The sequence below is a fragment of the Thalassophryne amazonica genome, unplaced genomic scaffold (assembly GCF_902500255.1).
Source record: "Thalassophryne amazonica unplaced genomic scaffold, fThaAma1.1, whole genome shotgun sequence".
Lineage (NCBI taxonomy): Eukaryota > Metazoa > Chordata > Actinopteri > Batrachoidiformes > Batrachoididae > Thalassophryne > Thalassophryne amazonica.
The window spans coordinates 1-56560 of record NW_022986387.1 but is presented as its reverse complement, the minus strand read 5'-3'; the positions used below and the strand labels follow the sequence as shown (position 1 = coordinate 56560).

The following is a 56560-nucleotide window of genomic DNA, read 5'->3' as shown; positions in this document are numbered from 1 at the left end:
GCTCATTGGCCCACACGCTTAGTCCAAACCGCTGAAGCAAACGAGGGGCCCTCTGACCACTCGCAACCTACGCAGCCCACACGTTGATGCTGATTAGACAATTTGGAGTAATAACTGAGCTGATTCTCTCATTTCCTTCGTTCTCTTCATCCCTCCTGATCTGTGTCTGCCATGATTAGCTATTTGATTTATTTCCTTTCTTTCTTTTAGTACTTTGACACTTTCTCCTCTTCTGTTCTCGGTTACTCACATCTCACTGGGACAAATACTCAGTTCTAAAAATTATTTATGATTATTTAATCAAAGTTCATACAAGTGTTGTGTAATCATCAGTAAGCTAATGTACATATGTATGTATATCTATCCATATATATATATAAAATTATGTACAGTTGTATGTAAAGGTTTGGGCACCCCGATGATTTTGATGATTTTCTTTTATAAATCATTGGTTGTTTGAATCAGAAATTTCAGTTAAATATATCATATATCAGACAAACACACTGATATTTGAGAAGTGAAATGAAGTTTATAGGATTTACAGAAAGTGTGCAATAATTATTTAAATGAAATTAGGCAGGTGGATAAATTTGGGCACATCAATATTTAGTAGATCCTCCTTTTGCAGAAATAACAGCCTCTAAATGCTTCCTACAGCTTCCAATGAGAGTCTGGCTTCTGGTTGAAGGTATTTTGGACCATTCTTCTTTACAAAACATCTCAGGTTTGTTGGTTTCCGAGCATGGACAGCCTGCTTAAAATCACACCACAGATTTTCAATAATATTCAGGTCTGGGGACTGAGATGGCCATTCCAGAACATTGTACTTGTTCCTCTGCATGAATGCCTTAGTAGATTTTGAGCAGTGTTTAGGGTCGTTGTCTTGTTGAAAGATCCAGCCCCGGAGCAACTTCAACTTTGTCACTGATTCATAAACATTGTTCTCAAGAATCTGCTGATATTGACTGGAATCCATGTGACCCTCAGCTTTAACAAGATTCCCAGTACCTGCACTGGCCACACAGCCCCACAGCATGATGGAACCACCTCCAAATTTCAGCCATGCATACTGCCCCTTGTTATGTCCAAATAAGTCAATTTTAGTTTCATCAGTCCACAGCACCTTATTCCAAAATGAAGCTGGCTTGTCCAAATGTGCTTTAGCATACCTCACGTGAAAAGCCAAAGATCGTTTTCAGTAGTGATGTGTTACTAGTTGGCCTGTTTGAACAGCCCCCTGGGTGCTCCAATGAGTACATACTATTAGTACATACTCAGTGTGCCCTGCGCCATTACGCACAGCGATCAGTGAAAGCAGGAGCAGACGGAGAGCCTCTGATGACAATCTCACATGCTCAAACAAAGAGTGTGTAACTATCAGGATTGCTCCACTAGTTTGCATGTGAATATTACTGGATAACTCTGTTGCTTTCTCTGCGTAAAGCACTGTTTACCATATCAATGGACAACAAAACGCATAGACCATTTTGTATATATTGCTCAAAATGTGCATTTGTGTTTATTGTTTGAACCTTTTTGTTGTACAGTCTTTCACACAAGACCTCAGATTACCTTTATAAAGTGTCAAAACAGTTGTTTATTATAGTTTGCTGTGTGTTTTGAATAAATGTGTGTGGAAAATTATTTTTCGCTTAATTTTTTTCTTGCCTATTTTTGATTGTAAACCTTTATTACACTTATAAAACACAACAAAAGCATATATATTCTGAAAGCACAGGTTGTCCTGAAAAAAGAGACATAAAACTTGATTGTGGGATGCAGGGAGAGCTGTTAACAGCAATAATAAAACATTTATGCCAGGCGAGTGAACTGTCCAAAAAATGCCCTCTGATCCCAGAGGGTTAACTAGTACTGTGCCTGCGGTCTTCCATTTCCTCACTATGTTCCTCACAGTGAAAACTGACAGCTGAAATCTCTGAGATAGCTTTTTGTATCGTTTCCCTAAACCATGATGTTGAACAATCTTTGTTTTCAGGTCATTTGAGAGTTGTTTAGAGGCTCCCATGTTGCCACTCATTAGAAGAGATGCAAAGAGGGGAAACATTTGCAAATGACCACCTTAAATACCCTTTCTCATGATTGGGGTCAGGCTCTGAACACACCTGACCCCTCTGTTTGTGCTGTGAGCGCCCCCTAGAGGATGAACCATCAATTTGTCATAACTACTTCATGCCTCGACTGATCTGCTTGAAACTTGAACTGTGGGCCCCTGAACAGAAATCGCACTGGCCCGGGGAGGTGATGGTGCACACACAAGGGCCCGCATATGACTGCTTGCAGTCTTAGTGATTAATATTAGAGCCTGAGTAGGACAACATCCTGCGAGGACCCTATTGTAATTGTGCTGTTTATTATTATTCTTTACACTTTTCATATCTAAATTTTGGCCCTTTCCCATGCTCACAAACTCACCAAACTTTGCAGCATTGTCCAGTCACATCTGAAATGTGATATTTTGTGGATCACGAACATGTTCGCAACGAAATGGTGAAATAGCGCCCCCTACAATTTCGAGTCATTTTGGCGTGATTTCCACACGTTGTATTTGAATGAACTCCCCCCAGGGATTTTGTCCAATGTACTTCAAATTTCTTTCAGATCATCCAGAGATGATACTGATCAAAACTTATCGAAAGCTTTTCTCTATGTCAAAAGGTGTGGCCGCTATCGCTCCGTCATTTTGAATCTTTGCCATGGAACATCAAGTCATAACTCCTTCATGCATTACCTGATTGAGTTGAAACTTCACATGTGTGATGAGGGTTTGCCGCTTAACACATCTGACCCCTCTGTTTGTGCACTGAGTGCCCCCTAGTGGATGAACAATCATCTTCTCATAACTCCTTCATGCATTGTCTGATTTGCTTGATACCTGAACTGTGTGATGAGGGTATGCCCCTGAATGCACCTGCCCACATCCAGTCACAAGGGGATGTGCTGAACTGGGTAGGCGGTCACGCGGCACAAGGGCCCGTATATGACTGCTTGCAGTCCGAGTTATTATTATTATTCTCACTTTTGAAATCCAAATTTCAAAAGTGAGAATAACATAACAAAATGTGGATAAAGTGAAGCGCTGTGAATACTTTCCAGGTGCTTCGTACGCACTGATCTGTATGTAACACTGGACAGCTCCTTAGCCAGTGTTTCCCAAGCAAATTGGCCGCTATGTTACCACTCACGTGCCCCTCCTGAACACTCTTTTCGATTGATCTTTAAACAGGCGCACACAATTTTTATTCTTTGTGATTTTGCCATAAAATGTTTTCATGTACAGCTATAAACTGCACAAATCAACAGTTTAAAGGCTGTGCATGAACATTTCCTCTGTGAGTACAATTGAAATGGAAAGTAATGAACAATAATTTGAAGAGTTCTAACCCTTATTCCAGCACAGGCACAGATCATAATAACAATAACAACTGCAAGCAGTCATATACGGGCCCTGATGTCCACACCACCGCCTCCCCGGGCCAGTGTGACCCAGTGTGACCAGATGTGGGCAGGGGCATACAGGGGCAGACGGTCATCACACAGTTCAACTTTATAGAAAATCAGACGAGAAGGCGTTATCACAAGTTGATGGTTCATCCACTAGGGGGCGCTCAGAGCACAAACAGCAATTTGAATGGAAGCCTGCAACATGTTTCCAAAAAGCTGGGACAGTGGTATGTTTCCCACTGTGTTACATCACCTTTCCTTCTAACAACACTCAATAAGTGTTTGGGAACTGAGGACACTAATTGTTGAAGCTTTGTAGGTGGAATTCTTTCCCATTCTTGCTTGATGTACGACTTCAGTTGTTCAACAGTCCGGGGTCTCCGTTGTCATATTTTGCGCTTCATAATGCGCCACACATTTTCAATGGGCGACAGGTCTGGACTGCAGGCAGGCCAGTCTAGTACCCGCACTCTTTTACTATGAAGCCACGCTGTTGTAACACGTGCAGAATGTAGCTTGGCATTGTCTTGCTGAAATAAGCAGGGACGTCCCTGAAAAAGACGTTGCTTGGATGGCAGCATGTGTTGCTCCAAAACCTGGATGGACCTTTCAGCATTGATGGTGCCATCACAGATGTGTAAGTTGCCCATGCCATGGGCACTAACACACCCCCATACCATCACAGATGCTGGCTTTTGAACTTTGCTCTGGTAACAATCTGTATGTGTTTTTCCTCTTTTGTCCAGAGGACACAACGTCCATGATTTCCAAAAACAATCTGAAATGTGGACTCATCAGACCACAGCACACTTTTCCACTTTGTGTCTGTCCATTTCAAATGAGCTCGGCCCCAGAGAAGGCGGCGGCGTTTCTGGATGTTGTTGATGTTTGACTTTCACTTTGCATGGTAGAGTTTTAACTTGCACTTGTAGATGTAGTGACGAACTGTGTTAACTGACAATGGTTTTCTGAAGTGTTCCTGAGCCCACGCAGTAAGATTCTTTACACAATGATGTTGTTTTTTAATGCAGTGCCGCCTGAGGGATTGAAGGTCACGGGCATTCAGTGTTGGTTTTCAGCCTTGTTGCTTATGTGTACAAAGTTCTCCAGATTCTCTGAATCTTCTGATTATATTATGGACTGTAGATGATGGAATCGCTAAATTCCTTGCAATTGAATGTTGAGAAACATTGTTCTTAAACTGTTGGACTATTTTTTCACACAGTTGTTCACAGAGTGGTGATTCTTGCTCCGTCTTTGCTTGTGAACGGTTGAGCCTTTTGCAGATGCTCCTTTCATATGGGCGAAGCGTCGTGCAGAGGCTTGAAACTCACTCGTGCTACAGGCCTTTGTAAACAGGAAGTATCAATTTTTAAATACACAGTAAAACAGGAAATGTTCAAATTTCAAACACTTCCTGGATTGACAAACCAGATCCCATGGAATCCCACGGGAACTCAGTGGCAAGCTCACACTCAAACAGGAAGTGCCAATTTATCAGTCACAGTGAAACAGGAAATGTTCAAATGTCAAACACTTCCTGGCATGGGTGGAGCTAGAGCAGAGGCTGGGGTTTCACTGGACTCCCCTGAAATCTGATTCGACACAGATGATTGAAATGTCACAGCACCACACGTCTGGTTGAAAGAGCTGCATTTTGAAATCAATGAGTCACATTGACTGCTAGGTTCCTTCTGTCCACTAGTTGGTGCTGTGTACCACAAAAAATTATAATCCACCTTAGCAGAAGAAGAAAAATATTTGCCCCAGATTTGAACTGAACACGTTGTTTGAACTATGGACTTCTAATCACACCAAACTTATATTGGTGAGTAAACGACTGTATTTTATGTCAGAAATGATGTCCAGGTTGTTAAAAGCAGCATTTCTCCTTTAATTTGGGTTGTCTTATATACACATGTTTAAGCTAACAGACAGCAGCTGGTTCATGTTCTGTTGGCTTATTACTGCAGCAGATAACTGAAACAATCCTTCAAATGGTGATACAAGCATCAAATTCAGCACAAATACAGCTTTAGCAAAATTAATGGAGCAACGGCTGACTGTGTTCACATGAACACCTGAAAAAAAAAAACAGAACATTGACATTTTTGTGTTTTCCAAATATACATATGCATGTAAACTGAACAGCCTGTTTTTTGTTCAGACGTCTGTTCATTCAAAGTAGATTAGATGTGATACAGTTTATGATTACAGATGTTCTATATGTATATTTTAGACAGGAAAGTCTCTATTTAGCACAAACATTTTTCTACAATATTATGCGTGATAAAATTTGACAACAGATATAGAAGTAAAATTTTCTTTTATTTAGAAATCTTTTTTCCCATCCCATGTGGGTCTACAGCTTTTCAGATAAAGATTTGCAATCATTTGCTTTGAATAAAAAGTCGATATGTCACTTAAATCTTTGCTATAATCGCTCACTATGCCTTCGCTGTCCGTGTCTGCTGTGTTGGTAAACAGAGCGGCGCTGCGACACATTTACTCGCATGACATCACATCCGTCGCAGCGAAAAAGTAGGTCAACTCGGAGGCGATAAATTCAAATTCTCAGATAGGTAACGAAACGTCTAAATCCTTGTTCAGTGTAATTTTATGGTAAAAAACAAAGACAACGTGGAAAAAACATTTTTTATTCTTCAAGAATATGTAAAAACGTCATGGCGTGGCAGGGACTCTTTAATTCTCTTTTTTTTTTGTATTTGTTGTATTTAAAATGGCAAACAAATTAACAAATAAACAAATAAACAAATGAAAATGTGTGAAATTCCAAGTGTTCCAATACTTTTGGAGGGCACAGTATCCTAACCTTATGATGAGTGTAAAATGAGTGTGATATTATTACTGTTTTGTTTAAGGTTTAATTTTCACTGTTGCTGCACTTTGTGTCAAATCATAGTCATATCGTATATCATATTGATATGAAAATTCAGTAAGTTATATCTTCTATTATACATTCCACATCTAAAGTGGAACTCGACGAGTGTTTACTAAGGTACACCGAAATATCTTTAAAAAAAAAAAGAGAGAGAGAGTAGAGCCACTTAAGTGCCTGGTCTTGAGAACCAGAGATGGTAGGTTGCAGAGTTGAAGTGATTAAATGAAATTGAATTAGATTAGATTAAAGGGCATTTCATTTTGGATTAGATTAGATTAAATAGATTTTTGTTTGGATTAGATTAGATTAGATTAAATGATTAAACTTGATTAAATTTGATTAAACATTGATTAAACTTTATTTGCAATATCTATGTGCGTATGTGAATGATGAAATATGTGAAGAAGCTAATACAGATTTTTAATTTTGAAACATTTATTATAAAGTAAACTATTACACTGTACAAGAAGTCAGGCATATTTACATTTAGTTTTCAATATCATCAGATAATAACATCGGACACTTAAACAACTACTAAACGTGGAGTCTTCAATCATTATCACCATCAGTCAGAAACATCAGATATCTGACATTAGGGAGTTTACTACATAATACATAAGACATACAGTCTTCAGTCTTCACTACCACAATCAGAGTGTCTGACTCAACCAGTTCACAACCTGACATCGAGTGAGCAAGAGAGTCTTTGATCATAATCACCATCATAATACAGTCTTCAGTCACCACTAATACAGTGTCTCACTCAACCAGTTCACAACCTAAGCATCACTTCTTCACACACCTAACCTCCTTCCAGTTGCACTTGACAAACATAACTGCTTGGAAGACAGAGTCACCTAGGCGACACCTCTCAGGCCTGAAGATCTTCGCTGCCACTGAGAAAACCCTCTCCACTGGAGCTGATGTGGCAGGGATGCACAGGTATCGCTGGGTGACCTTGGCCAGGTGTGGATACCTGCCCTCGTTGACCTTCCAGTAGGAGAGTGGATCCTTGTCCATGCACAACAGGGGTTCATGCAAGTAGTCATGACTTCTTGGTGGGCTGGGGAGACATCAGGGGAGGTGGGCTGGACCTCTTTTGTTGAGTTTGTCATGCATGTTTACATTTGAAGGGTGAGTTAAGTGGCCTCTTGTTCTTTAATAACTGGTGTTTGTATGGCACTTGTGTCATCACCCTGACATTGTGATATTGTTTGGAGATAGGAATGGATAAGATGAGTAGACTGTTTTTCTGGGTAGATGGGAGGGAGAGAGGTGCTTTTTTTGTTGCAAGAAGATAGGTGGAAAGATGGTATTGTCCTCAATTGAGATGTGTTTACATGGTAATTGTGCTATCACCCTGTTTTGAGAAACCTGCAAGGGTTGGCTTTGTTGTGTGAAGGGACTGAGATGTGACAAGTTTGCTTGAATTGATCTGACAACATACCAACTTGTATATAGAAGGTGCTTTTGTGAGATTGTGAATTTTAATCAAAATTTAATGAAATTTTAATCCAAAAATTTGGATTAAATGGAAACATTTTGGATTAGATTAGATTAGATTAAATCATACAAAAACTGATTAGATTAGATTAAATAATCTGATTGTATCTAATCCAAATTTTGGATTACGATTAAATTGACTTCAACTCTGGTAGGTTGAAAAGGTTTTTTATCCCATGGGAAATCTCCCTACCCACCTAAGCAGCTCATGAATATGGACAGCATGTATATAAGTGACATTTACATGACAATTTATATGACAATATTGAGATACGATAATTTGGCCATATTGTACAGCCCTGCTGTCAACTAGCTGAAAACTTTGAATATTAATTTACATTTACATTAAAAAAAAATGCTTAAAAAGGTGGAGAGTATGGGGGAAGAGCCCCTCCATAAGATGAAAGACAAAATAAGGAAAATGCTTAAAAAGGCAGGGCAGCTGGGAGGACTCCGGCTCCCTAGACCTCCCTGTAATTAAATAATTACACAGGGGTCAAAATTAAAAGATGCTCTAATCACATAGAAAACCACACCACATTATTTGCCTGATCAGAATGATTCCAAAAAGGTATATTATGGACAATCTGTGACTGAATGTTATGGAGTTATGAGGTAAAAAGCAGCAAGAATGGTGACAAAGGTCAGTTTCAGTTTGTACAGGGGTCAAAAGTTAAAGTTGCTCCATTAATTTTGCTCCAGCTGTATTTGTGGTGAATTTGATGCTTGTATCACCATTTGAAGTATTGTTTCAGTTATCTGCTGCACTAATAAGCCAACAGAACATGAACCAGCTGCTGTCTGTTATCTTAAACATGTGTATATAAGACCCCCCCCCCCTAATTAAAGGAGAAATGCTGCTTTTAGCAATCTGGACCTTATTTCTGACATAAGATATGGTTGTTTACTCACCAATATAAGTTTGGTGTCATTAGAAGTCCATAGTTCAAATGACGTGTTCAGTTCAGTTCATTATGGAACAACCTCAACAAAGAAATCAAAGAATCAAGGTCGCTCACATTATTTAAAAAACGTATTAAACTAGATGTATTAAGTAAGTATGAAACTATGAAATAAGTCAGTGGGTTGTGACAAAGTCTAAAATGTAATCTTTTAAATAATGGCTAAAATTATGAAATAAGTCAGTGGTATGTGACAAAGTCAAAAAATATATAATCTGTTAAATAATGTTGAATAATGATGCTTAAAATTGAAAGATTGTATTGTAAAAAGGGGCAAAATATAAGACTTGTTCTTCCCTCTGCTCCTTTTCATTCAGTGTCTTGTAATATATTCATTTCTGCTTTTCTGTTTTTAAATGAATGAAATAAATATTGAAAACAAACAAACAAACAAAAACATTCAAAAGCACTGAGTGTCCACTGAGAGGCTGCCGCAATCGTCGGTTGTGCCGCCATGTTTTTCTTCGAGATAAAAGTAGAAGAAATTTGATTGGGCAATGCCTGTTTGCAGAGGTGAATGAGGAGTGCAGCTGTGCAGCGAGCAGATATCCAGTCCCAGAGTGCAGCGCCTTCCACTCCTAAAACTTGCCGGCGTGGCTGTTTTGAACAGAAAAATGATCATTTCTCTACATTGATTGTGGACGCGCTGGTGCTGATTTAGAAGCACATCTACAATTTATTCATCAGCCTCTGTCAAAGCTGTTTAAAGATGTCAGTCATGACTCCCGGGACTCTGTTGTTGCGGGTGAGAAAAGAGTCATCCACCGTTTAATTCACACAGTGTGGTTTTTTCATACCTCACAGGCTTTCTGTGGAACCGCGCATGAAGGTTCTGTGGTGTGTCGGAGAATCTTTCCCATAGCTGTGTTCTCCTGCTGCAGGAGAAAAGTTCTCCTAAGTTCTCCAGCAGCAGGGGAACTTGGGAGAACTTTCCCCATGCACAGTGCAGTGCAGGCTTGAGTTTTGTAGAGGAGGCTGGGACCATTTTACCCATGAAATTTTTTAATTTGTAACTCTCTGAAACAGTACTACCTGCATTTTGAGAGACAAATTTTGTGACGTAGTAGCTCAAAAAATGGATATACAGTAGTGTTCAGAATAATAGTAGTGCTATGTGACTAAAAAGATTAATCCAGGTTTTGAGTATATTTCTTATTGTTAAATGGGAAACAAGGTACCAGTGGATTCAGTAGATTCTCACAAATCCAACAAGACCAAGCATTCATGATATACACACTCTTAAGGCTATGAAATTGGGCTATTAGTAAAAAAAAAGTAGAAAAGTGGGTGTTCACAATAATAGTAGCATCTGCTGTTGACGCTACAAACTCAAAACTATTATGTTCAAACTGCTTTTTAAACAATCCTGTGAATCACTAAACTAGTATTTAGTTGTATAACCACAGTTTTTCATGATTTCTTCACATCTGCGAGGCATTAATTTTGTTGGTCTGGAACCAAGATTTTGCTGGTTTACTAGTGTGCTTGGGGTCATTGTCTTGTTGAAACACCCATTTCAAGGGCATGTCCTCTTCAGCATAAGGCAACATGACCTCTTCAAGTATTTTGACATATCCAAACTGATCCATGATACCTGGTATGTGATATATAGGCCCAACACCATAGTAGGAGAAACATGCTCATATCATGATGCTTGCACCACCATGCTTCACTGTCTTCACTGTGAACTGTGGCTTGAATTCAGAGTTTGGGGGTCGTCTCACAAACTGTCTGCAGCCCTTTTACTCTCATCAGTCCACAAAATATTCCTCCATTTCTCTTTAGGCCAGTTGATGTGTTCTTTGACAAATTGTAACCTCTTCTGCACATGTCTTTTATTTAACAGAGGGACTTTGCGGGGGATTCTTGCAAATAAATTAGCTTCACACAGGCGTCTTCTAACTGTCACAGCACTTACAGGTAACTCCAGACTGTCTTTGATCATCCTGGAGCTGATCAATGGGTGAGCCTTTGCCATTCTGGTTATTCTTCTATCCATTTTGATGGTTGTTTTCCATTTTCTTCCACGCGTCTCTGTTTTTTTTTGTCCATTTTAAAACATTGGAGATCATTGTAGAGTTTTAAGTTTAAGTTTTCCCCTCTCCAATCAACTTTTTAATCAAACTACGCTGTTCTTCTGAACAATGTCTTGAACGTCCCATTTTCCTCAGGCTTTCAAAGAGAAAAGCATGTTCAACAGGTGCTGGCTTCATCCTTAAATAGGGGACACCTGATTCACACCTGTTTGTTCCACAAAACTGACAAACTCACTGACTGAATGCAACACTGCTATTATTGTGAACACCCCCTTTTCTACTTTTTTTTTTTTTACTAATAGCCCAATTTCATAGCCTTAAGAGTGTGCATATCATGAATGCTTGGTCTTGTTGGATTTGTGAGAATCTACTGAATCTACTGGTACCTTGTTTAGATAGATAGATAGATAGACAGATAGCTTTTGTCATTACAACAACGAGATTTCCGCACTCACATTCCACATACAACAGCAACTGATCTACAATTATTACTTGTTTACTGTAATAATGGCACACATCAGAATTAGGACAACACATATACATTTGACATTGTTTATGTGCACTAAACCTGAAACAGTCCGTTTCCCAATTGAGGCAATGTGAGTGTGTTTGTAGCCACTGCAACTGTCAAGTCACGCCGCCTGACCAGCTTGGGAAGACGGAGGCCTGCCGCAGGGAGGGAGGGGCAGGGCAAGAGGTAAGAGGAGAAAACTGGAGCATGCTTCGGTCCATGTGTAAGTCTGTTAGTTTATTGTCCTTGTGGGTTGAGATAAGAATGTAGCCGATTAATCTCACCAGAGCCTGGATAAATTCCTCTGGAGGTAAACAGTGGGCAATTGACCTTGATGCTAGATAGCCTGTAGTGTTGCAGCCGAACAGTGAAAAACACTTTTTACAGTTTCACTCGCACAGCCAAATTCCAATTATGAATTAAGAATATTCCCAATTATGAATTAAGAATATTCCCAATTATGAATTAAGAATATTCACCGGCCTCCGAAGCCTTCAGCTTCAACTGCAAGGCATGCATCAGCTCCAAGGTGTCATCCAATTTGCGTCTGAGTTCAAGAGTCAGTGCAGTCTGAAAATGTACTGCCTTGCCTACCTCATTAATCATGACGGACAAGCGAGGGGCCGTGGTTCTTGATGCTGCCGTCTTGCCAATTTTCTGGTAGATCAGGGCAGCACATAAGCCAAAAAGTACCAGCCCTGCTATAATAACACCAAAAATGAATAAATCCTCGATGTCCTCAACAGAGAAAGGCGCCAAGCATGCCACACGCCAGGAACTCCAGGAGTCGAGGACATAGCCTGCAGGATACGTTCCATCTGGACAGGCAGGATCCCCTGGTCCTGACCTTCTTGTAGAAAAAATGGTGTCAATAGCGTTCAGAGACCAGCTGATCAATTCCATGGTTAATCCAATAGTAGACCAATAGATCCAGAATCCAATATAGTTTTGAGGAATTCACAGTCTGGTGGAGTAGGGACTTGAAGGTTAAAAGCAGAGAGATAAGGGAGAGTGGAGGAGATGCGACCGCCCTCGTCAGAGTCCCAAGCAGAACAAGAAATATACTCAAAACCTGGATTAATCTTTTTAGTCACATAGCACTACTATTATTCTGAACACTACCTCAAAATAGTAGAGAAGCTTGAATCTTCGACTGGACTGGGTTGCTTGACGTGAGGACGTTTCGCTTCAAATCACAGAAGCTTCCTCAGCTAAAATTCTTGCTCTGGTAGTCTGACTTCTGTCTTGACTCTTGTAGAGAAGAATAAACCAGAAGCCAACAAAAGCTGGAGTTTTTTAACCTAACCAGACCCCACCTACCGAGACGCTGACTGCTATAGGCTAGTGACTAAACAATAGCTCTGATTAGCACCTATTGTGCTCTAGTTAACACTCTCCTAATGACAGGACGGAAGCCTCCCCTGATGGCTCCCTTGACGACTTTCTCCTGATGACGTGAATGACTCATTACCACGAACAAACTCATTACATGAACAAACTCTTCTGTGATTTGAAGCGAAACGTCCTCACGTCAAGCAACCCAGTCCAGTAGAAGATTCAAGCTTCTCTACTATGGAAACCACCTGGACAACTGAGAGCCTACACAGAAACACTACTGCAAAATGTTTTTAAAAAAAACAAACAAATTGATATTGGATTGGATCTAATCGAAATAATTGATTCTGAATCTTAAGAATCAGAATCAATACCCAGCCCTACTGTGCAGTGGTTGGTGGTAGTAATGTTTGCATTTTTTTTATACTTTTCCTTAAATTTGGCTCAACTGTGTAGCTACAAATGACTGTTGTGTTTCACAGAAAAGTGTGTGTGGGTCACCCCAGTCTGAGGTCCAGTGCGCTCTGGAGAAGGTTTTCATCCAGGATGTCTCTGTACATTGCTGCATTCATCTTTCCCTCAATCCTGACTAGTCTCACAGTTCCTGCTGCTGAAAAACATCCCCACAGCATGATGCTGCACCACCATGCTTCACTGTAGGGATGGTGCCTGGTTTCCTCCAAACATGACCAGGGACCTGGGAGTCTTTTACCACTTGCTGAACTACTGCACAAAGTTCTATCTGCCCTGTTGCCCATGACAGTCAACCAATTAGCCCTTTTGAGATATCCCATAATCCCTTGCAGACCAGTCAAGAGACTAACCCTAACCCACTGCAGTCTAAACAACATAGAGAAACCACATGACAACTATTGCAAATGAACATTATCCTACTAAAATGTAATTTTTTTTATGCTTTTCATCACGTTAATAACAGACTGCTGCATGAGACCCTGAAAACTTGCTAAAACAATTATTCCAAATAATCTGCGTCTGCTACGTTTAACCTGCGTGGAACTTCATAAACGCAAACCAAATTTAAGACATTTTATATATATTACTCTGGAACAAAGAGGACAAACAGTGCTTCTCAGTGTAACTGACATCTGGCAGAACGGCGGGTGACCTCTCTGAACTTTTGTGGGATTTGAAACCTCATTAGGGCAAATAGGATATTTTTGACCTATGACATCTAATGGCAACTAAAAAAAAAAAAAGGAAAAAACAAACAGACAAAAAAAAAAAAAAACATACAAAAAACCAGGGGCTTTTTTTGAATTAGATCTATTCTGGACTCCATTTTGCATCTATTCTGGACCCCACTTTTTAGTCTGCACCTTGTTCATTTAGACTTTGTTTTATCCTCTCTGTTATTGTTACTTTGTCCTAATCAGTGGGTCACCCCCTCTGAGTCTGGTCTGCTTGAGGTTTCTTCCTCATCAACATCAAAGGAAGTTTTTTCTTTCCACTGTCTCCTGTTATCATACTTTGGGAGTGGGGGCTGGTACGGGTCGACCTTACCCATGTGAGGCACCTTCAGGCAACGTTGATGTGATTTGGCGCTACATAAATAAAACAAATAGAACTGAGTGAGGTCAGTGTGTGTGAATGGGTGAATGTCTGCATCACTGTGAAGTATTTTGTACAGTACAGAACCTACAATTCTGTGTGAGAGTTCTGCCACTTATACCATCTCAGGTTGGAACCCGGGTCCTCGGCCTGCACAATGCCCGTCTCAAGTTGGGACCCAGCTTCTCTGCCCCACACTGATGCCCGTCTCAGGTTTGGACCCAGGTCCTCGGCCCCACACTGATACCCGTCTCAGGTTGGGACCCAGGTCCTCGGCCCCACACTGATACCCGTCTCAGGTTGGGACCCAGGTCCTCGGCCCCACACTGATACCCGTCTCAGGTTGGGGCCCGGGTCCTCGGCCCACACGATACCGTCCTCTGGGGACAAATGCTCAGTGATCCTTTTTAAACCTAACTGGGTTTTACGTTGAAGTTTACTCGGGTAAAGTTAAACAGCTGATTTACTCACATTCTTCAAGCAAACTCAGCAGGTTGAGTTTTACTATGTGGTTAGTATTTTGCCTCGTTATTAGGTTTGGGCTGTTTAGTGTTTCAGCAGATCAGATATGCAGAGTTTTAACTGGTTGAGGATCAGTAGATTATCATGTTAGCAGTTTATCATTGTACCTTCTTGCATTTTTTTTTCCTTTTGGAGCAGATTAGCCTGCAGATTTTGAGCTGGTACTTTGTTAACTGACCGTGTCTCTGACGGTCTCTTGTAGGTGTCCCATGGAACTTCAGTTTTAATGTGAAGTTTTACCCCCCAAACCCCACCCAGCTGTCCGAGGACATCACCAGGTAGGCTGACTCACCCATCATTCACAGTGTTGGTTAACGTAGGTAGATGGTTGTGTGATCGAGCCAGTTTGAGGGACTGGGTGGGTTCACCTGGACAAGCTGTTCTTCAGTCTCTGATGCTCCTTATTTTTTTCTCAATGCTGATGGTCGTAACCGGGTTTTCCTGAGGGATCACGTACTGTTGGTCTCCACTTATAGTCCTCCTCTGTGCCTCTGAGAAGAGCAGCAGTTGGGATTAAATTTCCTCAGCTGTCTCAGACTGAAGAGGTGCTGGCACGTGGTCCAATACACCCAGCCGAGGTCTTCAGGAATGTGGACACCAAGGACTGTGGTTGTTGGGATCTTGTAGGACAGAGAATCTCCACACATTTAAGCATAGATCCTAATCTCCTGAGTGGGTGGCATGCAGAACTTCATGGCCTCAGAGGAAGAACTTGTTAGACCCACCAATCCAGAACAGGATCACCAGGACAGGCTCCTCTGCTTCTTAGCTGACACCTTGTCCTTGTCTCCATCTCTTTCTGCAGGTACCTTTTGTGTCTCCAGCTCAGACAGGACATCGTCTCTGGCCGCCTTCCATGTTCATTTGCCACTCACACCATCCTCGGTTCCTACACCGTCCAGTCAGAGCTCGGGGACTACGATCCTGGTACTGGACGCTTCATCTATATGCCTCTGTTTCTCTGTAGGTTTCAAATGTCCCATCAGGTTCTATCACACCTGTTTTTCAGATGAGTGTGGTCCAGATTACGTCTCTGAGCTCAGTTTTGCTCCAAACCAGATGAAGGAAATGGAGGAGAAGATCATGGAGCTGCACAAAACCTACAGGTGCCACCATGTTCACAGTGACGTCCGTCCCCAAGTCATCAAACAGCAAAATAACACGTGTCCACATGTGCAGGGGTATGACACCAGCAGAGGCCGAAATGCACTTTCTGGAAAATGTAAAGAAGCTTTCCATGTATGGCGTGGACCTCCATCATGCTAAGGTATTAGCATTAAGCTAAGTGATGTGCAGTGCTGGGCACAGTTCCGCTAAACTTTGAAAACCATCAGCAGACCAAATAACGTCTGCTAAATTTAGTTCCGATAACTTTTAGACCACTAACATATTTTTGCAGCCATAGTGAATAAAGCTTAACAGTTAAACATGTTTATAAAGGCTGAAATCATAGATTTTAGGGCCTGCCTGTTGCATGTTTTGTAGCAGACAGACAGACAACTGTGAGAGGCAGAGCAGAACCCTCTGCCGACAGAGGAGAAAGGAAGAGGAAAGAGAGAGAGAAAAAAAGAAAGAAAAAATGTCTGCAAGTTTGTAAGGTGTGAAAATTAATGTTTTGTTTTGTTTTGGGTTTTTTTGGTGTTGTTTTTTGCTGCCCTTCCTTTCTCTCTGGTCACCAGGTCTGTTTTGCTGAGAGAAGACTGATCTGAGACAGAAGCACTGGAGTCAATAGCAAAAGTTATCAGATTAGCTTTTAGCTGTAATTTCTGCTAAATTCTTTAGGGGTTTATGGGTTTAGGTTTATAAAAGTTAACTTTTCAGTTAGCGGATTAGCGGTTATCGAAGCTAACTTTTTGGTTAGCTGTGCCCACCACTGGTGATGTGGTGACTGGAGACGTTCTCCACATCTGCTGCTCGCACCCACGAACATCAGTATCATAAATAATACTTCATTCTTCTTATTTCAAAATAAACTACAACTAACAAACCAAATTCAGTCCAAATCTTCAGTCAAAAGTCATGTTTCATGGTGCACCTGGTCAGGCTCCGTCTGGCCATGAAAACACACCTTCAGGTAGTGGTGGGCACAGTTCTGCTAATCCACTAATCCTCTAACTACCACTGTTGCAGAAATAAACTATTTCATACGGAGTCTTACAGCTGTGCACGTTGTAGCAACTTAGTCACTCATCTGTCGCAAATCATGTTGCGGTGTGTGTGTGTGTGTGTGTGTGTGTGTGTGTGTGTGTGTGTGTGTGTGTGTGTGTGTGTGTGTGTGTGTGTGTGTGTGTGTGTGCGCACATATGCGTTCAGTCTCCTCCCACCTGATTCCACTCACTGTGTGTTCTGACAGGCCTGAGCTTTAATATGATATTAGGTTATTGCAAGGGAACGCAAAAACTATTGTGAAGGGAACACAATAATATTGTGAAGGAATGCAATAATCTGGGCCAAAAAAATTAACCACCATGTCCCCAGGTGGCTCCGTACAAATGCCTTAATTTACAAATAAAAAAAATGGCATATTTTACAAAAGCACATTTTATATATGTAAACACCCAACACACACGTCACATTAAGGTGTTGGTTTTTACATTGAATGAATGAGTCAACCAATCACTGTTAGCGGAGGCACATTTTACCCATAATCCCTTTGACATCTGTCTGTGTTTGTTACAAAACTTCAGAATTAGTGTATTATTTAACATTAAAAGATATGTAGAATTGACATTAATGGAATTATTCTATCGGTATTAATTTTATTTTTAAATCCAAACCATAAGTCAGCACTGCTTTATTTTCCAAGACCTCTGCCTCACAGCGACGCTGTTCCTGAATAGAGAGTTGAGCTGCAAGCTACATAGTAAACAGGAGCTTCCAGCAGGGGGCAGGGCGCTCAAAGACAGAAGTGCTGACTCATTGTTTGGGTCTGTTATCACCTTTGATGCTACCAGAAGCGATCGTGGTGTTAAAATCAGCTTGTTAGTAGTTGCAAGTGTATTGGAAGCAATACTGAAAGTTATCAGTTAGCTGTCGCTTCCGATAATTTATAAAAGATAACTTTTCAATTAGCTGATTATCTGTTATCAAAGCTAACTTTTTGGTTAGCTGTGCACACCACTGTCTGCAGGTTGAGTTTCTGATGGTTTGTAGTGTCTGCCAAATGCCCAAAATAGTGCGTATTGTCCATTTCACACATTTTCATTTGCATATGATTGTTTGTCTGAGAAAAATGTCTCCATGAAGACCAGGTGGACACACAGTGTGTGAACACACTCAGCTAGCTATTACAACAACCAATTCAGATCCATTTATTGAGTGTATATCACGCCAAATCACAACAAAGTTGCCTCAAGGTGTTTAAGACAAGTAAGGTCTAACCTTTGTAACCCCCAGAGTAACAGTGGTATGAAAAACTCCCTCTGATAATTTGAGGAAGAAAAATCAAGCAGACCAGACTCAAAGGGGCCATGATACAGACACAAATTACAAAAAGAATATACAGCAAATTTTGGGCGTCCATGCTGGTGCAAAGAACAGGGGGCCTGCAGAAGAAGACAGCCACTCCGACCTCTGGATGGAGCTGCACCTCAAACAGAGAGAAAAAACAGAATCAGGCATCAGAAAGAACAAATACAGTATAATTTGTCAGCATTAAACAACAAGAAAAACAGAAGAAATACTAAGGTGATCACCGGCCACTAGCCCTAAGCTTCACTAAAAGACCCAAAATTTAGATAAAGTTGAGGCTGAGGCATGCTGCGCCAGTATGCTAGCCATATGAAAGGGAAAATAAGTGCATAGGGAGATCATTCCACAGAACAGGGGCACGATAAGAGAAAGCTCTGTGACCCGCAGACTTCTTATTCACCTTAGGGACACAAAGTAGTCCTGCACACTGACAACGTAAAGCCCGGGCCGGTACATAAGGTTTAATTAGGTCAGCTCGGAAAAGAGGTGCCAGTCCATGAACAATTTTATAGTCTAGTAGCAGAACTTTAAAATCCGATCTCACTGGGACAGGAAGCCAGTGAAGAGACACCAAAATGGGTTTAATGTGGTCGAACTTTCTGCTTTGTGTCAAAAGTCTGGCTGCAGCATTTTGAACCAACTGGAGACCCCTAATGCTGGACTGTGGTAAACCAGAAAATAGAACATTGCAGTAGTCCAATCTAGAAGAGATAAATGCATGGATCAGGGTCTCAGCATCAGCCATAGACAGGATGGGACGAATCTTCACTACATTTCACAGGTGGAAGAAAGCAGTCCTAGTAATATCGCTGATGTGGAGGTCAAAGGACAATGTAGGATCAAAAATTACCCCAAGGTTCCTCACTTTGTCAGTGTGATGTGTGACACATGAGCCTAGGCTGAGCGTTAACTGGTCAAATTGATGCCGATGTCTCACTGGACCAAGAACCATCATTTCAGTCTTATCAGAGTTTAAAAGTGGGAAGTTACTAGACATCCAACTTCTCACTGATACAAGGCAATCTTCTAAGGATTTTATGTGAATGAGATTACCAGCAGTTATCGGCATGTATAACTGAGTATCATCAGCATAGCAGTGAAAGGTAATCCCAAAACACCGCAATATGTGCCCAAGGGGTGCTATATAAAGGTAGCAGGGGGGCTAAGACGGACCCTTGTGGAACCCCAAATTTCATGTCACTAAGGTTAGAGGTAGTGTTACTGTACAAAACACAATGAGAACGACTGGTCAAGTATGACATCAACCATGCAAGGGCACTCCCAGTAATCCCAAAATGATTTTCCAGCCTATCAAGTAGAATAAAACCCCTGGCAATAATTATGGAATCACCGGCCTCAGAGGATGTTCATTCAGTTGTTTAATTTTGTAGAAAAATTGCCTCTCTACTTTTAAGATTAGGCTTAAAACTTTCCTTTTTGCTAAAGCTTATAGTTAGGGCTGGATCAGGTGACCCTGAACCATCCCTTAGTTATGCTGCTATAGACGTAGACTGCTGGGGGGTTCCCATGATGCACTGTTTCTTTCTCTTTTTGCTCTGTATGCACCACTCTGCATTTAATCATTAGTGATCGATCTCTGCTCCCCTCCACAGCATGTCTTTTTCCTGGTTCTCTCCCTCAGCCCCAACCAGTCCCAGCAGAAGACTGCCCCTCCCTGAGCCTGGTTCTGCTGGAGGTTTCTTCCTGTTAAAAGGGAGTTTTTCCTTCTCACTGTAGCCAAGTGCTTGCTCACAGGGGGTCGTTTTGACCGTTGGGGTTTTACATAATTATTGTATGGCCTTGCCTTACAATATAAAGCGCCTTGGGGCAACTGTTTGTTGTGATTTGGCGCTATATAAAAAAATTGATTGATTGATTGATTGATTTTAAATGGCAACTTTCTGGCTTTAAGAAACACTATAAGAAATCAGGAAAAAAAATTGTGGCAGTCAGTAATGGTTACTTTTTTAGACCAAGCAGAGGGAAAAAAATATGGACTCACTCAATTCTGAGGAATAAATTATGGAATCACCCTGTAAATTTTCATCCCCAAAACTAACACCTGCATCAAATCAGATCTGCTCGTTAGTCTGCATCTAAAAAGGAGTGAACACACCTTGGAGAGTTGTTGCACCAAGTGGACTGACATGAATCATGGCTCCAACACGAGAGATGTCAGTTGAAACAAAGGAGAGGATTATCAAACTCTTAAAAGAGGGTAAATCATCACGCAATGTTGCAAAAGATGTTGGTTGTTCACAGTCAGCTGTGTCTAAACTCTGGACCAAATACAAACAACATGGGAAGGTTGTTAAAGGCAAACATACTGGTAGACCAAGGAAGACATGAAAGCGTCAAGACAGAAAACTTAAAGCAATATGTCTCAAAAATCGAAAATGCACAACAAAACAAATGAGGAACGAATGGGAGGAAATGGGAGGAAACTGGAGTCAACGTCTGTGACCGAACTGTAAGAAACCGCCTAAAGGAAATGGGATTTACATACAGAAAAGCTAAACAAAAGCCTTCATTAACACCTAAACAGAAGAAAACAAGGTTACAATGGGCTAAGGAAAAGCAATCGTGGACTGTGGATGACTGGATGAAAGTCATATTCAGTGATGAATCTCGAATCTGCATTGGGCAAGGTGAAGATGCTGGAACTTTTGTTTGGTGCCGTTCCATTCCAATGAGATTTATAAAGATGACTGCCTGAAGAGAACATGTAAATTTCCACAGTCATTGATGATATGGGGCTGCATGTCAGGTAAAGGCACTGGGGAGATGGCTGTCATTACATCATCAATAAATGCACAAGTTTACGTTGATATTTTGGACACTTTTCTTATCCCATCAATTGAAAGGATGTTTGGGGATGATGAAATCATTTTTCAAGATGATAATGCATCTTGCCATAGAGCAAAAACTGTGAAAACATTCCTTGCAAAAAGACACATAGGGTTAATGTCATGGCCTGCAAATAGTCCGGATCTTAATCCAATTGAAAATCTTTGGTAGAAGTTGAAGAAAATGGTCCATGACAAGACTCCAACCTGCAAAGCTGATCTGGCAACAGCAGTCAGAGAAAGTTGGAGCCAGATTGATGAAGAGTACTGTTTGTCACTCATTAAGTCCATGCCTCAGAGACTGCAAGCTGTTAGAAAAGCCAGAGGTGGTGCAACAAAATACTAGTGATGTGTTGGAGCGTTCTTTTGTTTTTCATGATTTCATAATTTTTTCCTCAGAATTGAGTGAGTCCATATTTTTTTTCCTCTGCTTGGTCTAAAAAAGTAACCGTTACTGACTGCCACAATTTTTTTTTTCTTGATTTCTTATAGTGTTTCTTAAAGCCAGAAAGTTGCCATTTGAAATGACTTTAGTTTTGTGTCATGTCTGTGATCTGCTTTTTTTCTACAAAATTAAACAACTGAATGAACATCCTCCGAGGCCGGTGATTCCATAATTTTTGCCAGGGGTTGTATGATGATCCACTGTATCAAATGCAGCACTGAGATCTAACAGCAACAGAACTGTAGTGATTGCAAGCAGAAGATCATTCACCACTTTAGTGAGAGCCGTCTCTGTGGAATGATATTTTCTAAAAGCAGACTGCAGTGGCTCAAAAAGATTATTCTCAGTAAGGTGGTCCACAAGCTGCTGTGAAATCACCATCACATTCCTTATTCCACTCTGCATCATACTTTATGTCACACTTTGGATCACACACTGTGTAATGTGGGTGTTTTCTGGTACCAGACCATGAAAGTTGGCGATTATATTGTAGCATCAGGAAGAAAATGTGTTTTAGGATATTTGAAATTATCACTTGTGGATAATTTTACCTCAGATAATGGGGGCACCACCTATGACTTAATGATATTATAACAAGGTTGTAATATCTAGGATTTTAGGGTCAGTCAATAGGAAATCTTAAAATCAGTCTCTAATCTTCAGTAGTAAGTTCTACATGTCAAGTCCGACCCTCTCTGTAAAACCATATAAAATCACAGACAACTTCACACGTTTAAAACATTTATTTAACTCAGTCAGGAGTTAAATAACAGTACATATCACAGTAAGACAATTTGATGATGTTGAATTTCACTGAGCAATTATTATATGACGTTCAGATAATTTGGTTTAGTTGTGGGAATTTAAGAATGATTTCGTCCTAATCGTCAGGGAATTTACTTTTGTATTTATTAACGTGAGATAGTTAGTGACAGTGAATAGGATTAAAATAAAGCCACTCTGTTTTTATCTGATACCGTAGCTTGGTCTTACTTGGATGCTGTGCAGATCGGTCTCCGTAGGTCAGGGGCTGGGAATCATCTCTTTTCAGTCAATGATCCATCCGTCACACAGCTGCTTCAGGGACCTTGACAAAGAGACTCTGCCGGTCACCCCACCCAGTTTCGTTGGTTACAGGGGACACTTTCCATTGTTAGGCTGTGACTTGCGGCTGCAGTTCAAATCGCTGTTGACGTCTCAGCTGACCTGGATGTTTTTATTTCTACAGTGCTTGTAGTCTGGGATCGTCAGAATAAAGGCTTGAGTGTCTTTATTTTTCTATTCGCCAAAACAAAAATTTGTCTTTCGTCGTCTTTGGAAGCCAAATCAAATCACAAAACTTGATACAAAAATAGCTGACTTTGTGAGAAAAATGTTTGCGAGATGAATTTGGAGTTCAAGAAGAAAAAAGGTTTTAATTTGAAAAATTGCAAAAGGAAGTTAAATGCGCCTGTGTGTTTAACTTTACATAAGTTGAGCAAAAGTTATTTGTAGAAAAAGGAAAAAGTAATTTCTTGTTGGCGCGCACAAACAAGAAATATGTTTACACAGCACCTGGTTGCAGACAAGCGGTCATAAAAATAATTTTGGATGGTTAGGCAGCGTCTCGAGACCCAAGGAGAGAGAGCGTAAGAGTAAGGCTGAATCTCAGTTCTACCCCTCGGCCCTTCCTCTTACCTCTTTCCCTCCATTTTGCACGGGCACGAGAGACAGAGGGGTGTCTCAATTCTCTTTTTGGAGCGAGGCGGAGGGGTAGGCGGAGGGCTTCAAACCCCTTCAAGCGGAGTGATTCTGGATGCACACTCCGTTTGCACAATTGTAAGTGGCTTTCATGACAAATTACGCCGTTTAGAAAGTTATAACTTGCCAAAAAACTTTACAGGCAGTTGCCTATAACTGCAACATGTATGCTGCTGGATGCATGTTGCGTCGTTCTGAAGAATATTGTAACTTTGCTCATGTGCTGAGGCATTATAATGCACATACACACCAACGCTATAAGACACTTTTAATTGTGACAAAGGATAAGCATGTAAATTTGTATGTTCATAAATCTTTGGATAATAGCGCCCCCTGCTGTTGGATTTCAAGGTCTGTAACACGTGTGTGTATTTAGTAAACAAACAGGGAGCCCTGAACACACTCGACTCCTAATAAGAAAATGAGGCAGAAAATGAGGAGAAGTTGGAAAATATCTACACACACATGTACATGTGTAACACACAACCTGACGTCCTGACAGACTGATATTATTTGTCAAGGACATTTCTACAGGAAATAGAGCTGGATGCAAAAAATGGGAGAATTTGAAAAAGAAATATCAGGTTAACAGAACTAGATGCAGCCCAGAATATACATACAGGTGCCGGTCATATAATTAGAATATCAAGAAAAAGTGGATTTATTTCAGTAATTCCATTCAAAAAGTGAAACTTGTATAATGTGTACATTCATTCCACACAGACTGATATATTTCAAGTGTTTATTTATTTTAATTACTAATTAATGAATTAATTATTAATCAATTAATGATTAATCAGTTAACAATATTAATTATTACTATTATTAATGACTAATTATTATAAGTATGACTAACATTAATTAATTACTAATTAATTCATTATTAATACTATTAATTATTATTCTAAATTACAAATTAATTATTAATACCACAAAATTCTCCACCATGATTGCAATGTGTCGAAGAAATCTGTGACTTCTTCTACGAGGTCTGTTAGAAAACTATCCGACCTTTTATTTTTTTCAAAAACTATATGGATTTGAATCATGTGCGCTTCTATCAGACAAGCTTGAACCTTCGTGCGCATGCGTGAGTTTTTTCACGCCTGTCGGTTGCGTCATTCGCCTGTGGGCAGGCTTTGAGTGAGCAGTGGTCCACCCCCCCTCGTCGGATTTTTATTGTTTAGGAATGGCCGAGCGACTGCCGCTTTATTCCATGAAAATATTTTCAGAAACTCTGCCAGACAGCCAGATGGAAACCATTTGGAAGATTCAGATGGCTTTCGGTGAAGATTCTATCGGTATCACACGGATTAAGGACCATTAAAACTGGATTTAAAACGGCCCACGGCGGCAGAGGGTGCACCGCGCCCCGAGCGGCCATCGACAGGCTGGAATGAGCAGATCACTTCCAAATTTAAGGCTCTGTTGATGCAGGACGTCGTGTGACTAGCAGAGAAGTTTCAGAAGAGGTCGGGATCAGCACTTTATCGGCACATTCCACTGTTAAAGGAGATTTTGTAATGAAAGACGTGCGGACAGATTCGCGCATCGGGACGCAGCTGCTCATGGCGCGGGACAAACAACACCTCCATGTTGGAAACCATTCGTAAGCTTCAGACGGCTTTCGGTGGCTTTTCAGTCGAGTGAGTATCCGAGAAATTGTTTAACAGCTGGGCATGTTCCAACTTGTCCTGTGAGACTTCTAACACGGAGGTGTTGTTTGTCCAGCGCCATGAGCGGCTGCGTCCCGACGCGCGAATCCCTCCACACGTCTTTCATTACAAAATCTCCTTTAACAGTGGAATGTGCTGATAAAGTGCTGATCCCGACCTCTTCTGAAACCTCTCTGCTAGTCACACGACGTCCTGCATCAACAGAGCCTTAAATTTGGAAGTGATCTGCTCGTTCCAGCCTGTCGATGGCTGCTCGGGGCGCGGTGCGCCCTCCGCTGCCGTGGGCCATTTTAAATCCAGTTTTAATGGTCCTTAATCCGTGTGATACCTTTAGAATCTTCACCGAAAGCCATCTGAATCTTCCAGATGGTTTCCATCTGGCTGTCTGGCAGAGTTTCTGAAAAAATTTTCATTGAACAAAGTGGCAGTCGCTCCGCCATTCCTAAACAATAAAAATCCGACGAGGGGGGTGGACCAGTGCTCACTCAAAGCCTGCCCACAGGCGAATGACGCAACTGACAGGTGTGAAAAAACACATGCGCACGAAGGTTCAAGCTTGTCTGATGCAAGCGCACATGATTCAAATCCATATAGTTTTTGAAAAAAATAAAAAGGTTGGATACTTTTCTCACAAACCTCATATTTCTCTGCATTTACACAGAAATGCGAGAAAATTAAAAGAGCAAACAGGCTACTGCAAAAAGTTTCCCTTCGGTTGCCACGTTGACAAACAGTGAAGACGGCAATTTGCGACGGGCAGGTTTTTTCTCCCCTAAGGCAGAGGGGTGTCTCAATTCATAAGGCTAGAGGCATACCCCTTGTTCTTGCCCCTTGTTTTAAAATGGTAGGCATAGGGGTAGGGCCAAGGGGAAGGGGAAGGGGTACAAAAGAGAACTGAGATTGGGCCAATGGGTGCATAAGAGAAAAAAGGAGCAAGAACAAGAGCGAAGAGCAAGAGAGCGATTTCCCAGGGGCGCATGCTTTTAAAGGGTTAAATGCTCCACCCCCAAGAATTCTGGGTACTGTAGTTTTCTTCTTCCTTCCTTTGTCTAATTTTATAATAAATCAGCATCTGTTATTCTTAAAATTCCCGCTTACAAACCAAGCAAGTCCTGTATTGCAAAACTCTAGTAAACAATGTCCTTAGAACTATCACACACACGATTATATATGAAAAAAGCACATTGGCTAAACTTTCTACAATCTATGATCAGAGCCAAAATACCAGATACGAGGTCTGTTATAAAAGTATCCGACCTGTAGTGTGTGGGCCGCCAGAAGAGGAGGTACTGCTGGCCCACCACCAGTGGGCGCCCTGCCTGAAGTGCAGGCTTCAGGCACGAGAGGGCGCTGCCGCCATGGACACAGCCGGGGGTGACAGCTGTCACTCATTACCTCTTGACAGCTGTCACCCATCTACTCAACGTCCTCTCACTCCATAAAGACCAGACATTATCTCCACCTCGTTGCCGAGATATCATACTTCATTGGAGGTAATATCCTCAGCCATTTGTGATTGCAATATTTGTATATTGTGAGTGTTTGCAGGAGTACTGGTATCTCCGTCGGTGAAAGCTGAGAGAGCGCTGAAGGCACTCCTTTCCCCTGAGGAATCTACAGTACTCTGCAGTTATTGAGTGAGAGGTGGAGGTGGCATTCCCACCGCTGTGGTTACTGGGTGTACACACACCCACACTTGACTGTCTTTGTTCTTGCCAGCAGTACCAGATCCGACAGTCGGGACGGTGATCACCTGGGAATTCGGGACTTGGCGGCTCCAGTATTCACCAGGTTCTGTGGCGGCAGAAATCGTGTGGTTCCGGCTCTTCTCAGGACAGACGTCTTCTATCCTCGAGCCTGCCCACACGTCACCTTTGTGGATTGACTGTAATTATATTCTGAGATTATCTGTATGTTCGTTGTGCACATTTCACAACATTAAATTGTTACCTTTTGGCTCATCTATTGGCCGTTCATTTGCGCCCCCTGTTGTGGGTCCGTGTCACTACACTTTCACAACACGACCCACAGAGTTCAATTTGGAAATGATCTGGTCATTTCAGTGTATTGATGGCCGACCGGAGCGCGGCTCGCTCTCCACCGTTGTGCAGACGTCTTTAAACTGGTTGTACCGCTCCTTAATCTGTGTGATGCCCAGAGGATCGTCACCGAAAGCCGTCTTAATAATCCGAATGGTTTCCACCTGGCTGTCGCCCAGTTTCTGGCAAAATTTGATGCAGTCGCACTGCTCCAGTCGTTCCGCCATTTCCTTGCAAAGAAAAAACGACAAGAGACAACACCCAAAGGCTGCTTACAAGCAAATGATGCAATCAACAGGCGTGAAAAAATTCACGCATGCGCACGAAGGTTCAAGGTTGGCTCATGCAAGCACACGTGATTCAAATCCATCAGGTTTTGAAAAAAATTAAAAGGTCGGATACTTTTCTAACAGACCTCGTATATCAATTTCATGTGTGAGGTTAAACAGTCACGTTTGTTTCCTTTTCCTCTTTTTATCTTCTGGTTACAACAGCAAAGTACGCTTTTTAAAGGTGGATAAACTTTATAATACTGTACAAGTTAGATACCTGCCCTTCCCCAATTTGTCCAACAGGGGTCACTCTTGGTTCACAGAGTGGAAGGGACTGGGATTTGGATTTCATTGTAAAATATTATATTTGTCAATTCTTCATCGATTTGAACCAGACAAACTGCAGTGTGATTTCCACATTGATGGCAGTTCATCTGTGGTATGATTTTACTTGAATCTTGTTGTAAAGACATAGTTTTTAGACTTTGGAAAAGTAGGTCTTTCTGGGGTCTGTGTTTTTTAAATGAGAAAGGAGTTGGCAACATCTAGTTTCGGTGCTGATAAGGAGATTCACAGCTCCGTGAGGAATGCACTTTAGAGAACCTTAAAGCCTGTTAGTGGTGGGGGTTGATGACAATTGGCCATCCTGTGCAATGGTCAGGAAAGCCTCTTTTTGGCAACTTGATATTTCCCATCCGATTGGCCACTTGGATTTTCTAAAGGTGGTCAGGTAGAGGTCAATTAAAGAATCACACAGGGGTCAAAATTTAAAGATGCGCCAAGCATATTGAAAACTACACCACATTATTTTCCTGATCATAAAGATTCCAAAAAGGTATAGTTTGGACAATATGTGACTGAATGTTCTGGAGTTATGAGGTAAAAACAGCAAGAATGGTGACAAAGGTCAGTTTCAGTTTGTACAGGGGTCAAAAGTTAAAGTTAAGTTAAAGTGATATATTATTGGTTAATAGGGGTTTTAAATGGAATGGTTTGCAGCATGTGTCATGCTTAGTTCATGTACAGGTGTAGCACCTGGCCTCGATTCGCCCTAATTAATGCTGTCTCAACAAAAACCTGAGTTTTGAACTGCCGACAAAGACTGTGCTCACTCTCAGTTGAGAAATTCCTAAGTCATCTGGTGATCTTCAGATAAGCTTGGAGACATCCCCCCATGGGCCAACACTGTGCTTCGCAGCAAAAGCAGAACTGTAACTCAAAGTTCTTCAAAGGGAACCCTTGCCTGGTTAACGTTTGAATTTTCAGTCACTATGAATTACATGACATTATAATGTCAACTTTATAATACTCTATAACGCGGCCTCAACTTTACCTAAATTCTGGCTCTTTTAGTGAAGTTTAGGGTTAGTGGCCGGCGATCACCTTAGTAATTCTCTGTTTTTCTTGTTGTTTAATGCTGACAAATTATACAGTATTTTTTTGTCTTTCTGATGCCTGATTCTGTTTTTTTTTTCTCTGTTTAAGGTGCACTTCACTGAATATATAGAAGGTGCACTTCATTATGTAGCACATGCAACACTTAAAAAATAGTTCTATTTCAGAATTTACTGATATTTATTTAAAGAAGTGTTTCATAAATGTTAAAAAAAAAATTCATATACAAGGTCTGTTAGAAAAGTATCGGACCTTTTTATTTTTTGCAAAAACCATATGGGTTTGAATCACGTGTGATTGCATCAGACAAGCTTGAACCTTCGTGTGCATGCGTGAGTTTTTTCACGCCTGTCGGTTGCGTCATTCGCCTGTGAGCAGGCTTTGTGTGAGCAGTGGTCCACCCCTCTCATAGGATTTTTATTGCGAATAAATGTCTGAATGATTTGGAGCTTTGCTGCATCAATTTTTTTCCAGAAACTGTGAGAGACCTCCAGGTGGACACCGTTCGGAAAATTAATATGGCTTTCAGGGACGATTTTGTGGGGATTACACAGATTAAGGAGTGTTACTGCCGCTTTAAGGACGGCACACAACTACTGAGAGCACGCCGCGCTCCCAGAGCCGATCGACAGGCTCACACCCCGTTGAAACAACCAGATCATTTCCAACGTGAAGGCTTTGTTGATCCGGGACATCGTCTGACTTCCACAAAAATGGCAGGAGACGTGGACATCAAGACTTTTTCGGCACATTCCACCGTTACAGGAGTTTTTTTCATGGAAAGAGAAGTGGAGGGATGTGCCACGGAGCCGCTCATGGCGCGGGACAAAAGCACCTCCGTGTTGGTCTCAGAGGACGGCTTTCGGTGGCTTTTCAGTCATGTGACTATCCGAGAAATTGTAGATGAGCCTGGACATGCCAGAACATGTCCTGTGAGGCTTCATCACGGCGTTGCTTTGCGCCATGCGGCTCCACCGCGACGCGCGGAATTCCTCTGCACGTCTGTCTCAATGTGCCGAAAAAGTGCAGATGTCCATGTCTTCCGCAATTCCTGTGGAAGTCAGACGATGTCCCGGATCAACACAGCGTCCAGTGTGGAAATGAACGGCACATTCCACTGTTACAGGAGTTTTTGTCATGGAAAGAGGAGCGGAGGAATTCCGTGCGTTGCGGCGGAGCCGCATGGCGCAAAGCAACACCGTGATGAAGCCCCACAGGACATGTCCAGCTTATGCACAATTTCTCGGATATTCACATGACTGAAAAGCAACCGGAAGCCGTCTGAAAGCCATCCTGTGAGACCAACACGGAGGTGGTTTTGTCCCGCGCCATGAGCGGCACGGTCGCGCATCCCTCCGCTTCTCTTTCCATGAAAAAAACTCCTGTAACAGTGGAATGTGCCGAAAAAGTCTTGATGTCCACATCTCCTGCCATTTTTGTGGAAGTCAGACGACGTCCCGGATCAACAAAGCCTTCACGTTGGAAATGATCTGGTTGTTTCAGCGGGGTTTCAGCCTGTTGATCGGCGCTCGGAGCGCGGCGCGCTCTCAGACGCTGTGGGCGGTCTTTAAACCGGCTGGATCACTCCTTAATCTGTGTAATCCCCATAAAATTGTCCCTGAAAGCCATATTAATTTTTCGAATGGTGTCCACCTGGAGGTCTCGCACAGTTTCTGGAAAAATTTGATGCAGCAAAGCTCCAAATCATTCAGACATTTATTCGCAATAAAAATCCGATGAGAGGGGTGGACCAGTGCTCACTCAAAGCCTGCTCACAGGCGAATGACGCAACCGACAGGCATGAAAAAACTCACGCATGCGCACGAAGGTTCAAGCTTGGCTGATGCAATCACACGTGATTCAAATCCATATGGTTTTTGAAAAAAAAATAAAAAGGTCAGATACTTTTCTAACAGACCTCGTATTTGCAGTTTAGTTGAATAATAAATTGAATTTTGTCTCTTATTTGTTTTTGTCTATAAGCACATGCAATATCAATATCAGTGCTCAGATGACAGTAGCTTCTGGGAAAGGTGCAAGATGCCAAGCACTAAGGATACATGCTATCCAGTCACAGCAGATGAAACTTTTTTACTACTGAGCAAACATCGTTAGACTTTTTTAGGTTCAATGAGTCCACGGCGTGTAGATGTTATGGCGTCAGTGACCCCATGGCCTTGGCGGAGGTTTGCACTCTCTGAGTGCTTCTAGTTTGTACTGGTTTTTACCGAAATTGTAGCAACTTTAACTTTTGACCCCTGTACAAACCGAAACTGACCTTTGTCACCATTCTTGTCACAGATTGTCCAAACTATACATTTAGGATTTTCTGTGATCAGACAAATAATGTGGTGCAGCTTTCAATATGCTTGGAGCATCTTTAAATTTTGACCCCTGTGTAATTGTTCACTTGACCCCTACTTGGCTGCCTATTGAAAATTCAAGTGGCCAGTTGGTTTTTGATGTCAGTGATGTCTGAGGAGTATTTGTGCTGCTCTTTGTCATCTGCTGCACTGATGCTCTCGGACTTGACCCACTTGATTCAACCCTGAAACACAAGAAGCTGCTACCCTAACCCTAACCCTTGTCACTTCACACTGAATTGTTATTTTGTCATTTAGAAGCTTTTAAAATGGTGTCATTCCTACAGAACCAAGAGAGGGGAGTGAACAAGTTCAATCCATTTTCCTAAGTGAAGTCCTGGGATGAGCAGAAGTCAAATGAGAAGCGGTTCCTGAGTCAAACTCCCCAGAGAGTGAAATCAGGGTGTCCACGTGTCCAACAGTAACCATATCATCGTTTAAAACTGGGCCGAGAGCACCATGTGTCTGTCCGTAATCTGAAATCCAGAATCCACTGGAAAGCTTCCAAGTGTGTTTCTGTAAAATGAGGCTGTGAGACTGTTGCTGCCGTCTGACGGATGTTTGTCGTATTTATGGACAAAGTCATGATGACGACCATAAACGGTTTGGAATGATTTGAGGAATAGCCTCGTTTACCTCATCTCAGATCCTCTTTGAATATATCTGTGATATTCAGAACAGACTTGATCATATCTAATGATCTGGATGTTGAACAGCTGAACTGATATTTTTTAAAGGTGTCCTCGTTCTGCTTCTCTAACAAACTGAGTACAAAGAGAACCTACAGCTCCGAACACGTTAACGTGCACCAGAGTGTGTGTTTGTATGATTATTTGTTTGATTGTATGATAGTTTGTTTGGTTGTTCGATTGTTTGTTTGTTTGATGGATGGATAGATACTTTATTAATCCCGGTCTGTTGCTCCCATTCACACAAATAAAACACACACATTAAAAGTGCATATAAAAGTAACAATAAATAATACAACACAATAAAATTCAAGTAAAAAAGTAGAAGGAGTTTAAGGCCCTACATGGGACATTTCCGGCTCCACCACCTTCTCCACAGTCCAGACCCAGTACACCCACAGAGCCCATTTCAGCCATTTCAGCCGGAGAATGTCTTTTTTCTTAGAACTGCTCCCCCAACACACAACACCATAAAAAAGGACACTGGACATAATGGACTGAAAAAACATGTCCAGAAGGTTTGGACATCCTGCTCTGCCCCTTCTTGTACACAGCATCCATGTTGGTTGTTCAGCTCAGCCTGATGTCCAGCTGCAGGTACTTGTAGGTGGAGATCACCTCCACCTCCGATCCCTCAGTAATGATGGGCTGCAGAGAGGTTGGCCTCCGTTGGAAATCAAGCACCACCTCCTTTCTCTTGGTGGTGTTCAGCAAGAACTTATTCTGCTGACCCCGCCTCTCAAAATCCTCCACCAAGCCCCTGTACTCCCCCTCCTCACCCTCCCTAATACAGGCCACAATTGCAGTGTCATCAGGGAACTTCTGCATGTGGCATGGACCTGAGTTGAACTGAAAATCAGCAGTATAGAGGCTGAAGAGAAGGGGCGAGAGTACCGTGCCCTGAGGAGCTCCAGTGCTGCAGATCAATGTGGAGGACCTACAGCCTCCAGCACGAACAAACTGTGACCCGTTGGTCAAATAGTCCGAAATCCAGCGCACAAGGTGAGCGTCCACAGTTTCTCCTGCAGGAAGGTCGGATGGATTTTAGTAAAAGCACCAGAGAAGTCAAAGAACAACATCCTCACAATGCACCCCCCCCCATCCAAGTACGTAAGTGCACGGTGTAGGAGATAGAGAACTGCATCCACAACACCCACCTGCTCCTGGTAGGCAAATTGGACGGGGTCCCTCCCCATCTGTACCTGAGGTCGTACCAGCTGCAGGACCAGTCGCTCCAGTGTTTTCATCACGTGCGAAGTGAGCACGACTGGCCTGTAGTCATTGTTTGTTTGTTTGTTTGATTGTATCATTGTTTGTTTGATTGATTGTATGTATGATTGGTTGTTTTTTGATTGTTTGTTTCATTGATTGTATGGTTGCTTGTTTGATTATTTGTTTTTTGATTGATTGTTTGTATGATTGTTTGTTTCATTGATTGTATGATTGCTTGTTTGTTTGATTGTTTAATTGATTGTATGGTTGTTTGTTTGTTTGCTTGTTTGTATGATTGCTTGTTTGATTGTTTAATTGATTATTTGTTTGTTTGTATGTATGATTGTTTGATTAATTGTATGGTTGTTTGTTTGATTATTTGTTTTTGATTGTGTGTATGATTGTTTGTTTCATTGATTGTATGATTGCTTGTTTGTTTGTTTGTATGTATGATTGTTTGTTTCATTGATTGTATGGTTGTTTGTTTGTATGTAATGATTGTTTGTTTGTTTCATTGATTGTATGGTTGTTTGTTTGTTTGTATGTAATTGTTTGTTTCATTGATTGTATGGTTGTTTGTTTGTTTGTATGTATGTAATGATTGTTTGTTTAATTGATTATATGATTGTTTCATTGATTGTATGGTTGTTTGTTTGTATGTAATGATTGTTTCATTGATTGTATGATTGTTTGTTTGATGGTATGTAATGATTGTTTGTTTCATTGATTGTATGATTGTTTGTTTGATGGTATGTAATGATTGTTTGTTTCATTGATTGTATGGTTGTTTGTTTGATGGTATGTAATGATTGTTTGTTTGTTTGTATGTATGTAATGATTGATTGTATGGTTGTTTGTTTGTTTGTATGTAATGATTTTTTGTTTCATTGATTGTATGGTTGTTTGTTTGTATGTAATGATTGTTTGTTTCATTGATTGTATGGTTGTTTGTATGTATGTAATGATTGTTTGTTTCATTGATTGTATGATTGTTTCATTGATTGTATGGTTGTTTGTTTGTTTGTATGTAATGATTGTTTGTTTGTATGTAATGATTGTTTGTTTCATTGATTGTATGGTTGTTTGTTTGTTTGTATGTAATGATTGTATGTTTCATTGATTGTATGGTTGTTTGTTTGTATGTAATGATTGTTTGTTTCATTGATTGTATGGTTGTTTGTTTGTATGTAATGATTGTTTGTTTCATTGATTGTATGGTTGTTTGTTTGTATGTAATGATTGTTTGTTTCATTGATTGTATGGTTGTTTGTTTGATTGTATGATTGTTTGATTGTTTGTATGTAATGATTGTTTGTTTCATTGATTGTATGGTTGTTTGTTTGTTTGTATGTAATGATTGTTTGATTGTATGATTGTATGGTTGTTTGTTTGATTGTATGGTTGTTTGTTTGTTTCATTGATTGTATGGTTGTTTGTTTGTTTGTATGTATGTAATGATTGTTTCATTGATTGTATGGTTGTTTGTTTGTTTGTATGTAATGATTGTTTGTTTCATTGATTGTATGGTTGTTTGTTTGTTTGTATGTAATGATTGTATGTTTCATTGATTGTATGGTTGTTTGTTTGTATGTAATGATTGTTTGTTTCATTGATTGTATGGTTGTTTGTTTGTATGTAATGATTGTTTGTTTCATTGATTGTATGGTTGTTTGTTTGATTGTATGATTGTTTGATTGTTTGTATGTAATGATTGTTTGTTTCATTGATTGTATGGTTGTTTGTTTGTTTGTATGTAATGATTGTTTGTTTCATTGATTGTATGGTTGTTTGTTTGATTGTATGGTTGTTTGTTTGTTTCATTGATTGTATGGTTGTTTGTTTGATTGTATGGTTGTTTGTTTGTTTCATTGATTGTATGGTTGTTTGTTTGTTTGTATGTAATGATTGTTTGTTTCATTGATTGTATGGTTGTTTGTTTGATTGTATGGTTGTTTGTTTGTTTCATTGATTGTATGGTTGTTTGTTTGTTTGTTTGTATGTAATGATTGTTTGTTTCATTGATTGTATGGTTGTTTGTTTGTTTGTTTGTATGTAATGATTGTTTGTTTCATTGATTGTATGGTTGTTTGTTTGTTTGTATGTAATGATTGTATGTTTCATTGATTGTATGGTTGTTTGTTTGTATGTAATGATTGTTTGTTTCATTGATTGTATGGTTGTTTGTTTGTATGTAATGATTGTTTGTTTCATTGATTGTATGGTTGTTTGTTTGATTGTATGATTGTTTGATTGTTTGTATGTAATGATTGTTTGTTTCATTGATTGTATGGTTGTTTGTTTGTTTGTATGTAATGATTGTTTGTTTCATTGATTGTATGGTTGTTTGTTTGATTGTATGGTTGTTTGTTTGTTTCATTGATTGTATGGTTGTTTGTTTGTTTGTATGTATGTAATGATTGTTTCATTGATTGTATGGTTGTTTGTTTGTTTGTTTGTATGTAATGATTGTTTGTTTCATTGATTGTATGGTTGTTTGTTTGTTTGATTGATTGTTTGTTTGTTTGTCCTGTGTACATCCTGTAGTCCAGGTTGTGGTCTCGATCAGAACCTGAGTTTGGCGTATTTTGTGTCTGGTTGTTTTTAGATGGTAGGAAGCCGCTTTGATTGCTTGTCTTCAGCTCGGACTGAGGTAAGACGTGTCCTCTGTTGCTCTGTCCTCTGTCTTTGTGTCTTTGTCCTCTGTCCGACCACAATCCACAGCAAACCGCTTCGGAATCTCAGAACCCAGGGCTTCCCAGGAGAACTACAGAGTCAGTCCAACACATTTTAATGAGCAGGACAGACTGTCCCTGTGGCTTCAGAACAAAAGTAACTGGACAGCGATGTCCTTCACCGCTTCCTGTCCATGCGTGTTATTCCCTCACCTTGTGATTGACAGGTCAGCAGATAAAAGTCCAGACTTGATTTCATGTCTGATAATTGTTTATTAAAACCTGTAAAGACTGAGACAGGGTACGGAAAAAACTGAGTTCACCGAGGACGAACGTGAGGGAAGCCATCAAAATACACATACAACTCTGCACACCTGTCAATCACCTGTCAATCCGTGAAACAAGAGCTGCAAACAGATGTTTGCACTTCCCTCCGTTTTTACTCATTTAAACAAATAATTTGACATCAAACACAGGCAGCCTGAGGAATCCAAAAAACACCTTTTAAATCATCACAGAATTTGTTTTCTGTCCAGTTCTGCATACAGCTGCAGTCAGTCCAACAAGATCAATCAAATCATCAGTTAACTAGAACTGGTTCAGGACAAAGATGAGACTGAAATCCTGAAGAAAAAAAACATTTACGTTTGGCTCAACTTTGTGTACTCAGGATGCCTTTGTCTGGTGTCGTCTGGAAGTGTTGGTCCCGAGTCCAACACGAGCCTGATCCCACAGCCCGGTCCAGTCTGACTGTACCGGCCAAAGACTTGGTCTGATCAAGACCGGCGGACTGTGGCCTCGCTCTGTGCTCACATGTTTTCTAAATGATTAACTCCTTTGTCAAAGTCTCTCCTGAACCAGTTTAGTGACTCCTGAACCAATGGGTGCTTGTGCAGGACTCAGAGGGTGTGACCATCATGCTGGGCGTGTGCAGCAGTGGGCTGCTGGTCTACAGAGACAGACTGAGGATCAACAGGTTCTCCTGGCCCAAGATCCTGAAGATCTCCTACAAGAGGAACAACTTCTACATCAAGATCGGCCCTGGAGAGGTGAAACACCGCGAACACCACGTATGGGATGGCTTCAGGCGCATCATGTGACCGTGTCTCTGTGTCTCCAGTTTGATCAGTTTGAGTCGATTATTGGATTCAAGCTGCAGAATCACCGAGCAGCAAAAAGACTGTGGAAGGTTTGTGTGGAACATCACTCCTTCTTCAGGTGAGCATCACATCAACCACAACGCCAACAAATACACAACATCTCCAAACACCATGGTAAAGGCTCCGTCACACTTAGTAGGAATGAGCAGGATTCAAGCAGAAACAGCTGGAAGGGGAAAACAATCCAATATTTGAGCCACATTCGGGAGGGACAGATATTCCAACAGCTGTGTAAGAATGCTGTTCGAATAACCGGAATGTGGCCCGAACCCGCCTCAAATGATTCTTGCACATTCCATGTGCATCAACTCTCAAATGCCGGTCAGATGCAGACGGAACACAGTAAGAATATCCAGAATGCCACAAGAATGCAGTAGGAATATGCAGAATACATCCCAAATGCCTTATGGCTGCAGTCCAAATGCTGGCTGGATAAAACCCGACATCCGGTCAGAAGGAGCCTCGAATGCTGTACGAATGGACTCAACTCAACTCAAACTTTATTTAAAACCACAGTGGTCATCCAAAGTACTGTACAATATGTACAATATACAAAATGTGCACTGGATTACGCCCAATGATAAGTAAATAAATAAGTTAAAAATAGCAATAAAATTGCAGCAGGCGATAAGAAGAATATATAATAAAAAATACAACAGAAATAGCCAGAATGGACCTCAAGAGCAGTCAGAATGCCCCCAGAATGGATGCAGTATATGGTCCAAACGTGTAACAACCCAAAGAGAATGCATCCTGAATAATAATGTACCCCAAATGTGACACAGATATCCAAAGTGTACCAAGAATGCTGGCGGAATGGTCCCCGCCAGGGTATAAAAGGCCATTCAATGTAGTCTACTCACATTTGGTGTGTAGGTGTGGTCAGTATGGAGTATAGTAAAACCATTCAATTAGATTTGCAATATGTCACTAAGTACGGGTAAATTTCCTTCTCAAATGAAAATTGCCAAAGTAATTCCTCTGTTTAAAACTGGTGACAAACACACATTTTCTAATTATAGACCTATATCACTCCTGCCACAATTTTCCAAAATTTTGGAAAAAATATTTGCTAAAAGATTAAATGATTATTTACTGAAGTATAACATAATTTGTGAAGAACAATATGGATTCAGAAGGTCTCGAACTACATCACAGGCTTTGATGGACTTTGTGGAAAGTATAGCAACTGCAGTTGACAATAAACAATATACAATAGGTGTTTTTTTGATTTACAGAAAGTGTTTGACACAATTAACCATGGAATACTATTAATTAAACTGCAGAAATATGGAATGAGAGGTCTGGCATATGAATGGATAACTAGTTATTTACAAGGCAGATTTCAGTATGTTCAATTCAATAATACAAATTCTGAACTCAGGGAAGTCACATGTGGGGTGCCGCAGGGCTCAGTGCTGGGTCCTTGTTGTTTATAATCTATATAAATGATATAAGTTGGGTGTCGAGTTCACTGAGATGTGTCCTTTTTGCGGATGATACAACTGTGTTCTGTAGCGGTGAAAATCTTGAACAGCTTCTGGACATAGTGGAGAAAGAACTGGAAAAATTTAAGGTTTGGTTTGATGCTAATAAGTTGTCACTCAACCTTGGGAAAACCAAATGTATTATATTTGGAAATAAACAGGCACCCAAATGTAAAAATGTAACTATAAACAATAAGGAAATTGAGTTAGTAAGAGAGAATAAATTTTTAGGTGTTATAATTGATAATAAACTTAGCTGGAAACCACATATAAGGCGCCCGGGGACCAGCTCTAGATGTACATCCCTGCTTTAGGTCACAGCAGGGCTGAGCAAACCATGACCGACCCAAAGACAAACAACACACACGTAACAGACATAAGCCGGCCTGGTACATAAACACATATAAAAAAGCACACACAAGGTAAGGAAGACAAAAAAAACCCTCAAGGTCACTGCCTTCGAGAAGCCACAACAATGAGGAAAAACTCTTATCAGCACAGAGAACAGTAATCAATCAATCAAATTTTTTCTTATATAGCGCCAAATCACAACAAACAGTTGCCCCAAGGCGCTCCATATTGCAAGGCAAGGCCATACAATAATTATGAAAACCCCAACGGTCAAAACGACCCCCTATGAGCAAGCACTTGGCCACAGTGGGAAGGAAAAACTCCCTTTTAACAGGAAGAAACCTTCAGCAGAACCAGGCTCAGGGAGGGGCAGTCTTCTGCTGGGACTGGTTGGGGCTGAGGGAAAGAACCAGGAAAAAGACATGCTGTGGAGGGGAGCAGAGATCAATCACTAATGATTAAATGCAGAGTGATGCATACGGAGCAAAAAGAGAAAGAAACAGTGCATCATGGGAACCCCCCCACAGTCTACGTCTAAAGCAACATAACCAAGGGATGGTCCAGGGTCACCCGATCCAGCCCTAACTATAAGCCTTAGCGAAAAGGAAAGTTTTAAGCCTAATCTTAAAAGTAGAGAGGGTATCTGTCTCCCTGATCTGAATGGGAGCTGGTTCCACAGGAGAGGAGCCTGAAAGCTGAAGGCTCTGCCTCCCATTCTACTCTTACAAACCCTAGGAACTACAAGTAAGCCTGCAGTCTGAGAGTGAAGCGCTCTATTGGGGTGATATGGTACTACGAGGTCCCTAAGATAAGATGGGACCTGATTATTCAAAACCTTATAAGTAAGAAGAAGAATTTTAAATTCTATTCTAGAATTAACAGGAAGCCAATGAAGAGAGGCCAATATGGGTGAGATATGCTCTCTCCTTCTAGTCCCCGTTAGTACTCTAGCTGCAGCATTTTGAATTAACTGAAGGCTTTTCAGGGAACTTTAGGACAACCTGATAATAATGAATTACAATAGTCCAGCCTAGAGGAAATAAATGCATGAATTAGTTTTTCAGCATCACTCTGAGACAAGACCTTTCTGATTTTAGAGATATTGCGTAAATGCAAAAAGGCAGTCCTACATATTTGTTTAATATGCGCTTTGAATGACATATCCTGATCAAAATGACTCCAAGATTTCTCACAGTATTACTAGAGATCAGGGAAATGCCATCCAGAGTAACGATCTGGTTAGACACCATGTTTCTAAGATTTGTGGGGCCAAGTACAATAACTTCAGTTTTATCTGAGTTTAAAAGCAGGAAATTAGAGGTCATCCATGTCTTTATGTCTGTAAGACAATCCTGCAGTTTAGCTAATTGGTGTGTGTCCTCTGGCTTCATGGATAGATAAAGCTGGGTATCATCTGCGTAACAATGAAAATTTAAGCAATACGTCTAATAATACTGCCTAAGGGAAGCATGTATAAAGTGAATAAAATTGGTCCTAGCACAGAACCTTGTGGAACTCCATAATTAACTTTAGTCTGTGAAGAAGATTCCCCATTTACATGAACAAACTGTAATCTATTAGACAAATATGATTCAAACCACCGCAGCGCAGTGCCTTTAATACCTATGGCATGCTCTAATCTCTGTAATAAAATTTTATGGTCAACAGTATCAAAAGCAGCACTGAGGTCTAACAGAACAAGCACAGAGATGAGTCCACTGTCCGAGGCCCTAAGAAGATAATTTGTAACCTTCACTAATGCTGTTTCTGTACTATGATGAATTCTAAAACCTGACTGAAACTCTTCAAATAGACCATTCCTCTGCAGGTGATCAGTTTTACAACTACCCTCTCAAGAATCTTTGAGAAAAAGGAAGGTTGGAGATTGGCCTATAATTAGCTAAGATAGCTGGGTCAAGTGATGGCTTTTTAAGTAATGGTTTAATTACTGCCACCTTAAAGGCCTGTGGTACATAACCAACTAACAAAGATAGATTGATCATATTTAAGATTGAAGCATTAAATAATGGTAGGACTTCCTTGAGCAGCCTGGCAGGAATGGGGTCCAATAAACATGTTGATGGTTTGGATGAAGTAACTAATGAAAATAACTCAGACAGAACAATCGGAGAGAAAGAGTCTAACCAAATACCGGCATCACTGAAAGCAGCCAAAGATAACGATACATCTTTGGGATGGTTATGAGTAATTTTTCTCTAATAGTCAAAATTTTGTTAGCAAAGAAAGTCATGAAGTCATTACTAGTTAAAGTTAATGGAATACTCAGCTCAATAGAGCTCTGACTCTTTGTCAGCCTGGCTACAGTGCTGAAAAGAAACCTGGGGTTGTTCTTATTTTCTTCAATTAGTGATGAGTAGAAAGATGTCCTAGCTTTACGGAGGGCTTTTTTATAGACCAACAAACTCTTTTTCCAGGCTAAGTGAAGATCTTCTAAATTAGTGAGACGCCATTTCCTCTCCAACTTACGGGTTATCTGCTTTAAGCTACGAGTTTGTGAGTTATACCACGGAGTCAGACACTTCTGATTTAAAGCTCTCTTTTTCAGAGGAGCTACAGCATCCAAAGTTGTCTTCAATGAGGATGTAAAACTATTGACGAGATACTCTAACTCCCTTACAGAGTTTAGGTAGCTACTCTGCACTGTGTTGGTATATGACATTAGAGAACATAAAGAAGGAATCATATCCTTAAACCTAGTTACAGCGCTTTCTGAAAGACTTCTAGTGTAATGAAACTTATTCCCCACTGCAGGGTAGTCCATCAGGGTAAATGTAAATGTTATTAAAAAATGATCAGACAGAAGGGAGTTTTCAGGGAATACTGTTAAGTCTTCTATTTCCATACCATAAGTCAGAACAAGATCTAAGATATGATTAAAGTGGTGGGTGGACTCATTTACTTTTTGAGCAAAGCCAATAGAGTCTAATAATAGATTAAATGCAGTGTTGAGGCTGTCATTCTCAGCATCTGTGTGGATGTTAAAATCGCCCACTATAATTATCTATCTGAGCTAAGCACTAAGTCAGACAAAAGGTCTGAAAATTCACAGAGAAACTCACAGTAACGACCAGGTGGACGATAGATAATAACAAATAAAACTGTTTTTTGGGACTTCCAATTTGGATGGACAAGACTAAGAGACAAGCTTTCAAATGAATTAAAGCTCTGTCTAGGTTTTTGATTAATTAATAAGCTGGAATGGAAGATTGCTGCTAATCCTCCGCCCCGGCCCGTGCTACGAGCATTCTGACAGTTAGTGTGACTCGGGGGTGTTGACTCATTTAAACTAACATATTCATCCTGCTGTAACCAGGTTTCTGTAAGGCAGAATAAATCAATATGTTGATCAATTATTATATCATTTACCAACAGGGACTTAGAAGAGAGGAGACCTAATGTTTAATAGACCACATTTAACTGTTTAGTCTGTGGTGCAGTTGAAGGTGCTATATTATTTTTTTCTTTTGAATTTTTATGCTTAAATAGATTTTTGCTGGTTCTTGGTAGTCTGGGAGCAGGCACCGTCTCTACGGGGATGGGGTAATGAGGGGATGGCAGGGGGAGAGAAGCTGCAGAGAGGTGTATAAGACCACAGCTCTGCCTCCTGGTCCCAACGCTAGACAGTCACAGTTTGGAGGGATCCAAAAAATTGGCCAGATTTCTAGAAATGAGAGCTGCTCCCTCTAAAGTGGGTATGGATGCCGTCTCTCCTAACAAGACCAGGTTTTCCCCAGAAGCTTTGCCAATTATCAATGAAGCCCACCTCATTTTTTGGACACCACTCAGACAGCCAGCAATTCAAGGAGAACATGCGGCCTAAACATGTCACTCCCGGTCTGATTGGGGAGGGGCCCAGAGAAAACAACAGAGGTCCGACATTGTTTTTGCAAAGTTACACACCGATTTAATGTAATTTTAGTGACCTCCGATTGGCGTAACCGAGTGTCATTACTGCCGACGTGAATTACAATCTTACCAAATTTACACTTAGCCTTACGCCAGCAATTTCAAATGTCCCTTCGATGTCGCCTGCTCTGGCCCCCGGAAGACAATTGACAATGGTTGCTGGGTGTCGCTAACTTCACATTCTCAAAACAGAGTCGCCAATAACCAGAGTTTGATCCTCGGCGAGTGTATCGTCGAGTGGGGAAAAAACGTTAGAGATGTGAACGGGTTGACGGTGTACACGGGCTTCTGTTTAGGGCTACGCTTCCTCCTCACAGTCACCCAGTCAGCCTGCTTCCCGACTGCACGGGATCTGCCAGGGGGGGAACTAGCGGCGGCTAAGCTACCTTGGTCCGCACCGACTACAGGGGCCTGGCTAGCTGGCTAGTAAATACACAGACAAACAAGAACACAGGACGACAAGACGACAGCCGAGATTTGAAAGTCCAGTTTATCAGAACACTCCGGTAGCAGCCCTTTTTGGCAATAAACAACGGCCATGACTGAATCCTGGAAGGGAGGGGGGTTCAGCTCTGAGCAGGCCACTGTTCACAGTCAACGTCAGAGCTGGAGAAGCTGAGGGAGGGGGAAACAGGGAAGCAAGGCTTGAGTGTTTAATCTTCTTGGAGGTTTTTTATCGCTGCGGTCTTGAAGTGCAGCTGTCTTGGGGAAGCCAAATGAATGTCTGATTAGCAGACGCCTGAAAGATTCCACAGTTCTGAGAACAAGTGGCTCTCAATGCATCTGAATATAGAAAGGAAATGTGGTCATTTACTGACGGTCAAGGCAGTTTTTCCAGCGCTACAATCCTCCCAGAGATGGTTTCCAACGTGCGGTTAACACCCGCCGACCTGAGCAGTCACTGTCCTTCAATCGAATCAATCAAGTGGGCAATCTGGACGGCCCAATCAAAACAGCCTCCACTTTTAAATTTTCCAGTAAACCAGCGCTATGCCCGCGCCACACAGCAGAAAGCCGGTCACTCCCAAGCCAAATAGATACACATCTTCGACGTCCTCCACAGACAGCGTGTAAAGGCACATGACCTGCCATCTCCTCCACGAGTCCATCACGTAGCCCATCACATGCGTCCTGGCAGGACAGGTCGGGTCCTCTGCCCCTGAATGTCTTGTAGAAAAAATAGTGTCAATTGCGTTCAGAGACCACTTTAACAAATCCATTTTTGTCGCTTTTCATAAGAGCAAAAACTGGAGCCTCACAGACCACACGCCACAGAAGCAGGAAAGATAAGGAGGGAGGGAGAGAAGAGAAAATGCGTCCGTCTCGGCCAAGTGCAAGCTGGCAAAAAAAAAAAAAAACAAGAACAAGTTGCCCACCCCTGACCTAGGTGCACATATGACACCATGTCAGTGACGTAACATTCAGGTAATACAATGGAAATGAGAACGGAGACCAGCAATGAGGCCACTGATGTCCACGTAGCTGGACCCCTGAGCGCACACAGACACTGCAGGTCACTGAGTGGACCTATATACTCATGTGACATTGTGTTTATTGGTGATGTAGATGACAGGCATTTGTCCACAGCATGAAACATAAATAGTAAGACAGCAAATAAGACAGAAAATATAAAAGAAAGAATGAAAAAAAAACACCCTCCACATGGTGTATATATGTCAAGATGATGTGACCAGTCCTTTCCCCATGACCCTGGTTGGACTGCCCACTCTGGTGTGTAGGTGTGGTTCGTGCACGACTGGCGGGGGGTGTTTGGTGTTGGTACTGTCCAGGTCAGTGTGGAGTAGCTGTGTGAAGCTGCTGCTGGAACCACCGCTGATGACAGTGAGGCCAGTGAGGTTCCCCGTGTCCTGGCTCTGCATGGGTGTGCGTGATGGCTGTGGCAGTGGGGTGCTGGCAGGGTAGGTGGCTGGGACACCCTGTGGCCTGGGGGGATGTGCTGCTGCTGGTATTATTGCGCACCCAGCTGGTCTCCTGGTAGCCCACACAGAGGTCAGGCAGTGGACCTGTCCTGGCCACTGCGATGGGTGCAGCTGCCACACCAGTGTTGGATACTGCTGGCCTGCTGGGCCCAGGGATGGGCACAAGTCTACCAACAGACAGGAGATCGATCACCTGGTGTCCCGGAGCTCAGCACCCTCTGGAGCTTCAACACCCTCAAGACAGTGGAGATGACTGTTGACTTCAGAAAGAACCCAGTCCCTGGCCACCCCTATCGCCATTTGTAGAGTCCTTCTGTTACCTGCGGATCACCATCACCCAGGACCTCAAGTGGGAGCTGAACATCAGTTCTTCACCAAGAGAGCACAACAGAGGATGTACTTTCTGTAGCAGCTGCGGAAGTTCAACCTGCCCAAAAACAATGATGGTGAACTTCTACACTGCCATCACTGAGTCCATCATCTCCTCCCTCCATCACCATCTGGTACGCTGCTGCCACTGCTAAGGACAAGAGCAGACTGCAGCATATCATCGACGCAGCAGACAAGGTGATCGACTGCAGTCTGCCATCCCTACAGGACCTGTACACGTCCAGGGCCCCGAGGCAAGCAGGAAGATAGTGGCTGATCCCTCTCACCCAGGACACAAACTTTAGGTCACCCTCCCTCTGGCAGACAGCTGAGGTCCATCAGGGTCTAAAACCTCAAGACACAAAAACAGCTTCTTCTGTCTGCAGCGAGACATAAATAATGCCAGGGACCCCCACTTACCCTGCCTCCCCCACTACACAAAGTACAGATTGTCGTCACTGCACTGAAAGCTACTGTACACCTGTACTCCAATCATATGCTTCTGCACAGTCCCATCCCACTACGTTATATTTATATTTATTTAACAGTGAATATCATATTGCCGATCTGACTCTCTTACTTCTAACACTTTTTTCTTTTCCTGTTCTTATTCTCAGGGAGACAGACACCCTCTCTACTTTTAAGATTAGGCTTAAAACTTTCCTTTTTGCTAAAGCTTATAGTTAGGGCTGGATCAGGTGACCCTGAAACCATCCCTTAGTTATGCTGCTATAGACGTAGACTGCTGGGGGGTTCCCATGATGCACTGTTTCTTCTCTTTTTGCTCTGTATGCACCACTCTGCATTAATCCTTAGTGATCGATCTCTGCTCCCCTCAACAAGCATGTCTTTTTCCTGGTTCTCTCCCTCAGCCCCAACCAGTCCCAGCAGAAGACTGCCCCTCCCTGAGCCTGGTTCTGCTGGAGGTTTCTTCCTGTTAAAAGGGAGTTTTTCCTTCCCACTGTAGCCAAGTGCTTGCTCACAGGGGGTCGTTTTGACCGTTGGGGTTTTACATAATTATTGTATGGCCTTGCCTTACAATATAAAGCGCCTTGGGCAACTGTTTGTTGTGATTTGGCGCTATATAAAAAAAATTGATTGATTGATTGATTATTGTTTATGCACCGATAGCACCAGATCAAATTCCTTGTATGTGAGAACGTACTTGGCAATAAATTGGATTCTGATTCAGATCTTATCTCACCATGAAAGTAGATGCAGGTGTCTCAGCAGGGACTCTGCTGAGGACCTCGTCCAGCCGTGTCTTCTATGTTTGTTGCATGTGGTGACTGGACGCTGCACGCGTGTTCAGGTGGTATGACTGGCAGTGTTTACACTACATTACATTACAGCCACAACTAGCTCAATCAACACGCACACACACACACATGCGCACACATGCACACAGAGACACACACACATACACACACACACAGACAGACACACACATACGACACACACACCACACACAGACACATACAGACACATACAGACACAGACACATACAGACACACACACACACACATACAGACACACACAGACACACACACAGACACATACAGACACAGACACATACAGACACACACAGACACACACAGACACATACAGACACACACACAGACACACAGACACACAGACACATACAGACACACATACAGACACACACAGACACACAACAGACACACACACAGACACACACAGACACATACAGACACACATACAGACACACACACACACAGACACACAGACAGACACACACACAGACACACAGACAGACACACACACAGACACACATACAGACACACACGCAGACACACACACGCAGACACACCGACACACAGACACACACACAGACACACACACAGACACACATACAGACACAGACACATACACATACAGACACACACACAGACACACATACAGACACACACACAGACACATACAGACACAGACACATACAGACACAGACACACACAGACACATACAGACACAGACACACACAGACACATACAGACACACACACAGACACATACAGACACACATACAGACACACACACAGACACACATACAGACACACACACACAGACACACAGACAGACACACACACAGACACACATACAGACACACATACAGACACACACAGACACACATACAGACACACACACACAGACACACAGACAGACACACACACAGACACACATACAGACACACACAGACACACATACAGACACACACACACAGACACACAGACAGACACACACACAGACACACACACAGACACACATACAGACACATACAGACACACATACAGACACACACACAGACACACACACAGACACATACAGACACACACACACATACAGACACACACACAGACACATACAGACACATACAGACACACACACATACAGACACACACACACAGACACACATACAGACACACACACAGACACACACACATACAGACACACACACATACAGACACACATACAGACACACACACAGACACACACACACACAGACACATACACACCCACAGTAATGCAAATTCTGATTTTTGATCTGATTCTGATTCTGATTTTGAGTGGAGAAGAAGTGAGCGAGTCTGGTCTTTCTGTCTCAGGTTGGTGTCTCCAGAGGAACCTCCCAAGCGTTTTCTGGGTTCCAAGTTTCGCTACAGTGGTCGGACTCAGATCCAGAGCCGCAGATACAGCGCTCAGATCTCCAGACCTCCACCGCATTTCCCACGATACATCAGTAAGAAGAACATGCTGAGCCGCAGCCTTGACGGAGGTACGAGGGACACCTGTGGAACTGGTCAGTCAGAGTACTACAGTACTACGGTGCTATGGTACAGCATGCAGTACCGGCACTTCTTCTATCCAGACCAATCTGCAAACTAATTACGTCATGTTTTACCTGTTTTATTCTGTTTTGAAATCCTCACAAAACTCACTTAAAATCACTTTTTAACCAGAGTTTTAAAGACGTTAATGTGTTACATTGATGTTTTATAACCATTTCAAACATTAGTTTAAACCAGAGGTGGGACAAAGTCACCATCAAGTCACTCTCAAGTCATGAATCAGCAAGTCCCAAGTCATAATGACCACCAATTGTTTGCAAGCTGACTTGAGAGTGACTTGATGGTGACTTCGTCCCACCTCTGGTTTAACTAATACAGTTTTTCAAAACTTTAAAGTGATATTGTGCTAATACAATGTAGCTAGTGTCGTACGCGTCGATGTTAGCTTGTGTGCTAACACTTCCTGTCATGTCACACAGAGATCAGGTGTGATTGGTCAAACCCCCTTTACTTTGTCCATCATGCTGTATGGTAACATTTGGAAAAGACTTTGTACTAAAAGAAAGGAAGGATTATTGAAGTATAATTGCTGTGTTTCATGGCTTTGTACTTTTGAGTGATCAAAATATTGATTGGTTCTTAGCTCCAAGAGCCCACCCCTGTCTCTCTGATTGGCTCGCCCGCCATCACAGCACCTCCTTCAACCAATGACATCAAACGCACAGGTAGAACTTGTAAGAAAATCCTGTGACTGGCTGCAGTAGTACTGCAGTACTACAAATACTCTCCCTCCACAGCTGTGAATGCTTTAGTGAACTTTGTTTCTGATTGGTTGGGCTCAGGTTGCATCATCAGGCCACATGACCATTTCTCCAAATGAAGTATGGCTCTATTTGGAACCAAACCCACAATCACCTTTCTCGGTTCCAGACGGTTCCCAGTTCAGGAGAGGAGAACGGAACCGTCTCCATGATTAGCACTGACACTGCTGTTAGCTTATAACAATCCTATTTGCGCTGTTAGCATGACAGTTTCTCTGGAATCTTGTCAATCTCAAATGACTTGTACCTAAAACTGTCACGTCTGGAGGATCAATAGGACAGCGCAGTCTCGTCAAACAGGAAAAAGGTTCAGACTCAAGAAGTCAATAAGGAAGGCGCAAGGAGTCAAACAAGAAGTCAATCACAAGGAAACACAAGAAAAGCTTGCGAGAATAAGGCAAAAGCACGACAGGAACACAGGGGTAAATCCACAGGGAGGTGATGACACACATGGAGACAGGTGAGGGTCGTCACTGCTGCACAGAGAGACAGGAAGAAAGCTAACAAAACTGCAAAACTGAGACCACCAAAATAAAACAGGAAGTGCAGAAGAAAGAGAAACAGCGACAACACAAAGATCCAAACCCAGGAACAACCACAAGAGGGAGCCAGAGGACAAGGACAGGCACAGACAGCCCAAGTCTAAGTTGAATCAAAATTTTGTCACGATATTGAATTAACTGTGATTCACCACAATTACTTCATATAAAATTATACTGTATCTTTCTAGCAGGTGGGTCACATGGTTTTGTGACGACAGCTTGGGATGGGTACCGAAACCTGGTATTAACCGGCACAATCTCAAATTATTCAAGACTGTAGTATCGATAAACTCCACCCCTTAATGGTGCTGCTTTCAGTACTGGAAAAATTAAGGAAATCTCTCTGTCTTTCTCTCTTTATATAATGGCTGAGTGGATTCTTGTCATTTGATTGGTGCTTTGTATGTCACATGACATGGATTAATTCATCCCATTTGTGTTGCATTGCATTTAGAGTGCAGCTCGTTCCATTTAGAGTGCAAATTTGGTTCCATACGTTTGGTACCATTGCACTCTCACATGCGATTGCGCATGTGCTCGTGCACGAGCATGTGTGCGCGACACAAAACCAATCCACACTGAGGAGGGACACGGCTGGACAGAGCCGGTTGCGCGTGCGTGCGGGTCAGAGACATGATGACTTGATTGAAACGCTGATGTGATTTTTGGCTGGACTGAGGAACAACACAGTCTTTTTTTAAATGGAAGTTTGAAGTCAGTGCACAGCATCACTGGAATACACGTCACAGTGGAACACCAAAATGTAAGTCCCTTTTCTGTTGTTTATAAATTAATAAACTATCAAATGACAAGGATCTATTTTAGCCATTATATAAAACAAAAAATGAATGTTTTTACATTCTTTCAATGGTTTCGCCTCGTTGAATGGTTTGTTCCAGCTTTCACCGAATTAAATATTCGTACCATTGAACTCATTAACATTCATTATTTGTATACTGTGTCACTCTGTCTCTTTCGCTGTCTTCTGTTTCTCTGTCTGTCTCTCTGTCTCACTCTCTGTCTGTCTGTGTGCTCAGGCAGAACTGACAATGGTGGAGAGAATTCAAAACTTGAATTTAGAAAAAAAAAAACCATGGTAATTCTGTTCTTAATTTGACCTTTTTTTTTTTAGTTTTTGGTCTAAAAAGTACTGATGAGACTGATAAGCAGTATCATTAAGAGTAGAATTAAAATCTTAATGATACCCATCAGTAAAGTGTTGTCATCTGAAATATATACTTTAAATGTCATCGTTTAAAAATTACCTGAATATTATAAGTATTGTTAGCACAGTTAGAATTGTTAGCTTTGTGAGCATCCGTAGCATTTTTTTTTTCTTTCAAAATCTTTTTATTAAATTTCCAATGCGAATGTATTCACATGTATACATACACGCACCCACATATATACATACATATACATACATGTATTACATGTACCCACACACGGAGAAGAAAAGAAAAAAAAAAAAACACACAGCAAATGCACCTTGGAATTGAATAGTACAAATATAAAAACAATAATAGCAACAACCGAACACATCTTCCCAGTATTAGGCAGGTACCGGTATGGAAAGTACAGTTAAGTGCTCTACCCTTCCAAATGTTATGCAAACACCTATGTAGGAGCGTATGACGACTCCACTTCATCTTATTAGGATAGAGGTAGGACGTTGAACCTGCTCCCCCCCCCTTGAATAAATGTGAGAGTGAGATGATGCCCTTTTTATGCCAGTCTGTAAAGGAGGTATCGTACTGAGACGGGGCAAAAAGGGGATTGAATGCAACAGGGCTGAGCATGGAAATTTCGGCAAGACTGAATGCCCTCCTAAACTGAGTCCACACCTTCAATGCGGAGCGCACTACTGGATTCTTTATTTGTTTGGGTATTGGGTAGTTAGTTGGGGCACCAAGCAATGCAGAGAGTGACATGTTTTGAACTGAGTTCAGCTCAACTGTTAGCCATTCTGGGACATCCGATCGAAGGTTGTATTTATACCAAAAGGCGAGAGAGCGAATATTCGCTGCCCAATAGTAGGAGCGCATATTTGGTAATCCCATGCCGCGTCAATCTTCAAACGTTGGAGGACAGCTTTGCTTACTCTGGGTTTCTTATTCTGCCAGATGTATGAAGAAATAGTCGAATCCAACAAGGTAAAAAAGGATTTGGGAAAAAATAGGTAGAGATTGGAATAGGTATGTAAACTTAGGCAGTATGTTCATTTTTACGGAATTTATACGACCGGCTAGTGTCAATGAGAGGGTGACCATTGTTGTAGAGACGTTCTCACCTGATTGTGGAGAGTTACGAAATTTTCGCGGAATAAGTCCTTAAATTTAGGTGATCTCTAATCCTAAATAAGTAAACTGCCGTTTCTCAATTTTAAGGGGGGTGCTGCTGTAATCAGCCACCAGGGCCTCATCATTTAATGGAAAAAAGCTTTGTCTTGTGGATGTTAATTTTGTAGCCGGACATACGTCCAAATTCTTCAAACAGAGATAACCGCGGTCAGAGTTAATTGGGTCAGAGATATACAACAAGAGGTCGTCAGCGTAAAGAGAGACTTTATGCTCCAGCCACCCCTATTGATGCCTGGGATGTTAGTGCTGTTTCTAAGCGCGACTGCAAGTGGCTCTATCGCTAAATCAAATAGGATCGGGCTCAACGGACAACCCTGTCGTGTTCCACGGCTTAGTACGAACGGTTGGGATGTTATGCCATTCGTCCGTACAGTTGCCTTAGGTGCGGCATAGAGCAACTTAATCCAGCCTATAAACATGGGGCCGAAGCCAAATCTGCGTAGTGCTGAAAACAAATATTTCCACTCGACACGGTCGAATGCTTTCTCCGCATCAATAGAAACAATGCATTCCGGAATTTTATCTTGAGAGGACGTATATAGCACGTCAAGAAGACGTCTGATATTAAAAAAGCATGGCGGCTTTTAATAAAGCCGGTCTGATCGGTGGATATTATATGAGGGAGGGCCTCTTCCAATCTGAGAGCTAGGACTTTCGCTAAAATTTTGGCATCCGTATTAAGGAGTGAGATAGGACGATAGGAGGCACAGTCAGTTGTGTCTTTTCCTTTCTTTGCAATAAATGATATGAAAGCCTCAGCCACTGATGGTGGAAGTGAGCCACGTTGGTGTGACTCATGTAGGACCGTTGCAAATTGCGATGAGAGGGGTTTGGAAAACTGTTTGAAAAATTCAGCGGGAAAACCGTTAGGACCCGGTGTCTTCCCAGACTGCATCCGAGAGATGGCTTGGGTTATTTCTGCTTGTGATATAGGAGCCTCTAGCTTCTCCATGAGGTCTACAGGAACAGAGGGAATAGGTAGTGAGTCAAGAAAAGTACTAATACTAGCCTCATCTCCGTCAAATTCAGAGGAATATAGACTGGAATAAAAATTTCTAAACGTAGTGTTGATCTCATTGGGGTTGGAAGTCATTTCCCCATTTTCAGAGGATGGCCGATGGTTGTTTGGCTCTGCGTCCCCTTAGCAAGTTAGCGTAGTTTCCCCGATTTCTCCCGTGTTCATACAGTGTGCAATTGGTTTTCAGGAGAATGTTTTGTGTTTGGTAGGTTGTCAAGAGGTCAAATCTGGTTTTGAGTTCAGTCTTTTTGTTATAAAGCTCAGGAGTTTGGTATGTTGCGTACTCCTTGTCAGTGTTGTGGATTTCAGATAGGAGGAGGTCTGATTGGTCTTTCTGGGATTTTCTTTTCAAGTTTGCTGTATATGAGATAATTTGGCCTCTCAAATAGGCTTTGAGTGCTTCCCAGACTGAGAGTGCAGATATGCCAGGAGTATTATTAGTTTCAAGAAATAGAGAGATCTGTTCCTCTATAAACTTGATAAAGCTATCATCTGAGAGTAGTGTAGAATTAAATTGCCAATGTCTTGAGGGGTTTGGGATTCCGGGGAAATTCATTAACATTGTCAGCAGTGCACGGGGGAGAAAAAGGAATATGCCCTATCATCAGGATGAAGATGGTGCCAAACATCAGAGATTCCGCCCTCTGACAAAAACGATTGTATGTACGAGGCTGACTTAGTCCTCATAGGAGCATCCGTAGCATTTTGAATATCATTAACTGTTGTTAAACATTGTGTGATCAAGTTAGCATTGTTAGCTTTGTGAGCATCCGTAACATTTTGAATATCATTAACTGTTGTTAAACATTGTTAGCACAGTTAGCATTGTTAGCTTTGTGAGCATCTGTAGCATGTTGAATATTGTTAGCTGTTGTTAAACAATGTTAGCACAGTTAGCATTGTTAGCTTTGTGAGCATCCGTAGCATTTTGAATATCATTAACTGTTGTTAAACATTGTTAGCACAGTTAGCATTGTTAGCTTTGTGAGCATCCGTAGCATGTTGAATATCATTAGCTGTTGTTAAACATTGTGTGATCAGTTAGCATTGTTAGCTTTGTGAGCATCCGTAGCATTTTGAATATCATTAGCTGTTGTTAAACATTGTGTGATCAGTTAGCATTGTTAGCTTTGTGAGCATCCGTAGCATTTTGAATATCATTAACTGTTGTTAAACATTGTTAGCACAGTTAGCATTGTTAGCTTTGTGAGCATCCGTAGCATGTTGAATATCATTAGCTGTTGTTAAACATTGTGTGATCAGTTAGCATTGTTAGCTTTGTGAGCATCCGTAGCATGTTGAATATTGTTAGCTGTTGTTAAACAATGTTAGCACAGTTAGCATTGTTAGCTTTGTGAGCATCCGTAGCATGTTGAATATTGTTAGCTGTTGTTAAACATTGTTAGCACAGTTAGCATTGTTAGCTTTGTGAGCATCCGTAGCATTTTGAATATCATTAGCTGTTGTTAAACATTGTGTGATCAGTTAGCATTGTTAGCTTTGTGAGCATCCGTAGCATGTTGAATATTGTTAGCTGTTGTTAAACAATGTTAGCACAGTTAGCATTGTTAGCTTTGTGAGCATCCATAGCATGTTGAATATTGTTAGCTGTTGTTAAACAATGTTAGCACAGTTAGCATTGTTAGATTGTGAGCATCCGTAGCATTTTGAATATCATTAGCTGTTGTTAAACATTGTGTGATCAGTTAGCATTGTTAGCTTTGTGAGCATCCGTAGCATGTTGAATATTGTTAGCTGTTGTTAAACAATGTTAGCACAGTTAGCATTGTTAGCTTTGTGAGCATCCATAGCATGTTGAATATTGTTAGCTGTTGTTAAACAATGTTAGCACAGTTAGCATTGTTAGATTGTGAGCATCCGTAGCATTTTGAATATCATTAGCTGTTGTTAAACATTGTGTGATCAGTTAGCATTGTTAGCTTTGTGAGCATCCGTAGCATTTTGAATATCATTAACTGTTGTTAAACATTGTTAGCACAGTTAGCATTGTTAGCTTTGTGAGCATCCGTAGCATTTTGAATATCATTAGCTGTTGTTAAACATTGTGTGATCAGTTAGCATTGTTAGCTTTGTGAGCATCCGTAGCATGTTGAATATTGTTAGCTGTTGTTAAACAATGTTAGCACAGTTAGCATTGTTAGCTTTGTGAGCATCCGTAGCATTTTGAATATCATTAACTGTTGTTAAACATTGTTAGCACAGTTAGCATTGTTAGCTTTGTGAGCATCCGTAGCATTTTGAATATCATTAGCTGTTGTTAAACATTGTGTGATCAGTTAGCATTGTTAGCTTTGTGAGCATCCATAGCATGTTGAATATTGTTAGCTGTTGTTAACAATGTTAGCACAGTTAGCATTGTTAGCTTTGTGAGCATCCGTAGCATGTTGAATATTGTTAGTTGTTGTTAAACAATGTTAGCACAGTTAGCATTGTTAGCTTTGTGAGCATGAATATCATTAGCTGTTGTTAAACATTGTGTGATCAGTTAGCATTGTTAGCTTTGTGAGCATCCGTAGCATGTTGAATATTGTTAGCTGTTGTTAAACAATGTTAGCACAGTTAGCATTGTTAGCTTTGTGAGCATCCGTAGCATGTTGAATATTGTTAGCTGTTGTTAAACAATGTTAGCACAGTTAGCATTGTTAGCTTTGTGAGCATCCGTAGCATTTTGAATATCATTAACTGTTGTTAAACATTGTTAGCACAGTTAGCATTGTTAGCTTTGTGAGCATCCGTAGCATTTTGAATATCATTAGCTGTTGTTAAACATTGTGTGATCAGTTAGCATTGTTAGCTTTGTGAGCATCCGTAGCATGTTGAATATTGTTAGCTGTTGTTAAACAATGTTAGCACAGTTAGCATTGTTAGCTTTGTGAGCATCCGTAGCATGTTGAATATTGTTAGCTGTTGTTAACCAATGTTAGCACAGTTAGCATTGTTAGCTTTGTGAGCATCCGTAGCATTTTGAATATCATTAGCTGTTGTTAAACATTGTGTGATCAGTTAGCATTGTTAGCTTTGTGAGCATCCGTAGCATGTTGAATATCATTAGCTGTTGTTAAACATTGTGTGATCAGTTAGCATTGTTAGCTTTGTGAGCATTCGTAGCATGTTGAATATTGTTAGCTGTTGTTAAACAATGTTAGCACAGTTAGCATTGTTAGCTTTGTGAGCATCCGTAGCATTTGAATATCATTAGCTGTTGTTAAACATTGTGTGATCAGTTAGCATTGTTAGCTTTGTGAGCATCCGTAGCATGTTGAATATTGTTAGCTGTTGTTAAACAATGTTAGCACAGTTAGCATTGTTAGCTTTGTGAGCATCCATAGCATGTTGAATATTGTTAGCTGTTGTTAAACAATGTTAGCACAGTTAGCATTGTTAGATTGGTGAGCATCCGTAGCATTTTGAATATCATTAGCTGTTGTTAAACATTGTGTGATCAGTTAGCATTGTTAGCTTTGTGAGCATCCGTAGCATTTTGAATATCATTAGCTGTTGTTAAACATTGTGTGATCAGTTAGCATTGTTAGCTTTGTGAGCATCCGTAGCATGTTGAATATTGTTAGCTGTTGTTAAACAATGTTAGCACAGTTAGCATTGTTAGCTTTGTGAGCATCCGTAGCATGTTGAATATTGTTAGCTGTTGCTAAACAATGTTAGCACAGTTAGCATTGTTAGCTTTGTGAGCATCCGTAGCATGTTGAATATCATTAACTGTTGTTAAACATTGTTAGCACAGTTAGCATTATTAGCTTTGTGAGCATCCGTAGCATTTTGAATATCATTAACTGTTGTTAAACATTGTTAGCACAGTTAGCATTGTTAGCTTTGTGAGCATCCGTAGCATTTTGAATATCATTAACTGTTGTTAAACATTGTTAGCACAGTTAGCATTATAGCTTGGTGAGCATCCGTAGCATTTTGAATATCATTAACTGTTGTTAAACATTGTTAGCACAGTTAGCATTATTAGCTTTGTGAGCATCCGTAGCATTTTGAATATCATTAACTGTTGTTAAACATTGTTAGCACAGTTAGCATTGTTAGCTTTGTGAGCATCCGTAGCATTTTGAATATTGTTAGCTGTTGTTAAACATTGTGTGATCAGTTAGCATTGTTAGCTTTGTGAGCAT

The 56560-nt window shown here is 41.3% G+C and overlaps 1 protein-coding gene across 1 annotated transcript; it reads left to right on the top strand.

Annotated features, from left to right (window-relative positions):
- Positions 1–14480: 14480 nt before the first annotated feature.
- Positions 14481–48538, top strand: LOC117506153 (band 4.1-like protein 3). Its single transcript, XM_034165655.1, has 10 exons — positions 14481–14493; positions 15005–15080; positions 15608–15729; positions 15812–15908; positions 15982–16069; positions 35556–35600; positions 36519–36671; positions 36743–36840; positions 47480–47649; positions 48306–48538. The coding sequence occupies exons 1-10, from the start codon at positions 14481–14483 to the stop codon at positions 48371–48373; spliced, it is 930 nt and encodes a 309-aa protein (XP_034021546.1). The 3' UTR covers positions 48374–48538.
- The last annotated feature ends 8022 nt before the right edge of the window (positions 48539–56560 follow it).

Bases quoted from the DNA above. Each gene is read 5' to 3' on its own strand.
- LOC117506153 (XM_034165655.1), top strand. The intron at 15,081-15,607 runs GTAGGCTGACTC...CTCTTTCTGCAG, and splicing joins CTGTCCGAGGACATCACCAG to GTACCTTTTGTGTCTCCAGC. The intron at 15,730-15,811 runs GTACTGGACGCT...CCTGTTTTTCAG, and splicing joins GCTCGGGGACTACGATCCTG to ATGAGTGTGGTCCAGATTAC.